The sequence below is a fragment of the Macaca fascicularis genome, chromosome 7 (assembly GCF_037993035.2).
Source record: "Macaca fascicularis isolate 582-1 chromosome 7, T2T-MFA8v1.1".
Lineage (NCBI taxonomy): Eukaryota > Metazoa > Chordata > Mammalia > Primates > Cercopithecidae > Macaca > Macaca fascicularis.
Window position 1 is genome coordinate 62,279,531 of NC_088381.1, and position 72,089 is coordinate 62,351,619.

Below are 72,089 nucleotides of genomic sequence, written 5' to 3' on the forward strand. Positions count from 1 at the left end.
TTTCCAGATTTCATCTGAGGATATTTCCTTTTTCAACATAGCCCTCTATGGGCTTCCAAATATCACTTTGCCAATTCCACAAGAACTGTCTTAGCGAAAGGCTTCTTGAGGGGAAAGCTGTAACTCTGTGACCTGATTTCACAGAAGACAAAGAAGTTTCTCAGAAAGCTTCTTTCTATTTGTTATCGAAGGATATTTCCTTTGGCCCTATAGTCTTCAAAGGGATCCGAAATGTCTGTTCTCAGATTCCTCAGAAATAAGGCTAGCAAAGAGAACCATGAAATACAGATGAAACTCTGTGAGATGAATTAACAGAACACTCAGCAGTTTCTCATAAAGCTTCTTTCTAGATTTCATCTGAGGATATTTCCTTTTTCACCATAGCCCTCTATGGGCTTCCAAATATCACTTTGCCAATTCCACAAGAACTGTCTTAGCGAAAGGCTTCTTGAGGGGAAAGCTGTAACTCTGTGAGATGATTTCACAGAACACAAAGAAGTTTCTCAGAAGGCTTCTTTCTATTTGTTATCGGAGGATATTTCCTTTGGCCCTATATTCTTCAAAGGGATCCGAAATATCTTTTCTCAGATTCCACAGAAATAAGGCTAGCAAAGAGATCCACGAAATACAGATGTAACTCTGTGAGATGAATTAACAGAACACTAAGCAGTTTCTCAGAAAGCTTCTTTCTAGATTTCATCTGAGGATATTTCCTTTTTCACCATAGCCGTCTATGGGCTTCCAAATATCACTTTGCCAATTCCACAAGAACTGTCTTAGCGAAAGGCTTCTTGAGGGGAAAGCTGTAACTCTGTGAGATGATTTCACAGAACACAAAGAAGTTTCTCGGAAAGCTTCTTTCTCTTTGTTATCGGAGGATATTTCCTTATGCACTATAGTCTTCAAAGGGATCCGAAATATCTGTTCTCAGATTCCACAGAAATAAGGCTAGCAAAGAGATCCACGAAATAGAGATGTAACTCTGTGACATGAATTAACAGAACACTCAGCAGTTTCTCAGAAAGCTTCTATCCAGATTTCATCTGAGGATATTTCCTTTTTCAGCATAGCCCTCTATGGGCTTCCAAATATCACTTTGCCAATTCCACAAGAACTGTCTTAGCGAAAGGCTTCTTGAGAGGAAAGCTGCAACTCTGTGAGATGATTTTAAAGAATACAAAGAAGTTTCTCAGAAAACTTCTTTCTCTTTGCTATCGGAGGATATTTCCTTTGGCCCTATAGTCTTCAAAGGGATCCGAAATATCTGTTCTCAGATTCCTCAGAAATAAGGCTAGCAAAGAGATCCACGAAATACAGATGTAACTCTGTGAGATGAATTAACAGAACACTCAGCAGTTTCTCAGAAAGCTTCTTTCTAGATTTCATCTGAGGATATTTCCTTTTTCACCATAGCCCTTTATGGGCTTCCAAATATCACTTTGCCAATTCCACAAGAACTGTCTTAGCGAAAGGCCCCTTGAGGGGAAAGCTCTAACTCTGTGAGATGATTTCACAGAACACAAAGAAGTTTCTCAGAAAGCTTCTTTCTCTTTGTTATCGGAGGATATTTCCTTTGGCCCTATAGTCTTCAAAAGGATCCGAAATATCTGTTCTCAGATTCCACAGAAATAAGGCTAGCAAAGAGATCCACGAAATACAGATGTAACTCTGTGAGATGAATTAACAGAGCACTAAGCAGTTTCTCAGAAAGCTTCTTTCAAGATTTCATCTGAGGATATTTCCTTTTTCACCATAGCCCTCTATGGTTTCAAATATCACTTTGCCAATTCCACAAGAACTGTCTTAGCGAAATGCTTCTTGAGGGGAAAGCTGTAACTCTGTGAGATGATTTTAAAGGATACAAAGAAGTTTCTCAGAAAACTTCTTTCTCTTTGCTCTCAGAGGATATTTCCTTTGGCCCTATAGTCTTCAAAGGGATCCGAAATATCTTTTCTCAGATTCCGCAGAAATAAGGCTAGCAAGGAGATCCACGAAATACAGATGTAACTCTGTGAGATGAATTAACAGGACACTCAGCAGTTTCTCAGAAAGCCTCTTTCTAGATTTCATCTGAGGACATTTCCTTTTTCAACATAGCCCTCTATGGGCTTCCAAATATCACTTTGCCAATTCCACAGGAACTATCTTAGCGAAAGGCTTCTTGAGGGGAAAGCTGTAACTCTGTGAGATGATTTTAAAGAATACAAAGAAGTTTCTCAGAAAACTTCTTTCTCTTTGCTATCGGAGGATATTTCCTTAGGCCCTATAGTCTTCAAAGGGATCCGAAATATCTGTTCTCAGATTCCTCAGAAATAAGGCTAGCAAAGTGATCCACGAAATACAGTTGCAACTCTGTGAGATGAATTAACAGAACACTCAGCAGTTTCTCAAAAAGCTTCTTTCTAGATTTCAACTGAGGATATTTCCTTTTTCACCATAGCCCTCTATGGGCTTCCTAATATCACTTTGACAATTCCACAAGAACTGCCTTAGCGAAAGGCTTCTGGAGGAGAAAGTTGTAACTCTGTGAGATGATTTCACAGAACACAAAAAGTTTCTCAGAAAGCTTCTTTCTCTTTTTTTTCGGAGGATATTTCCTTAGTCACTATAGTCTTCAAAGGGATCCGAACTATCTGTTCTCAGATTCAACAGAAATAAGGCTAGCAAAGAGATCCACGAAATACAGATGTAACTCTGTGAGATGAATTAACAGAACACTCAGCAGTTTCTCTGAAAGCTTCTTTCTAGATTTCATCTGAGGATATTTCCTTTTTCACCAAAGCCCTCTATGGGCTTCCAAATATCACTTTGTCAATTCCACAAGAACTGTCTTAGAGAATGGCTTCTTGAGGGGAAAGCTGTAACTCTGTGAGATGATTTCACAGAACACAAAGAAGTTTCTCAGAAAGCTTCTTTCTCTTTGTTATCGGAGGATATTTTCTTTGGCCCTATAGTCTTCAAAGGGATCTGAAATATCTGTTCTCAGATTCCTCAGAAATAAGGCTAGCAAAGAGATTCACGAAATACAGATGTAACTCTGTGAGATGAATTAACAGAACACTCAGCAGTTTCTCAGAAAGCTTCTTTCCAAATTTCATCTGAGCATATTTCCTTTTTCACCGTAGCCCTCTATGGGCTTCCAAATATCACTTTGCCAATTCCACAAGAACTGTCTTAGCGAAAGGCTTCTTGAGGGGAAAGCTGTAACTCTGTGAGATGATTTTAAAGAAGACAAAGATGTTTCTCAGAAAACTTCTTTCTCTTTGCTATCGGAGGATATTTCCTTTGGCCCTATAGTCTTCAAAGGGATCCGAAATATCTGTTCTCAGATTCCTCAGAAATAAGGCTAGCAAAGAGATCCACGAAATACAGATGTAAGTCTGTGAGATGAATTAACAGAACACTCAACAGTTTCTCAGAAATCTTCTTTCTAGATTTCATCTGAGGATATTTCCTTTTTCACCATAGCCCTCTATGGGCTTCCAAATATCACTTTGCCAATTCCACAAGAACTGTCTTAGCGAAAGGCTTATGGAGTGGAAAGTTGTAACTCTGTGAGATGATTTCACAGAACACAAAGAAGATTTTCAGAAAGCTTCTTTCTCTTTGTTTTCGGAGGATATTTCCTTAGTTACTATAGTCTTCAAAGGGATCCGAACTATCTGTTCTCAGATTCCACAGAAATAAGGCTAGCAAAGAGATCCACGAAATACAGATGTAACTCTGTGAGAAGAATTAACAGAACACTCAGCAGTTTCTCAGAAAGCTTCTTTCTAGATTTCATCTGAGGATATTTCCTTTTTCACCATAGCCCTCTATGGGCTTCCAAATATCACTTTGCCAATTCCACAAGAACTGTGTTAGCGAATGGCTTCCTGTGGGGAAAGCTGTAACTCTGTGAGATGATTTCACAGAACACAAAGAAGTTTCTCAGAAAGCTTCTTTCTCTTTGTTATCGGAGGATATTTCCTTAGGCACTATAGTCTTCAAAGGTATCCGAAATATCTGTTCTCAGATTCCTCAGAAATAAGGCTAGCAAAGAGATCCACGAAATACAGATGTAACTCTGTGAGATGAATTAACGGAACACTAAGCAGTTTCTCAGAAAGCTTCTTTCTAGATTTCATCTGAGGATATTTCCTTTTTCATCATAGCCCTCTATGGGCTTCCAAATATCACTTTGCCAATTCCAAAAGAACTGTCTTAGCGAAAGACTTCTTGAGGGGAAAGCTGTAACTCTGTGAGATGATTTTAAAGAATACAAAGAAGTTTCTCAGAAAACTTCTTTCTCTTTGCTATCGGAGGATATTTCCTTTGGCCCTATAGTCTTCAAAGGGATCTGAAATATCTGTTCTCAGATTCCTCAGAAACTAGGCTAGCAAAGAGATCCACGAAATACAGATGTAACTCTGTGAGATGAATTAACAGAACACTAAGCAGTTTCTCAGAAAGCTTCTTTCCAGATTTCATCTGAGGATATTTCCTTTTTCACCATAGCCCTCTATGGGCTTCCAAATATCACTTTGCCAATTCCACAAGAACTGTCTTAGCGAAAGGCTTCTTGAGGGAAAAGCTGTAACTCTGTGAGATGATGTTAAAGGATAAAAAGAAGTTTCTCAGAAAACTTCTTTCTCTTTGCTCTCAGAGGATATTTCCTTTGGCCCTATAGTCTTCAAATTGATCCGAAATATCTGTTCTCAGATTCCTCAGAAATAAGGCTAGCAAAGAGATCCACGAAATACAGATGTAACTCTGTGAAATGAATTAACAGAACACTCAGCAGTTTCTCAGTAAGCTTCTTTCCAAATTTCATCTGAGCATATTTCCTTTTTCACCGTAGCCCTCTATGGGCTTCCAAATATCACTTTGCCAATTCCACAAGAACTGTCTTAGCGAAAGGCTTCTTGAGGGGAAAGCTGTAACTCTGTGAGATGATTTTAAAGAATTCAAAGATGTTTCTCAGAAAACTTCTTTCTCTTTGCTATCGGAGGATATTTCCTTTGGCCCTATAGTCTTCAAAGGGATCCGAAATATCTGTTCTCAGATTCCTCAGAAATAAGGCTAGCAAAGAGATCCACGAAATACAGATGTAAGTCTGTGAGATGAATTAACAGAACACTCAACAGTTTCTCAGAAATCTTCTTTCTAGATTTCATCTGAGGATATTTCCTTTTTCACCATAGCCCTCTATGGGCTTCCAAATATCACTTTGCCAATTCCACAAGAACTGTCTTAGCGAAAGGCTTATGGAGTGGAAAGTTGTAACTCTGTGAGATGATTTCACAGAACACAAAGAAGATTTTCAGAAAGCTTCTTTCTCTTTGTTTCGGAGGATATTTCCTTAGTTACTATAGTCTTCAAAGGGATCCGAAATATCTGTTCTCAGATTCCACAGAAATAAGGCTAGCAAAGAGATCCACGAAATACAGATGTAACTCTGTGAGAAGAATTAACAGAACACTCAGCAGTTTCTCAGAAAGCTTCTTTCTAGATTTCATCTGAGGATATTTCCTTTTTCATCATAGCCCTCTATGGCCTTCCAAATATCACTTTGCCAATTCCACAAGAACTGTCTTAGCGAAAGGCTTCTTGAGGGGAAAGCTGACACTCTGTGAGATGATTTTACAGAATACAAAGAAGTTTCTCAGAAAACTTCTTTCTCTTTGCTATCAGAGGATATTTCCTTTGGCCCTATAGTCTTCAAAGGGATCCGAAATATCTGTTCTCAGATTCCTCAGAAAAAAGGCTGGCAAAGAGATCCACGAAATACAGATGTAACTCTGTGAGATGATTTAACAGAACACTCAGCAGTTTCTCAGTAAGCTTCTTTCCAGATTTCATCTGAGGATATTTCGTTTTTCACCATAGCCCTTTATGGGCTTCCAAATATCACTTTGCCAATTGCACAAGAACTGTCTTAGCGAAAGGCTTCTTAAGGGGAAAGCTGTAACTCTGTGAGATGATTTCACAGAACACAAAGAAGTTTCTCAGAAACTTCTTTCTCTTTGTTATCGGAGGATATTTCCTTTGGCCCTATAGTCTTCAAAGGGATCCGAATTATCTGTTCTCAGATTCCACAGAAATAAGGCTGGCAAAGAGATCCATGAAATACAGATGTAACTCTGTGAGTGGAAGTCAAACATCACAGAGCAGTTTTTCAGAAAGCTTCTTTCCAGATTTCATCTGAGGATTTTTCCTTTTTCAACATTGCCCTCTATGGCCTTCCAAATATCACTTTGCCAATTCCACAAGAACTGTCTTAGCGAAAGACTTCTTGAGGGGAAAGCTGTAACTCTGTGAGATGATTTCACAGAACACAAAGAATTTTCTAAGAAAGCTTCTTTCTCTTTGTTATCCGAGGATATTTCCTTTGGCCCTATAGTCTTCAAAGGGATCCGAAATATCTGTTCTGAGATTCCTCAGAAATAAGGCTAGCAAAGAGATCCACGAAATACAGATGTAACTCTGTGAGATGAATTAACAGAACACTAAGCAGTTTCTCAGAAAGCTTCTTTCTAGATTTCATCTGAGGATATTTCCTTTTCATCCTATCCCTCTATGGGCTTCCAAATATCACTTTGCCAATTCCACAAGAACTGTCTTAGCGAAAGGCTTCTTGAGGGGAAAGCTGTAACACTGTGAGATGATTTCACAGAACACAAAGAAGTTTCTCAGAAAGCTTCTTTCTCTTTGTTATCGGAGGATAATTCCTTTGGCCCTATAATCTTCAAAGGGATCCGAAATATCTGTTCTCAGATTCCACAGAAATAAGGCTAGCAAAGAGATCCACGAAATACAGATGAAACTCTGTGAGATGAATTGACAGAACACTCTGCAGTTTCTCAGAAAGCTTCTTTCTAGATTTCATCTGAGGATATTTCCTTTTTCACCATAGCCCTCTATGGGCTTCCAAATATCACTTTGCCAATTCCACAAGAACTGTCTTAGCGGAAGGCTTCTTGAGGGGAAATCTGTAACTCTGTGAGATGATTTCACAGAACACAAAGAAGTTTCTCAGAAAGCTTCTTTCTCTTTATTATCGGAGGATATTTCCTTTGGCCCTGTAGTCTTCAAAGGGATCCGAAATATCTGTTCTCAGATTCCTCAGAAATAAGGCTAGCAAAGAGATCCACGAAATACAGATGTAACTCTTTGAGATGAATTAACAGAACACTCAGCAGTTTCTCAGAAAGCTTCCTTCTAGATTTCATCTGAGGATATTTCCTTTTTCACCATAGTCCTCTATGGGCTTCCAAATATCACTTTGCCAATTCCACAAGAACTGTCTTAGCGAAAGGCTTCTTGAGGGGAAAGCTGTAACACTGTGAGATGATTTCACAGAACACAAAGAAGTTTCTCAGAAAGCTTCTTTCTCTTTGTTATCGGAGGGTATTTCCTTTGGCCCTATAGTCTTCAAAGGGATCGGAAATATCTGTTCTCAGATTCCTCAGAAATAAGGCTAGCAAAGAGATCCACGAAATACAGATGTAACTCTGTGAGATGAATTAACAGAACACTCAGCAGTTTCTCAGAAAGATTCTTTCTAGATTTCATCTGAGGTTATTCCCTTTTTCATCTTAGCCCTCTATGGGCTTCCAAATATCACTTTGCCAATTCCACAAGAACTGTCTTAGCGAAAGGCTTCTTGATGGGAAAGCTGTAACACTGTGAGATGATTTCACAGAACACAAAGAAGTTTCTCAGAAAGCTTCTTTCTCTTTGTTATCGGAGGATATTTCCTATGGCCCTATAGTCTTCAAAGGGATCGGAAATATCTGTTCTCAGTTTCCACAGAAATAAGGCTAGCAAAGAGATCCAAGAAATACGGATGTAACTCTGTGAGATGAATTTACAGAACACTCAGCAGTTTCTCAGAAAGCTTCTTTCTAGATTTCATCTGAGGATACTTCCTTTTTCACCGTAGACCTCTATGGGCTTCCAAATATCACTTTGCCAATTCCATAAGAACTGTCTTAGCGAAAGGCTTCTTGAGGGGAAAGCTGTAACTCTGTGAGATGATTTCACAGAACACAAAGAAGTTTCTCAAAAAGCTTCTTTCTCTTTGTTATCGGAGGATATTTCATTTGGCCCTATAGTCTTCAAAGGGATCCGAAATATCTGTTCTCAGATTCCTCAGAAATAAGGCTAGCAAAGAGATCCACGAAATACAGATGTAACTCTGTGAGATGAATTAACAGAACACTCAGCAGTTTCTCAGAACGCTTCTTTCTAGATTTCATCTGAGGATATTTCCTTTTTCACCATAGCCCTCTATGGGCTTCCAAATATCACTTTGCCAATTCCACAAGAACTGTCTTAGCGAAAGGCTTCTTGAGGGGAAAGCTGTAACTCTGTGACATGATTTCACAGAACACAAAGAAGTTTCTCAGAAAGCTTCTTTCTCTTTGTTATCGGAGGATATTTCCTTAGGCACTATAGTCTTCAAAGGTATCCGAAATATCTGTTCTCAGATTCCTCAGAAATAAGGCTAGCAAAGAGATCCACGAAATACAGATGTAACTCTGTGAGATGAATTAACAGAACACTAAGCAGCGTCTCAGAAAGCTTCTTTCCAGATTTCATCTGAGGATGTTTCCTTCTTCACCATAGCCCTCTATGGGCTTCCAAATATCACTTTGCCAATTCCACAAGAACTGTCGTAGCGAAAGGCTTCTTGAGGGGAAAGCTGTAACTCTGTGAGATGATGTCACAGAACACAAAGAAGTTTCTCAGAAAGCTTCTTTCTCTTTGTTATCGGAGGATATTTCTTTTGGGCCTATAGTCTTCAAATGGATCCGAAATATCTCTTCTCAGGTTCCAGAGAAATAAGGCTAGAAAGTGATCCACGAAATACAGATGTAACACTGTGAGTGGAAGTTACACATCACAGAGCAGTTTCTCAGAAAGCTTCTTTCCAGATTTCATCTGAGGATTTTTCCTTTTTCAACGTAGCCCTCTATGACCTTCCAAATATCACTTTCCCAATTCCACAAGAACTGTCTTATGGAAAGGCTTCTTGAGGGGAAAGCTGTAACTCTGTGAGATGATTTTAAAGAATACAAATAAGTTTCTCAGAAAACTTCTTTCTCTTTGTTATCGGAGGATATTTCCTTTCGCCCTATGGTCTTCAAAGGGATCCGACATATCTGTTCTCAGATTCCTCAGAAATAAGGCTAGCAAAGTGATCCACGAAATACAGATGGAACTCTGTGAGATAAATTAACAGAACACTCAGAAGTTTCTCAGAAAGCTTCTTTCTAGATTTCATATGAGGATATTTCCTTTTTCACCATAGCCCTCTATGGGCTTCCAAATATCACTTTGCCAATTCCACAAGAACTGTCTTAGCGAAAGGCTTCTTGAGGGGAAAGCTGTAACACTGTGAGATGATTTCACAGAACACAAAGAAGTTTCTCTGAAAGCTTCTTTCTGTTTGTTAACGGAGGATATTTGCTTTGGCCCTATAGTCTCAAAGGGTTCCGAAATATCTGTTCTCAGATTCCACTTAAATAAGTCTAGCAAAGATATCCACGAAATACAGATGTAACTCTGTGAGATGAATTAACAGAACACTAAGCAGTTTCTCAGAAAGCTTCTTTCTAGATTTCATCTGAGGATATTTCCATTTTCACCATAGCCCTCTATGGGCTTCCAAACATCACTTCGCCAATTCCACAAGAACTGTCTTAGCGAAAGGCTTCTTGAGGGGAAAGCTGTAACTCTGAGAGATGATTTCACAGAACACAAAGAAGTTTCTCGGAAAGCTTCTTTCTCTTTCTTATCGGAGGATATTTCCTTAGGCACTATAGTCTTTAAAGGGATCCGAAATATCTGTTCTCAGATTCCACAGAAATAAGACTAGCAAAGAGATCCACGAAATACAGATGTAACTCTGTGAGATGAATTAACAGAACACTAAGCAGCTTCTCAGAAAGCCTCTTTCCAGATTTCATCTGAGGATATTTCCTTTTTCACCAAAGCCCTCTATGGCCTTCCAAATATCACTTTGCCAATTCCACAAGATCTGTCTTAGCGAAAGGCTTCTTGAGGGGAAAGTTGTAACTCAGTGAGATGATTTCACAGAACACAAAGAAGTTTCTCAGAAAACTTCTTTCTCTTTATTATCGCAGGATATTTCTTTTGGCCCTATAGTCTTCAAAGGGATCCGAAATATCTGTTCTCAGATTCCACAGAAATAAGGCTAGAAAGAGATCCACGAAATACAGATGTAACTCTGTGAGATGAATTAACAGAACACTCAGCAGTTTCTCAGAAAGCTTCTTTCCATATTTCATCTGAGGATGTTTCCTTTTTCACCGTAGCCCTCTATGGGCTTCCAAATATCACTTTGCCAATTCCACAAGAACTGTCTTAGCGAAAGGATTCTTGAGGGGAAAGCTGTAACTCTGTGAGATGATTTTAAAGAATTCAAAGAAGTTTCTAAGAAAACTTCTTTCTCTTTGCTAATGGAGGATATTTCCTTTGCCCCTGTAGTCTTCAAAGGGATCCGAAATATCTGTTCTCAGATTCCTCAGAAATAAGGCTAGCAAAGAGATCCACGAAATACAGATGTAACTCTGTGAGATGAATTAACAGAACACTCAGCAGTTTCTCAGAACGCTTCTTTCTAGATTTCATCTGAGGACATTTCCTTTTTCACCATAGCCCTCTATGGGCTTCCAAATATCACTTTGCCAATTCCACAAGAACTGTCTTAGCGAAAGGCTTCTTGAGGGGAAAGCTGTAACTCTGTGACATGATTTCACAGAACACAAAGAAGTTTCTCAGAAAGCTTCTTTCTCTTTGTTATCGGAGGATATTTCCTTAGGCACTATAGTCTTCAAAGGTATCCGAAATATCTGTTCTCAGATTCCTCTGAAATAAGGCTAGCAAAGAGATCCACGAAATACAGATGTAACTCTGTGAGATGAATTAACAGAACACTCAGCAGTTTCTCAGTAAGCTTCTTTCCAGATTTCATCTGAGGATATTTCGTTTTTCACCATAGCCCTCTATGGGCTTCCAAATATCACTTTGCCAATTCCACAAGAACTGTCTTAGCGAAAGGCTTCTTGAGGGGAAAGCTGTAACTCTGTGAGATGATTTCACAGAACACAAAGAAGTTTCTCAGAAAGCTTCTTTCTCTTTGTTATCGGAGGATATTTCCTTTGGCCCTATAGTCTTCAAAGGGATCCGAATTATCTGTTCTCAGATTCCACAGAAATAAGGCTAGCAAAGAGATCCATGAAATACAGATGTAACTCTGTGAGTGGAAGTCAAACATCACAGAGCAGTTTCTCAGAAAGCTTCTTTCCAGATTTCATCTGAGGATTTTTCCTTTTTCAACATAGCCCTCTATGGCCTTGAAATATCACTTTGCCAATTCCACAAGAACTGTCTTAGCGAAAGGCTTCTTGAGGGGAAAGCTATAACTCTGTGAGATGATTTCACAGAACACAAAGAATTTTCTAAGAAAGCTTCTTTCTCTTTGTTATCCGAGGATATTTCCTTTGGCCCTATAGTCTTCAAAGGGATCCGAAATATCTGTTCTCAGATTCCTCAGAAATAAGGCTAGCAAAGAGATCCACGAAATACAGATGTAACTCTGTGAGATGAATTAACAGAATACTCAGCAGTTTCTCAGAAAGCTTCTTTCTAGATTACATCTGAGGATATTTCCTTTTCATCCTAGCCCTCTATGGGCTTCCAAATATCACTTTGCCAATTCCACAAGAACTGTCTTAGCGAAAGGCTTCTTGAGGGGGGAAAGCTGTAACACTGTGAGATGATTTCACAGAACACAAAGAAGTTTCTCAGAAAGCTTCTTTCTCTTTGTTATCGGAGGATATTTCCTTTGGCCCTATAGTCTTCAAAGGGATCCGAAATATCTGTTCTCAGATTCCACAGAAATAAGGCTAGCAAAGAGATCCACGAAATACAGATGAAACTCTGTGAGATGAATTGACAGAACACTCTGCAGTTTCTCAGAAAGCTTCTTTCTAGATTTCATCTGAGGATATTTCCTTTTTCACCATAGCCCTCTATGGGCTTCCAAATATCACTTTGCCAATTCCACAAGAACTGTCTTAGCGGAAGGCTTCTTGAGGGGAAATCTGTAACTCTGTGAGATGATTTCACAGAACACAAAGAAGTTTCTCAGAAAGCTTCTTTCTCTTTATTATCGGAGGATATTTCCTTTGGCCCTGTAGTCTTCAAAGGGATCCGAAATATCTGTTCTCAGATTCCTCAGAAATAAGGCTAGCAAAGAGATCCACGAAATACAGATGTAACTCTGTGAGATGAATTAACAGAACACTAAGCAGTTTCTCAGAAAGCTTCTTTCTAGATTTCATCTGAGGATATTTCCTTTTTCACCATAGTCCTCTATGGGCTTCCAAATATCACTTTGCCAATTCCACAAGAACTGTCTTAGCGAAAGGCTTCTTGAGGGGAAAGCTGTAACACTGTGAGATGATTTCACAGAACACAAAGAAGTTTCTCAGAAAGCTTCTTTCTCTTTGTTATCGGAGGATATTTCCTTTGGCCCTATAGTCTTCAAAGGGATCCGAAATATCTGTTCTCAGATTCCTCAGAAATAAGGCTAGCAAAGAGATCCACGAAATACAGATGTAACTCTGTGAGATGAATTAACAGAACACTCAGCAGTTTCTCAGAAAGCTTCTTTCTAGATTTCATCTGAGGATATTCCCTTTTTCATCTTAGCCCTCTATGGGCTTCCAAATATCACTTTGCCAATTCCACAAGAACTGTCTTAGCGAAAGGCTTCTTGAGGGGAAAGCTGTAACACTGTGAGATGATTTCACAGAAACAAAGAAGTTTCTCAGAAAGCTTCTTTCTCTTTGTTATCGGAGGATATTTCCTTTGGCCCTATAGTCTTCAAAGGGATCGGAAATATCTGTTCTCAGTTTCCACAGAAATAAGGCTAGCAAAGAGATCCAAGAAATACAGATGTAACTCTGTGAGATGAATTTACAGAACACTCAGCAGTTTCTCAGAAAGCTTCTTTCTAGATTTCATCTGAGGATATTTCCTTTTTCACCGTAGACCTCTATGGGCTTCCAAATATCACTTTGCCAATTCCATAAGAACTGTCTTAGCGAAAGGCTTCTTGAGGGGAAAGCTGTAACTCTGTGAGATGATTTCGCAGAACACAAAGAAGTTTCTCAGAAAGCTTCTTTCTCTTTGTTATCGGAGGATATTTCCTTTGGCCCTATAGTCTTCAAAGGAATCCGAAATATCTGTTCTCAGATTCCTCAGAAATAAGGCTAGCAAAGAGATCCACGAAATACAGATGTAACTCTGTGAGATGAATTAACAGAACACTCAGCAGTTTCTCAGAACGCTTCTTTCTAGATTTCATCTGAGGATATTTCCTTTTTCACCATAGCCCTCTATGGGCTTCCTCATATCACTTTGCCAATTCCACAAGAACTGTCTTAGCGAAAGGCTTCTTGAGGGGAAAGCTGTAACTCTGTGACATGATTTCACAGAACACAAAGAAGTTTCTCAGAAAGCTTCTTTCTCTTTTTTATCGGAGGATATTTCCTTGGCCCTATAGTCTTCAAAGGGATCCGAATTATCTGTTCTCAGATTCCACAGAAATAAGACTAGCAAAGAGATCCACGAAATACAGATGTAACTCTGTGAGATGAATTAACAGAACACTAAGCAGCGTCTCAGAAAGCTTCTTTCCAGATTTCATCTGAGGATGTTTCCTTCTTCACCATAGCCCTCTATGGGCTTCCAAATATCACTTTGCCAATTCCACAAGAACTGTCTTAGCGAAAGGCTTCTTGAGGGGAAAGCTGTAACTCTGTGAGATGATGTCACAGAACACAAAGAAGTTTCTCAGAAAGCTTCTTTCTCTTTGTTATCGGAGGATATTTCTTTTGGCCCTATAGTCTTCAAATGGATCCGAAATATCTCTTCTCAGGTTCCAGAGAAATAAGGCTAGAAAGTGATCCACGAAATACAGATGTAACTCTGTGAGTGGAAGTTACACATCACAGAGCAGTTTCAGAAAGCTTCTTTCCAGATTTCATCTGAGGATTTTTCCTTTTTCAACATAGCCCTCTATGACCTTCCAAATATCACTTTGCCAATTCCACAAGAACTGTCTTAGCGAAAGACTTCTTGAGGGGAAAGCTGTAACTCTGTGAGATGATTTTAAAGAATACAAATAAGTTTCTCAGAAAACTTCTTTCTCTTTGTTATCGGAGGATATTTCCTTTGGCCCTATGGTCTTTAAAGGGATCCGACATATCTGTTCTCAGGTTCCTCAGAAATAAGGCTAGCAAAGAGATCCACGAAATACAGATGTAACTCTGTGAGATAAATTAACAGAACACTCAGAAGTTTCTCAGAAAGCTTCTTTCTAGATTTCATCTGAGGATATTTCCTTTTTCACCATAGCCCTCTATGGGCTTCCAAATATCACTTTGCCAATTCCACAAGAACTGTCTTAGCGAAAGGCTTCTTGAGGGGAAAGCTGTAACTCTGTGAGATGATTTCACAGAACACAAAGAAGTTTCTCTGAAAGCTTCTTTCTGTTTGTTAACGGAGGATATTTGCTTTGGCCCTATAGTCTCAAAGGGTTCCGAAATATCTGTTCTCAGATTCCACAGAAATAAGTCTAGCAAAGATATCCACGAAATACAGATGTAACTCTGTGAGATGAATTAACAGAACACTAAGCAGTTTCTCAGAAAGCTTCTTTCTAGATTTCATCTGAAGATATTTCCATTTTCACCATAGCCCTCTATGGGCTTCCAAATATCACTTCGCCAATTCCACAAGAACTGTCTTAGCGAAAGGCTTCTTGAGGGGAAAGCTGTAACTCTGAGAGATGATTTCACAGAACACAAAGAAGTTTCTCGGAAAGCTTCTTTCTCTTTGTTATCGGAGGATATTTCCTTAGGCACTATAGTCTTTAAAGGGATCCGAAATATCTGTTCTCAGATTCCACAGAAATAAGACTAGCAAGGAGATCCACGAAATACAGATGTAACTCTGTGAGATGAATTAACAGAACACTAAGCAGCTTCTCAGAAAGCCTCTTTCCAGATTTCATCTGAGGATATTTCCTTTTTCACCAAAGCCCTCTATGGCCTTCCAAATATCACTTTGCCAATTCCACAAGAACTGTCTTAGCGAAAGGCTTCTTGATGGGAAAGCTGTAACTCAGTGAGATGATTTCACAGAACACAAAGAAGTTTCTCAGAAAACTTCTTTCTCTTTATTATCGCAGGATATTTCTTTTGGCCCTATAGTCTTCAAAGGGATCCGAAATATCTGTTCTCAGATTCCACAGAAATAAGGCTAGAAAGAGATCCACGAAATACAGATGTAACTCTGTGAGATGAATTAACAGAACACTCAGCAGTTTCTCAGAAAGCTTCTTTCCATATTTCATCTGAGGATATTTCCTTTTTCACCGTAGCCCTCTATGGGCTTCCAAATATCACTTTGCCAATTCCACAAGAACTGTCTTAGCGAAAGGATTCTTGAGGGGAAAGCTGTAACTCTGTGAGATGATTTTAAAGAATACAAAGAAGTTTCTAAGAAAACTTCTTTCTCTTTGCTATCGGAGGATATTTCCTTTGGCCCTATAGTCTTCAAAGGGATCCGAAATATCTGTTCTCAGATTCCTCAGAAAAAAGGCTGGCAAAGAGATCCACGAAATACAGATGTAACTCTGTGAGATGATTTAACAGAACACTCAGCAGTTTCTCAGTAAGCTTCTTTCCAGATTTCATCTGAGGATATTTCGTTTTTCACCATAGCCCTTTAGGGGCTTCCAAATATCACTTTGCCAATTGCACAAGAACTGTCTTAGCGAAAGGCTTCTTGAGGGGAAAGCTGTAACTCTGTGAGATGATTTCACAGAACACAAAGAAGTTTCTCAGAAAGCTTCTTTCTCTTTGTTATCGGAGGACATTTCCTTTGGCCCTATAGTCTTCAAAGGGATCCGAATTATCTGTTCTCATATTCCACAGAAATAAGGCTAGCAAAGAGATCCATGAAATACAGATGTAACTCTGTGAGTGGAAGTCAAACATCACAGAGCAGTTTCTCAGAAAGCTTCTTTCCAGATTTCATCTGAGGATTTTTCCTTTTTCAACATAGCCCTCTATGGCCTTCCAAATATCACTTTGCCAATTCCACAAGAACTGTCTTAGCGAAAGGCTTCTTGAGGGGAAAACTGTAACTCTGTGAGATGATTTCACAGAACACAAAGAATTTTCTAAGAAAGCTTCTTTCTCTTTGTTATCCGAGGATATTTCCTTTGGCCCTATAGTCTTCAAAGGGATCCGAAATATCTGTTCTCAGATTCCTCAGAAATAAGGCTAGCAAAGAGATCCACGAAATACAGATGTAACTCTGTGAGATGAATTAACAGAACACTCAGCAGTTTCTCAGAAAGCTTCTTTCTAGATTTCATCTGAGGATATTTCCTTTTCATCCTAGCCCTCTATGGGCTTCCAAATATCACTTTGCCAATTCCACAAGAACTGTCTTAGCGAAAGGCTTCTTGAGGGGAAAGCTGTAACACTGTGAGATGATTTCACAGAACACAAAGAAGTTTCTCAGAAAGCTTCTTTCTCTTTGTTATCGGAGGATATTTCCTTTGGCCCTATAGTCTTCAAAGGGATCCGAAATATCTGTTCTCAGATTCCACAGAAATAAGGCTAGCAAAGAGATCCACGAAATACAGATGAAACTCTGTGAGATGAATTGAGAGAACACTCTGCAGTTTCTCAGAAAGCTTCTTTCTAGATTTCATCTGAGGATATTTCCTTTTTCACCATAGCCCTCTATGGGCTTCCAAATATCACTTTGCCAATTCCACAAGAACTGTCTTAGCGGAAGGCTTCTTGAGGGGAAATCTGTAACTCTGTGAGATGATTTCACAGAACACAAAGAAGCTTCTCAGAAAGCTTCTTTCTCTTTATTATCGGAGGATATTTCCTTTGGCCCTGTAGTCTTCAAAGGGATCCGAAATATCTGTTCTCAGATTCCTCAGAAATAAGGCTAGCAAAGAGATCCACGAAATACAGATATAACTCTGTGAGATGAATTAACAGAACACTCAGCAGTTTCTCAGAAAGCTTCTTTCTAGATTTCATCTGAGGATATTTCCTTTTTCACCATAGTCCTCTATGGGCTTCCAAATATCACTTTGCCAATTCCACAAGAACTGTCTTAGCGAAAGGCTTCTTGAGGGGAAAGCTGTAACACTGTGAGATGATTTCACAGAACACAAAGAAGTTTCTGAGAAAGCTTCTTTCTCTCTGTTATCGGAGGATATTTCCTTTGGCCCTATAGTCTTCAAAGGGATCCGAAATATCTGTTCTCAGATTCCTCAGAAATAAGGCTAGCAAAGAGATCCACGAAATACAGATGTAACTCTGTGAGATGAATTAACAGAACACTCAGCAGTTTCTCAGAAAGATTCTTTCTAGATTTCATCTGAGGATATTCCCTTTTTCATCTTAGCCCTCTATGGGCTTCCAAATATCACTTTGCCAATTCCACAAAAACTGTCTTAGCGAAAGGCTTCTTGAGGGGAAAGCTGTAACACTGTGAGATGATTTCACAGAACACAAAGACGTTTCTCAGAAAGCTTCTTTCTCTTTGTTATCGGAGGATATTTCCTTTGGCCCTATAGTCTTCAAAGGGATCGGAAATATCTGTTCTCAGTTTCCACAGAAATAAGGCTAGCAAAGAGATCCAAGAAATACAGATGTAACTCTGTGAGATGAATTTATAGAACACTCAGCAGTTTCTCAGAAAGCTTCTTTCTAGATTTCATCTGAGGATATTTCCTTTTTCACCGTAGACCTCTATGGGCTTCCAAATATCACTTTGCCAATTCCATAAGAACTGTCTTAGCGAAAGGCTTCTTGAGGGGAAAGCTGTAACTCTGTGAGATGATTTCACAGAACACAAAGAAGTTTCTCAAAAAGCTTCTTTCTCTTTGTTATCGGAGGATATTTCCTTTGGCCCTATAGTCTTCAACGGGATCCGAAATATCTGTTCTCAGATTCCTCAGAAATAAGGCTAGCAAAGAGATCCACGAAATACAGATGTAACTCTGTGAGATGAATTAACAGAACACTCAGCAGTTTCTCAGAACGCTTCTTTCTAGATTTCATCTGAGGATATTTCCTTTTTCACCATAGCCCTCTATGGGCTTCCAAATATCACTTTGCCAATTCCACAAGAACTGTCTTAGCGAAAGGCTTCTTGAGGGGAAAGCTGTAACTCTGTGAGATGATTTTAAAGAATACAAATAAGTTTCTCAGAAAACTTCTTTCTCTTTGTTATCGGAGGATATTTCCTTTGACCCTATGGTCTTCAAAGGGATCCGACATATCTGTTCTCAGATTACTCAGAAATAAGGCTAGCAAAGAGATCCACGAAATACAGATGTAACTCTGTGAGATAAATTAACAGAACACTCAGAAGTTTCTCAGAAAGCTTCTTTCTAGATTTCATCTGAGGATATTTCCTTTTTCACCATAGCCCTCTATGGGCTTCCAAATATCACTTTGCCAATTCCACAAGAACTGTCTTAGCGAAAGGCTTCTTGAGGGGAAAGCTGTAACTCTGTGAGATGATTTCACAGAACACAAAGAAGTTTCTCTGAAAGCTTCTTTCTGTTTGTTAACGGAGGATATTTCCTTAGGCCCTATAGTCTCAAAGGGTTCCGAAATATCTGTTCTCAGATTCCACAGAAATAAGACTAGCAAAGAGATCCACGAAATACAGATGTAACTCTGTGAGATGAATTAACAGAACACTAAGCAGCTTCTCAGAAAGCCTCTTTCCAGATTTCATCTGAGGATATTTCCTTTTTCACCAAAGCCCTCTATGGCCTTCCAAATATCACTTTGCCAATTCCACAAGAACTGTCTTAGCGAAAGGCTTCTTGAGGGGAAAGGTGTAACTCTGTGAGATGATTTCACAGAACACAAAGAAGTTTCTCAGAAAACTTCTTTCTCTTTATTATCGCAGGATATTTCTTTTGGCCCTATAGTCTTCAAAGGGATCCGAAATATCTGTTCTCAGATTCCATAGAAATAAGGCTAGAAAGAGATCCACGAAATACAGATGTAACTCTGTGAGATGAATTAACAGAACACTCAGCAGTTTCTCAGAAAGCTTCTTTCCAGATTTCATCTGAGGATATTTCCTTTTTCACCGTAGCCCTCTATGGGCTTCCAAATATCACTTTGCCAATTCCACAAGAACTGTCTTAGCGAAAGGATTCTTGAGGGGAAAGCTGTAACTCTGTGAGATGATTTTAAAGAATACAAAGAACTTTCTAAGAAAACTTCTTTCTCTTTGCTATCGGAGGATATTTCCTTTGGCCCTATAGTCTTCAAAGGGATCCGAAATATCTGTTGTCAGATTCCTCAGAAATAAGGCTAGCAAAGAGATCCACGAAATACAGATGTAACCCTGTGAGATGAATTAACAGAACACTAAGCAGTTTCTCAGAAAGCTTCTTTCCAGATTTCATCTGAGGATATTTCCTTTTTCACCAAAGCCCTCTATGGGCTTCCAAATATCACTTTGCCAATTCCACAAGAACTGTCTTAGCGAAAGGCTTCTTGAGGGGAAAGCTGAAACTCTGTGAGATGATTTCACAGAACACAAAGAAGTTTCTCAGAAAGCTTCTTTCTCTTTTTTATCGGAGGATATTTCTTTTGGCCGTATAGTCTTCAAAGCGATCCGAAATATCTGTTCTCAGATTCCGCAGAAATAAGGCTAGAAATCGATCCACGAAATACAGATGTAACTCTGTGAGATGAATTAACAGAACACTCAGCAGTTTCTCAGAAAGCTTCTTTCCAGATTTCATCTGAGGATATTTCCTTTTTCACCATAGCCCTCTACGGGCTTCCAACTATCACTTTGCCAATTCCACAAGAACTGTCTTAGCTAGAGGCTTCTTGAGGGGAACGCTGTAACACTGTGAGACGATTTCACAGAACACAAAAAAGTTTCTCAGTAGGCTTCTTTCTCTTTGTTATCGGAGGATATTTCCTTTGGCCCTATAGTCTTCAAAGGGATCCGAAATATCTGTTCTCAGATTCCACAGAAATAAGGCTAGCAAAGAGATCCACGAAATACAGATGCAACTCTGTGAGATGAATTAACAGAACACTCAGCAGTTTCTCAGAAAGCTTCTATCCAGATTTCATCTGAGGATATTTCCTTTTTCACCATAGCCCTCTAGGGGTTCCAAATATCACTTTGCCAATTCCACAAGAACTGTCTTACCGAAAGGCTTCTGGAGGGGAAAGCTGTAACTCTGTGAGATGATTTCACAGAACACAAAGAAGTTTCTCAGAAAGCTTCTTTCTCTTTGTTATCGGAAGATATTTCCTTTGGCCCTATAGTCTTCAAAGGGATCCGAAATATCAGTTCTCAGATTCCACAGAAATAAGGCTAGCAAATATATCCACGAAATACAGATGTAACTCTGTGAGATGAATTAACAGAACACTCAGCAGTTTCTCAGAAAGCGTCTTTCCAGATTTAATCTGAGAATATTTCCTTTTTCACCATAGCCCTCTAAGGGCTTCCATATATCACCTTGCCAATTCCACAAGAACTGTCTTAGCGAAAGGCTACCTGAAGGGAAAGCTGTAACTGTGTGAGATGATTTCACAGAACACAAAGAAGTTTCTCAGAAAGCTTCTTTCTCTTTGTTATCAGAGGATATTTCCTTTGGCCCTACAGTCTTCAAAGGGATCCGAAATATCTGTTCTGAGAGTCCACAGAAATAAGGCTAGCAAAGAGATCCACGAAATACAGATGTAACTCTGTGAGATGAATTAACAGAACACTCAGCAGTGTCTCAGAAAGCTTCTTTCCAGATTTCATCTGAGGATATTTCCTTTTTCAACAAAGCCCTCTATGGGCTTCCAAATATCACTTTGCCAATTCCACAAGAACTGTCTTAGCGGAAGGCTTCTTGAGGGGAAATCTGTAACTCTGTGAGATGATTTCACAGAACACAAAGAAGTTTCTCAGAAAGCTTCTTTCTCTTTATTATCGGAGGATATTTCTTTTGGCCCTATAGTCTTCAAAGGGATCCGAAATATCTGTTCTCAGATTCCTCAGAAATAAGGCTAGCAAAGAGATCCACGAAATACAGATGTAACTCTGTGAGATGAATTAACAGAACACTAAGCAGTTTCTCAGAAAGCTTCTTTCTAGATTTCATCTGAGGATATTTCCTTTTTCATCATAGCCCTCTATGGGCTTCCAAATATCACTTTGCCAATTCCACAAGAACTGTCTAAGGAAAGGCTTCTTGAGGGGAAAGCAGTAACTCTGTGAGATGATTTTAAAGAATACAAAGAAGTTTCTCAGAAAACTTCTTTCTCTTTGCTATCAGAGGATATTTCCTTTGGCCCTGTAGTCTTCAAAGGGATCCGAAATATCTGTTCTCAGATTCCTCAGAAAAAAGGCTGGCAAAGAGATCCACGAAATACAGATGTAACTCTGTGAGATGATTTAACAGAACACTCAGCAGTTTCTCAGTAAGCTTCTTTCCAGATTTCATCTGAGGATATTTCGTTTTTCACCATAGCCCTTTATGGGCTTCCAAATATCACTTTGCCAATTCCACAAGAACTGTCTTAGCGAAAGGCTTCTTGAGGGGAAAGCTGTAACTCTGTGAGATGATTTCACAGAACACAAAGAAGTTTCTCAGAAAGCTTCTTTCTCTTTGTTATCGGAGGATATTTCCTTTGGCCCTATAGTCTTCAAAGGGATTCGAATTATCTGTTCTCAGATTCCACAGAAATAAGGCTAGCAAAGAGATCCATGAAATACAGATGTAACTCTGTGAGTGGAAGTCAAACATCACAGAGCAGTTTCTCAGAAAGCTTCTTTCCAGATTTCATCTGAGGATTTTTCCTTTTTCAACATAGCCCTCTACGGCCTTCCAAATATCACTTTGCCAATTCCACAAGAACTGTCTTAGCGACAGGCTTCTTGAGGGGAAAGCTGTAACTCTGTGAGATGATTTCACAGAACACAAAGAATTTTCTAAGAAAGCTTCTTTCTCTTTGTTATCCGAGGATATTTCCTTTGGCCCTATAGTCTTCAAAGGGATCCGAAATATCTGTTCTCAGATTCCTCAGAAATAAGGCTAGCAAAGAGATCCACGAAATACAGATGTAACTCTGTGAGATGAATTAACAGAACACTCAGCAGTTTCTCAGAAAGCTTCTTTCTAGATTTCATCTGAGGATATGTCCTTTTCATCCTAGCCCTCTATGGGCTTCCAAATATCACTTGGCGAATTCCACAAGAACTGTCTTAGCGAAAGGCTTCTTAAGGGGAAAGCTGTAACACTGTGAGATGATTTCACAGAACACAAAGAAGTTTCTCAGAAAGCTTCTTTCTCTTTGTTATCGGAGGATATTTCCTTTGGCCCTATAGTCTTCAAAGGGATCCGAAATATCTGTTCTCAGATTCCACAGAAATAAGGCTAGCAAAGAGATCCACGAAATAAAGATGAAACTCTGTGAGATGAATTAACAGAACACTCAGCAGTTTCTCAGAAAGCTTCTTTCTAGATTTCATCTTAGGATATTTCCTTTTTCACCATAGCCCTCTATGGGCTTCCAAATATCACTTTGCCAATTCCACAAGAACTGTCTTAGCGAAAGGCTTCTTGAGGGGAAATCTGTAACTCTGTGAGATGATTTCACAGAACACAAAGAAGTTTCTCAGAAAGCTTCTTTCTCTTTATTATCGGAGGATATTTCCTTTGGCCCTGAAGTCTTCAAAGGGATCCGAAATATCTGTTCTCAGATTCCTCAGAAATAAGGCTAGCAAAGAGATCCACGAAATACAGATGTAACTCTGTGAGATGAATTAACAGAACACTCAGCAGTTTCTCAGAAAGCTTCTTTCTAGATTTCATCTGAGGATATTTCCTTTTTCACCATAGTCCTCTATGGGCTTCCAAATATCACTTTGCCAATTCCACAAGAACTGTCTTAGCGAAAGGCTTCTTGAGGGGAAAGCTGTAACACTGTGAGATGATTTCACAGAACACAAAGAAGTTTCTCAGAAAGCTTCTTTCTCTTTGTTATCGGAGGATATTTCCTTTGGCCCTATAGTCTTCAAAGGGATCCGAAATATCTGTTCTCAGATTCCTCAGAAATTAGGCTAGCAAAGAGATCCACGAAATACAGATGTAACTCTGTGAGATGAATTAACAGAACACTCAGCAGTTTCTCAGAAAGATTCTTTCTGGATTTCATCTGAGGATATTCCCTTTTTCATCATAGCCCTCTATGGGCTTCCAAATATCACTTTGCCAAATCCACAAGAACTGTCTTAGCGAAAGGCTTCTTGAGGGGAAAGCTGCAACACTGTGAGATGATTTCACAGAACACAAAGAAGTTTCTCAGAAAGCTTCTTTCTCTTTGTTATCGGAGGATATTTCCTTTGGCCCTATAGTCTTCAAAGGGATCGGAAATATCTGTTCTCAGTTTCCACAGAAATAAGGCTAGCAAAGAGATCCACGAAATACAGATGTAACTCTGTGAGATGAATTAACAGAACACTCAGCAGTTTCTCAGAAAGCTTCTTTCTAGATTTCATCTGAGGATATTTCCTTTTTCACCGTAGACCTCTATGGGCTTCCAAATATCACTTTGCAAATTCCATAAGAACTGTCTTAGCGAAAGGCTTCTTGAGGGGAAAGCTGTAACTCTGTGAGATGATTTCACAGAACACAAAGAAGTTTCTCAAGAAGCTTCTTTCTCTTTGTTATCGGAGGATATTTCCTTTGGCCCTATAGTCTTCAAAGGGATCCGAAATATCTGTTCTCAGATTCCTCAGAAATAAGGCTAGCAAAGAGATCCACGAAATACAGATGTAACTCTGTGAGATGAATTAACAGAACACTCAGCAGTTTCTCAGAACGCTTCTTTCTAGATTTCATCTGAGGATATTTCCTTTTTCACCATAGCCCTCTATGGGCTTCCAAATATCACTTTGCCAATTCCACAAGAACTGTCTTAGCGAAAGGCTTCTTGAGTGGAAAGCTGTAACTCTGTGACATGATTTCACAGAACACAAAGAAGTTTCTCAGAAAGCTTCTTTCTCTTTGTTATCGGAGGATATTTCCTTTGGCCCTATAGTCTTCAAAGGGATCCGAATTATCTGTTCTCAGATTCCACAGAAATAAGGCTAGCAAAGAGATCCAGGAAATACAGATGTAACTCTGTGAGATGAATTAACAGAACACTAAGCAGCGTCTCAGAAAACTTCTTTCCAGATTTCATCTGAGGATGTTTCCTTCTTCACCATAGCCCTCTATGGGCTTCCAAATATCACTTTGCCAATTCCACAAGAACTGTCTTAGCGAAAGGCTTCTTGAGGGGAAAGCTGTAACTCTGTGAGATGATGTCACAGAACACAAAGAAGTTTCTCAGAAAGCTTCTTTCTCTTTGTTATCGGAGGATATTTCTTTTGGCCCTATAGTCTTCAAATGGATCCGAAATATCTCTTCTCAGATTCCAGAGAAATAAGGCTAGAAAGTGATCCACGAAATACAGATGTAACTCTGTGAGTGGAAGTTACACATCACAGAGCAGTTTCTGAGAAAACTTCTTTCCAGATTTCATCTGACGATTTTTCCTTTTTCAACATAGCCCTCTATGACCTTCCAAATATCACTTTGCCAATTCCACAAGAACTGTCTTAGCGAAAGGCTTCTTGAGGGGAAAGCTGTAACTCTGTGAGATGATTTTAAAGAATACAAATAAGTTTCTCAGAAAACTTCTTTCTCTTTGTTATCGGAGGATATTTCCTTTGACCCTATGGTCTTCAAAGGGATCCGACATATCTGTTCTCAGATTCCTCAGAAATAAGGCTAGCAAAGAGATCCACGAAATACAGATGTAACTCTGTGAGATAAATTAACAGAACACTCAGAAGTTTCTCAGAAAGCTTCTTTCTAGATTTCATCTGAGGATATTTCCTTTTTCACCATAGCCCTCTATGGGCTTCCAAATATCACTTTGCCAATTCCACAAGAACTGTCTTAGCGAAAGGCTTCTTGAGGGGAAAGCTGTAACTCTGTGAGATGATTTCACAGAACACAAAGAAGTTTCTCTGAAAGCTTCTTTCTGTTTGTTAACGGAGGATATTTCCTTAGGCCCTATAGTCTCAAAGGGTTCCGAAATATCTGTTCTCAGATTCCACAGAAATAAGACTAGCAAAGAGATCCACGAAATACAGATGTAACTCTGTGAGATGAATTAACAGAACACTAAGCAGCTTCTCAGAAAGCCTCTTTCCAGATTTCATCTGAGGATATTTCCTTTTTCACCAAAGCCCTCTATGGCCTTCCAAATATCACTTTGCCAATTCCACAAGAACTGTCTTAGCGAAAGGCTTCTTGAGGGGAAAGCTGTAACTCTGTGAGATGATTTCACAGAACACAAAGAAGTTTCTCAGAAAACTTCTTTCTCTTTATTATCGCAGGATATTTCTTTTGGCCCTATAGTCTTCAAAGGGATCCGAAATATCTGTTCTCAGATTCCACAGAAATAAGGCTAGAAAGAGATCCACGAAATACAGATGTAACTCTGTGAGATGAATTAACAGAACACTCAGCAGTTTCTCAGAAAGCTTCTTTCCAGATTTCATCTGAGGATATTTCCTTTTTCACCTTAGCCCTCTATGGGCTTCCAAATATCACTTTGCCAATTCCACAAGAACTGTCTTAGCGAAAGGATTCTTGAGGGGAAAGCTGTAACTCTGTGAGATGATTTTAAAGAATACAAAGAACTTTCTAAGAAAACTTCTTTCTCTTTGCTATCGGAGGATATTTCCTTTGGCCCTATAGTCTTCAAAGGGATCCGAAATATCTGTTGTCAGATTCCTCAGAAATAAGGCTAGCAAAGAGATCCACGAAATACAGATGTAACCCTGTGAGATGAATTAACAGAACACTAAGCAGTTTCTCAGAAAGCTTCTTTCCAGATTTCATCTGAGGATATTTCCTTTTTCACCAAAGCCCTCTATGGGCTTCCAAATATCACTTTGCCAATTACACAAGAACTGTCTTAGCGAAAGGCTTCTTGAGGGGAAAGCTGAAACTCTGTGAGATGATTTCACAGAACACAAAGAAGTTTCTCAGAAAGCTTCTTTCTCTTTGTTATCGGAGGATATTTCTTTTGGCCGTATAGTCTTCAAAGCGATCCGAAATATCTGTTCTCAGATTCCACAGAAATAAGGCTAGAAATCGATCCACGAAATACAGATGTAACTCTGTGAGATGAATTAACAGAACACTCAGCAGTTTCTCAGAAAGCTTCTTTCCAGATTTCATCTGAGGATATTTCCTTTTTCACCATAGCCCTCTACGGGCTTCCAACTATCACTTTGCCAATTCCACAAGAACTGTCTTAGCGAGAGGCTTCTTGAGGGGAACGCTGTAACACTGTGAGACGATTTCACAGAACACAAAAAAGTTTCTCAGTAGGCTTCTTTCTCTTTGTTATCGGAGGATATTTCCTTTGGCCCTATAGTCTTCAAAGGGATCCGAAATATCTGTTCTCAGATTCCACAGAAATAAGGCTAGCAAAGAGATCCACGAAATACAGATGCAACTCTGTGAGATGAATTAACAGAACACTCAGCAGTTTCTCAGAAAGCTTCTATCCAGATTTCATCTGAGGATATTTCCTTTTTCACCATAGCCCTCTAGGGGTTCCAAATATCACTTTGCCAATTCCACAAGAACTGTCTTACCGAAAGGCTTCTTGAGGGGAAAGCTGTAACTCTGTGAGATGATTTCACAGAACACAAAGAAGTTTCTCAGAAAGCTTCTTTCTCTTTGTTATCGGAAGATATTTCCTTTGGCCCTATAGTCTTCAAAGGGATCCGAAATATCTGTTCTCAGATTCCACAGAAATAAGGCTAGCAAATATATCCACGAAATACAGATGTAACTCTGTGAGATGAATTAACAGAACACTCAGCAGTTTCTCAGAAAGCGTCTTTCCAGATTTAATCTGAGAATATTTCCTTTTTCACCATAGCCCTCTAAGGGCTTCCAAATATCACCTTGCCAATTCCACACGAACTGTCTTAGCGAAAGGCTACCTGAGGGGAAAGCTGTAACTCTGTGAGATGATTTCACGGAATACAAAGAAGTTTCTCAGAAAGCTTCTTTCTCTTTGTTATCGGAGGATATTTCATTTGGCCTTAGAGTCTTCAAAGGGATCCGAAATATCTGTTCTCAGATTCCACAGAAATAAGGCTAGCAAAGAGATCCACGAAATACAGATGTAACTCTGTGAGATGAATTAACAGAACACTAAGCAGTTTCTCAGAAAGCTTCTTTCTAGATTTCATCTGAGGATATTTCCTTTTTCACCATAGCCCTCTATGGGCTTCCAAATATCACTTTGCCAATTCCACAAGAACTGTCCTAGCGAGGGGCTTTTTGAGGAGAAAGCTGTAACTCTGTGAGACGATTTCACGGAACACAAAGAAGTTTCTCAGAAAGCTTCTTTCTCTTTGTTATCGGAGGATATTTCCTTAGGAACTATAGTCTTCAAAGGGATCCGAAATATCTGTTCTCAGATTCCACAGAAATAAGGCGAGCAAAGAGATCCACGAAATACAGATGTAACTCTGTGAGATGAATTAACAGAACACTACGCAGTTTCAAAGAAAGCTTCTTTCCAGATTTCATCTGAGGATATTTCCTTTTTCACCATTGCCCTCTAAGGGCTTACAAATAACACCTTGCCAATTCCACAAGAACTGTCTTAGCGAAAGGCTACTTGAGGGGAAAGCTGTAACTCTGTGAGATGAATTAACAGAACACTCAGCAGTTTCTCAGAAAGCGTCTTTCCAGATTTAATCTGAGGATATTTCCTTTTTCACCATTGCCCTCTAAGGGCTTACAAATAACACCTTGCCAATTCCACAAGAACTGTCTTAGCGAAAGGCTACTTGAGGGGAAAGCTGTAACTGTGTGAGATGATTTCACAGAACACAAAGAAGTTTCTCGGAAAGCTTCTTTCTCTTTGTTATTAGAGGATATTTCCTTTGGCCCTACAGTCTTCAAAGGGATCCGAAATATCTGTTCTGAGAGTCCACAGAAATAAGGCTATCAAAGAGATCCACGAAATACTGATGTAACTCTGTGAGATGAATTAACAGAACACTCAGCCGTTTCTCAGAAAGCTTCTTTCCAGATTTCATCTGAGGATATTTCCTTTTTCACCATAGCCCTCTATGGGCTTCCAAATATCACTTTGCCAATTCCACAAGAACTGTCCTAGCGAGAGGATTCTTGAGGGGAAAGCTGTAACTCGGTTAGAAGATTTCACGGAACACAAAGAAGTTTCTCAGAAAGCTTCTTTCTCTTTGTTATCGGAGGATATTTCCTTAGGAACTATAGTCTTCAGAGGGATCTGAAATATCTGTTCTCAGATTCCACAGAAATAAGGCGAGCAAAGATATCCACGAAATACAGATGTAACTCTGTGAGATGAATTAACAGAACACTAAGCAGTTTTAAAGAAAGCTTCTTTCCAGATTTCATCTGAGGATATTTACTTTTTCACCATAGCCCTCTATGGGCTTCCAAATATCTATTTGCCAATTCCACAAGAACTGTCCTAGCGAGAGGCTTCTTGAGGGGAAAGCTGTAACTCGGTGAGACGATTTCACCGAACACAAAGAAGTTTCTCAGAAAGCTTCTTTCTCTTTGTTATCGGAGGATTATTCCTTAGGCACTATAGTCTTCAAAGGGATCCGAAATATCTGTTCTCAGATTCCACAGAAATAAGGCGAGCAAAGAGATCCACGAGATACATATGTAACTCTGTGAGATGAATTAACAGAACACTAAGCAGTTTCTCAGAAAGCTTTTTCCGGGTTTCATCTGATGATATTTCCTTTTTCACCATAGCCCTCTACGGGCTTCCAAGTATCACTTTGCAAATTCCACAAGAACTGTCTTAGCCATAGGCTTCTTGAGGGGAAAGCTGTAACACTGTGAGACGATTTCACAGAACACAAAGAAGTTTCTCAGAAAGCTTCTTTCTCTTTGTTATCGGAGGATATTTCCTTTGGCCCTATAGTCTTCAAAGGGATGCGAAATATCTGTTCTCAGATTCCACAGACATAAGGCTAGCAAAGAGATCCACGAAATACAGTTGCAACCCTGTGAGATGAATTAACAGAACACTCAGCAGTTTCTCAGAAAGCTTCTTTCCAGATTTCATCTGAGGATATTTCCTTTTTCACCATAGCCCTCTAGGGGCTTTTAAATATCACTTTTCCAATTACACAAGAATTGTCTTAACGAAAGTTTTCTTGAGGGGAAAGCTGTAACTCTGTGAGATGATTTCATAGAACACAAAGAAGTTTCTCAGAAAGCTTCTTTCTCTTTGTTATCGGAGGATATTTTCTTAGGCCCTATAGTCTTCAAAGGGATCCGAAATATCTGTTCTCAGATTCCACAGAAATAAGGCTAGCAAATATATCCATGAAATACAGATGTAACTCTGTGAGATGAATTAACAGAACACTCAGCAGTTTCTCAGAAGGCTTCTTTCCAGATTTCATCTGAGGATATTTCCTTTTTCACCATAGCCCTCTATGGGCTTCCAAATATCACTTTGCCAATTCCACAAGAACTGTCCTAGCGAGAGGCTTCTTGAGGGGAAAGCTGTAACTCTGTGGGACGATTTCACAGAACACAAAGAAGTTTCTCAGAAAGCTTCTTTCTCTTTGTTATCGGAGGATATTTCCTTTGGCCATATAGTGATCAAAGGGATCCGAAATATCTTTTCTCAGAGTCCACAGTAATAAGGCTAGCAAAGAGATCCACGAAATACAGATGTAACTCAGTGAGATGAATTAACAGACCCCTCAGCAGTTTCGCATAAAGCTTCTTTCCAGATTTCATCTGAGGATATTTCCTTTTTCACCATAGCCCTCTATGGTCTTCCAAATATCACTTTGCCAATTCCACAAGAACTGTCTTAGCGAAAGGCTTCTTGAGGGGAAAGCTGTAACTCTGTGAGATGATTTCCCAAAACCCAAAGAAGTTTCTCGGAAAGCTTCTTTCTCTTTGTTATCGGAGGATATTTCCTTTGGCCCTATACTCTTCAAAGGGATCCGAAATATCTGTTCTCAGATTCCACAGAAATAAGGCTAGCAAAGAGATCCACGAAATACAGATGTACCAGTGTGAGATGAATTAACAGAACACTAAGAAGTTTCTCAGAAAGCTTCTTTCCAGATTTCATCTGAGGATATTTCCTTTTTCACCATCGCCCTCTATGGGCTTCCAAATATCACTTTGCCAATTCCACAAGAACTGTCTTAGTGAAAGGCTTCTTGAGGGGAAAGCTGAAACTCTGTGAGATGATATCACAGAACACAAAGAAGTTTCTCAGAAAGCTTCTTTCTCTTTGTTATCGGAGGTTATTTCCTTTGGCCCTATAGTCTTCAAAGGGATCCGAATTATCTCTTCTGAGAGTCCACAAAAATAAGGCTAGCAAAGAGATCCAAGAAATACAGATGTATCTCTGTGAGATGAATTAGCAGAACACTAAGCAGTTTCTCAGAAAGCTTCTTTCCAGATTTCATCTGAGGATATTTCCTTTTTCACCATAGCCCTCTATCGGCTTCCAAATATCACTTTACCAATTCCATAGAAACTGTCCTAGCCAGAGGCTTCTCGAGGGGAAAGCTGGAACTCTGTGAGACGATTTCACGGAACACAAAGAAGTTTCTCAGAAAGCTTCTTTCTCTTTGTTATCGGAGGATATTTCCTTAGGCACTATTGTCTTCAAAGGGATCCGAAATATCTGTTCTCAGATTCCATAGAAATAAGGAGAGCAAAGAGATCCACGAAATACAGATGTAACTATGTGAGATGAATTAACAGAACACTCAGCAGTTTCTCAGAAAGCTTCTTTCCAGATTTCATCTGAGGATATTTCCTTTTTCATCATAGCCCTCTCCGGGCTTCCAAATATCATTTTGCCAATTCCACAAGAACTGTCTTAGCGAGAGGCTTCTTGAGGGGAAAGCTGTAACACTCTGAGACGATTTCACAGAACACAAAGAAGTTTCTCAGAAAGCTTCTTTCTCTTTGTTATCGGAGGATATTTCCTTTGGCCCTATAGTCTTCAAAGGGATCCGAAATATCTGTTCTCAGATTCCACAGTAATGAGGCCAGCAAAAAGATCCACGAAATATAGATGTAACTGAGTGAGATGATTTAACAGAACACTCAGCAGTTTCTCAGAAAGCTTCTTTCCAGATTTCATCTGAGGATATTTCCTTTTTCACCATAGCCCTCTATGGGCTTCCAAATATCACTTTGCCAATTCCACAAGAACTGTCTTAACGAAAGACTTCTGGAGGGGAAAGCTGTAACTCTGTGAGATGATTTCACAGAACACAAAGAAGTTTCTCAGAAAGCTTCTTTCTCTTTGTTATCGGAGGATATTTCCTTTGGCCCTATAGTCTTCAAAGGGATCCTAAATATCTGTTCTCAGGGTCCACAGAAATAAGGCTAGTAAAGATATCCACGAAATACAGATGTAACTCTGTGAGATGAATTAACAGAACACTCAGCAGTTTCTCAGAAAGCTTCTTTCCAGATTTCATCTAGGATATTTCCTTTTTCGCCATAGCCCTCTACGGGCTTCCAAATATCACTTTGCCAATTCCACTAGAACTGTCTTAGCGAAAGTCTTCCTGAGGGGAACGCTGTAACTATGTGAGATGATTTCACAGAACACAAAGAAGTTTCTCAAAAAGCTTCTTTCTCTTTGTTATCGGAGGATATTTCTTTTGGCCCTATAGTCTTCAAAGGAATCCGAAATATCTCTTCTCAGTTTCCACAGAAATAAGGCTAGCAAAGAGATCCACGAAATACAGAGGTAACCCTGTGAGATGAATTAACAGAACACTAAGCAGTTTCTCAGAAAGCTTCTTTCCAGATTTCATCTGAGGATATTTCCTTTTTCACCATCGACCTCTATGGGCTTCCATATATCACTTTGCCAATTCCACAAGAACTGTCTTAGCGAAAGTCTTCTGGAGGGGAAAGCTGTAACTCTGTGAGATGATTTCACAGAACACAAGGAAGTTTCTCAGAAAGCTTCTTTCTCTTTTTTATCGGAGGATAATTCCTTAGGCACTATAGTCTTCAAAGGGATCCGAAATATGTGTTCTCAGATTCCACAGAAATAAGGCTAGCAAAGAGATCGACAAAATACAGATGTAACTCTGTGAGATGAATTAGCAGAACACTCAGCAGTTTCTCAGAAAGCTTCTTTCCGGATTTCGTCTGAGGATATTTCCTTTTTCACCATAGTCCTCTATGGGCTGCCAAATATCACTTTGCCAATTCCACAAGCACTGTCTTAGCGAAAGGCTTCCTGAGGGGAAAGCTGAAACTCTGTGAGATGATTTCACAGAACACAAAGAAGTTTCTCAGAAAGCTTCTTTCTCTTTGTTATCGGAGGATATTTCCTTTGGCCCTATAGTCTTCAAAGGGATCCGAAATTTCTGTTCTCAGATTCCACAGAAATAAGGCTAGCAAAGAGATCCACGAAATACAGATGTTACTTTCTGAGATGAATAAACAGAACACTCAACAGTTTCTCAGAAAGCTTCTTTCCAGATTTCATCTGAAGATATTTCCTTTTTCACCATAGCCCTCTATGGGCTTCCAAATGTCACTTTTCCAATTCCACAAGAACTGTCTTAGGGAAAGGCTTCTTGAGGGGAAAGCTGTAACTCTGTGAGATGATTTCACAGAACACAAAGAAGTTTCTCAAAAAGCTTCTTTCTCTTTGTTATCGGAGGATATTTCCTTTGGCACTATAGTCTCAAAGGAATCCAAAATATCTGTTCTCAGATTCCACAGAAATAAGGCTAGCAAAGAGATCCACGATATACAGAGGTAACTCTGTGAGATCAATTAACAGAACACTAAGCAGTTTCTCAGAAAGCTTCTTTCCAGATTTCATCTGAGGATATTTCCTTTTTCACCATAGCCCTCTGTGGGCTTCCAAATATCACTTTGCCAATTCCACAAGAACTGTCTTACGAAAGTCTTCTTTTTTTTTTTTTTTTTTTTTTTTTTGAGACGGAGTCTCACGCTGTTGCCCAGGCTGGAGTGCAGTGGCGCGATCTCGGCTCACTGCAAGCTCCGCCTCCCGGGTTCCCGCCATTCTCCTGCCTCAGCCTCCTGAGTAGCTGGGACTGCAGGCGCCCGCCACCGCGCCCGGCTAATTTTTTGTATTTTTAGTAGAGACGGGGTTTCACTGTGGTCTCGATCTCCTGACCTTGTGATCCGCCCGCCTCGGCCTCCCAAAGTGCTGGGATTACAGGCTTGAGCCACCGCGCCCGGCCAGCGAAAGTCTTCTTGAGGGGAAAGCTGTAACTCTGTGAGATGATTTCCCAGAACACAAAGAAGTTTCTCAGAAAGCTTCTTTCTCTTTGTTATCGGAGGATATTTCCGTAGGCACTATAGTCTTCAAAGGGATCCAAAATATCTGTACTCAGATTCTAAACAAATAACGCTAGCAAAGAGATCCACAAAATACAGATGTAACTCTGTGAGATGAATTAACAGAACACTGACAGTTTCTCAGAAAGGTTCTTTCCAGATTTCATCTGAGGATATTTCCTTTTTCACCATAGCCCTCTAAGGGCTTCCAAATATCACTTTGCCAATTCCACAAGAACTGTCTTAGCGAAAGGGTTCCTGAGGGGAAAGCTGTAACTCTGTGAGATGATTTCACAGAACACAAAGAAGTTTCTCAAAAAGCTTCTTTCTCTTTGGTATCGAAGGATATTTCCTTTGGCCCTATAGTCTCCAAAGGGATCCGAAATATCTGTTCTCAGATTCCACAGAAATAAGGCTAGCAAAGAGATCCACGAAATACAGAGGTAACTCTGTGAGAAGAATTAACAGAACACTAAGCAGTTTCTCAGAAAGCTTCTTTCTAGATTTCATCTGAGGATATTTCCTTTTTCACCATACGCCTCTAGAGGCTTCCAAATATCACTTTGCCAATTCCACAAGAACTGTCTTAGCGAAAGGCTTCTTGAGGGGAAAGCTGTAACTCTGTGAGATGATTTCACAGAACACAAAGAAGTTTTTCAGAAAGCTTCTTTCTCTTTGTTATCGGGGGATATTTCCTTAGGCACTACAGTCTTCAAAGGGATCCGAAATATCTGTTCTCAGATTCCTCAGAAATAAGGCTAGCAAAGAGATCCACAATATACAGATGTAATTCTGTGAGATGAATTAACAGAACACTAAGCAGTTTCTCAGAAAGCTTCTTTCCAGATTTCATCTGAAGATATTTCCTTTTTATCCATAGCACTCTATGGGGTTCCAAATATTACTTTGCAAATTCCACAAGAACTGTCTTAGCGAAAGGCTTCTTGAGGGGAAAGCTGTACCTCTGTGAGATGATTTCACAGAACACAAAGAAGTTTCTCATAAAGCTTCTTTCTCTTTGTTATCGGAGGATATTTCCTTTGGCCCTATAGTCTTCAAAGGGATCCGAAATATCTGTTCTCATATTCCACAGAAATAAGGCTAGCAATGAGATCCACGAAATACAGATGTAACTCTGTGAGATGAATTAACAGAACACTAAGCAGTTACTCAGAAAGTTTCTTTCCACATTTCATCTGAGGATATTTCCTTTTTCACCATAGCCCTCTATGGGCTTCCAAATATCACTTTGCCAATTCCACAAGAACTGTCTTAGCGAAAGGCTTCTTGAGGGGAAAGCTGTAACTCTGTGAGATGATTTCACAGAACACAAAGAAGTTTCTCAGAAAGCTTCTTTCTCTTTGTTATCGGAGGATATTTCCTTAGGCACTACAGTCTTCAAAGGGATCCGAAATATCTGTTCTCAGATTCCACAGAAATAAGGGTAGCAATGAGATCCACAAAATACAGATGTAACTCTGTGAGATGAATTAACAGAAAACTAAGCAGTTTCTCAGAAAGCTTCTTTCCAGATTTCATCTGAGGACATTTCCTTTTTCTCCATATCCCTCCAGGGGGTTCCAAATATCAGTTTGCCAATTCCACAAAAACTATCTTAGCGAAAGGCTTCCTGAGGGGAAAGCTGTACCTCTGTGAGATGATTTCACAGAACACAAAGAAGTTTCTCAAAAAGCTTCTTTCTCTTTGTTATCGGAGGATATTTCCTTTGGCCCTATAGTCTTCAAAGGAATCCAAAATATCTGTTCTCAGATTCCACAGAAATAAGGCTAGCAAAGAGATCCACGACATACAGAGGTAACTCTGTGAGATCAATTAACAGAACACTAAGCAGTTTCTAAGAAAGCTTCTTTCCAGATTTCATCTGAGGATATTTCCTTTTTCACCATAGCCCTCTGTGGGCTTCCAAATATCACTTTGCCAATTCCAGAAGAACTGTCTTAGCGAAAGTCTTCTTGAGGGGAAAGCTGTAACTCTGTGAGATGATTTCCCAGAACACAAAGAAGTTTCTCAGAAAGCTTCTTTCTCTTTGTTATCGGAGGATATTTCCTTAGGCACTATGGTCTTCAAAGGGATCCGAAATATCTGTTCTCAGATCCCAAAGAAATAACGCTAGCAAAGAGATCCACAAAATACAGAAGTAACTCTGTGAGATGAATTAACAGAACACTAAGCAGTTTCTCAGAAAGCTTCTTTCCAGATTTCATCTGAGGAAATTTCCTTTTTCACCATAGCCCTCTATGGGCTTCCAAATATCACTTTGCCAATTCCACAAGAACTGTCTTAGCGAAAGGCTTCCTGAGAGGAAAGCTGTAACTCTGTGAGATGATTTCACAGAACACAAAGAAGTTTCTCAAAAAGCTTCTTTCTCTAGTGTTATCGGAGCATATTTCCTTTGGCCCTATAGTCTCCAAAGGGATCCGAAATATCTGTTCTCAGATTCCACAGAAATAAGGCTAGCAAAGAGATCCACGAAATACAGATGTTATTTGTGAGATGAATAAACAGAACACTCAACAGTTTCTCAGAAAGCTTCTTTCCAGATTTCATCTGAAGATATTTCCTTTTTCACCATAGCCCTCTATGGGCTTCCAAATATCCCTTTTCCAATTCCACAAGAACTGTCTTAGCGAAAGGCTTCTTGAGGGGAAAGCTGTAACTCTGTGAGATGATTTCACAGAACACAGGGAAGTTTCTCAGAAAGCTTCTTTCTCTTTGTTATCGGAGGATATTTCCTTTGGCCCTATAGTCTTCAAAGGAATCCGAAATATCTGTTCTCAGATTCCACAGAAATAAGGCTAGCAAAGAGATCAACGAAATACAGAGGTAACTCTTTGAGAAGAATTAACAGAACACTAAGCAGTTTCTCAGAAAGCTTCTTTCTAGATTTCATCTGAAGATATTTCCTTTTTCACCATACCCCTCTAGGGGCTTCCAAATATCACTTTGCCAATTCCACAAGAACTGTCTTAGCGAAAGGCTTCTTGAGGGGAAAGCTCTAACTCTGTGAGATGATTTCACAGAACACAAAGAAGTTTTTCAGAAAGCTTCTTTCTCTTTGTTATCGGAGGATATTTCCTTAGGCACTACAGTCTTCAAAGGGATCCGAAATATCTGTTCTCAGATTCCACAGAAATAAGGCTAGCAAAGAGATCCACGAAATACAGAGGTAACTCTGTGAGATGAATTAACAGAAAACTAAGCAGATTCTCAGAAAGCTTCTTTCCAGATTTCATCTGAGGATATTTCCTTTTTCACCATAGCCGTCTAGGGGCTTCCAAATATCACTTTGCCAATTCTACAAGAACTGTCTTAGCGAATGGTTTCTTGAGGGGAAAGCTGTACCTCTGTGAGATGATTTCACAGAACACAAAGAAGTCTCTCAGAAAGCTTCTTTCTCTTTGTTATCGGAGGATATTTCCTTAGGCACTATAGTCTTCAAAGGGATCCGAAATATCTGCTCTCAGAGTCCACAGAAATAAGGCTAGCAAAGAGATCCACGAAATACAGAGGTAACTCTGTGAGAAGAATTAACAGAACACTAAGCAGTTTCTCAGAAAGCTTCTTTCTAGATTTCATCTGAGGATACTTCCTTTTTCACCATACCCCTCTAGGGGCTTCCAAATATCACTTTTCCATTTCCACAAGAACTGTCTTAGGGAAAGGCTTCTTGAGGGGAAAGCTGTAACTCTGTGAGATGATTTCACAGAACACAGGGAAGTTTCTCAGAAAGCTTCTTTCTCTTTGTTATCGGAGGATATTTCCTTTGGCCCTATAGTCTTCAAAGGAATCCGAAATATCTGTTCTCAGATTCCACAGAAATAAGGCTAGCAAAGAGATCCACGAAATACAGAGGTAACTCTGTGAGAAGAAATAACAGAACACTAAGCAGTTTCTCAGAAAGCTTCTTTCTAGATTTCATCTGAGGATATTTCCTTTTTCACCATACCCCTCTAGGGGCTTCCAAATATCACTTTTCCAATTCCACAAGAACTGTCTTAGGGAAAGGCTCCTTTGGGGAAAGCTGTTACTCTGTGAGATGATTTCACAGAACACAAAGAAGTTTTTCAGAAAGCTTCTTTCTCTTTGTTATCGGGGGATATTTCCTTAGGCACTACAGTCTTCAAAGGGATCCGAAATATCTGTTCTCAGATTCCACAGAAATAAGGCTAGCAAAGAGATCCACAATATACAGATGTAACTCTGTGAGATGAATTAACAGAACACTAAGCAGTAGTCTCAGAAAGCTTCTTTCCAGATTTCATCTGAAGATATTTCCTTTTTATCCATAGCCCTCTATGGGGTTCCAAATATCACTTTGCCAATTCCACAAGAACTGTCTTTGCGAAAGGCTTCTTGAGGGGAAAGCTGTACCTCTGTGAGATGATTTCACAGAACACAAAGAAGTTTCTCATAAAGCTTCTTTCTCTTTGTTATCGGAGGATATTTCCTTTGGCCCTATAGTCTTCAAAGGGATCCGAAATATCTGTTCTCATATTCCACAGAAATAAGGCTAGCAAAGAGATCCACGAAATACAGATGTAACTCTGTGAGATGAATTAACAGAACACTAAGCAGTTACTCAGAAAGTTTCTTTCCACATTTCATCTGAGGATATTTCCTTTTTCACCATAGCCCTCTATGGGCTTCCAAATATCACTTTGCCAATTCGACAAGAACTGTCTTAGCGAAAGGCTTCTTGAGGGGAAAGCTGTAATTCTGTGAGATGATTTCACAGAACACAAAGAAGTTTCTCAGAAAGCTTCTTTCTCTTTGTTATCGGAGGATATTTCCTTAGGCACTACAGTCTTCAAAGGGATCCGAAATATCACTTCTCAGATTCCACAGAAATAAGGGTAGCAATGAGATCCACAAAATACAGACGTAACTCTGTGAGATGAATTAACAGAACACTAAGCAGTTTCTCAGAAAGCTTCTTTCCAGATTTCATCTGAGGACATTTCCTTTTTCTCCATAGCCCTCTATGGGGTTCCAAATATCAGTTTGCCAATTCCACAAAAACTATCTTAGCGAAAGGCTTCCTGAGGGGAAAGCTGTACCTCTGTGAGATGATTTCACAGAACACAAAGAAGTTTCTCAAAAAGTTTCTTTCTCTTTGTTATCGGAGGATATTTCCTTTGGCCCTATAGTCTTCAAAGGAATCCAAAATATCTGTTCTCAGATTCCACAGAAATAAGGCTAGCAAAGAGATCCACGAAATACAGAGGTAACTCTGTGAGATCAATTAGCAGAACACTAAGCAGTTTCTCAGAAAGCTTCTTTCTAGATTTCATCTGAGGATATTTCCTTTTTCACCATACCCCTCTAGGGGCTTCCAAATATCACTTTGCCAATTCCACAAGAACTGTCTTAGCGAAAGGCTTCTTGAGGGGAAAGCTGTAACTCTGTGAGATGATTTCACAGAACACAAAGAATTTTTTCAGAAAGCTTCTTTCTCTTTGTTATCGGGAGATATTTCCTTAGGCACTACAGTCTTCAAAGGGATCCGAAATATCTGTTCTCAGATTCCACAGAAATAAGGCTAGCAAAGAGATCCACAATATACAGATGTAACTCTGTGAGATGAATTAACAGAACACTAAGTAGTTTCTCAGAAAGCTTCTTTCCAGGTTTCATCTGAAGATATTTCCTTTTTATCCATAGCACTCTATGGGTTTCCAAATATCACTTTGCCAATTCCACAAGAACTGTCTTAGCGAAAGGCTTCTTGAGGGGAAAGCTGTACCTCTGTGAGATGATTTCACAGAACACAAAGAAGTTTCTCATAAAGCTTCTTTCTCTTTGTTATCGGAGGATATTTCCTTTGGCCCTATAGTCTTCAAAGGGATCCGAAATATCTGTTCTCATATTCCACAGAAATAAGGCTAGCAAAGAGATCCACGAAATACAGATGTAACTCTGTGAGATGAATTAACAGAACACTCAGCAGTTACTCAGAAAGTTTCTTTCCACATTTCATCTGAGGATATTTCCTTTTTCACCATAGCCCTCTATGGGCTTCCAAATATCACTTTGCCAATTCCACAAGAACTGTCTTAGCGAAAGGCTTCTTGAGGGGAAAGCTGTAACTCTGTGAGATGATTTCACAGAACACAAAGAAGTTTCTCAGAAAGCTTCTTTCTTTTTGTTATCAGAGGATATTTCCTTTGGCCCTATAGTCGTCAAAGGGATCCGAAATAGCTGTTCTCAGATTCCACAGAAATAAGGCTAGCAAAGAGATCCACGAAATACAGATGTAACTCTGTGAGATGAATTAACAGAACACTAAGCAGTTTCTCAGAAAGCTTCTTTCCAGATTTCATCTGAGGATATTTCCTTTTTCACCATAGCCGTCTATGGGCTTCCAAATATCACTTTGCCAATTCCACAAGAACTGTCTTAGCGAAAGGCTTCTTGAGGGGAAAGCTGTAACTCTGTGAGATGATTTCACAGAACACAGGGAAGTTTCTCAGAAAGCTTCTTTCTCTTTGTTATCGGAGGATATTTCCTTTGGCCCTATAGTCTTCAAAGGAATCCGAAATATCTGTTCTCAGATTCCACAGAAATAAGGCTAGCAAAGAGATCCACGAAATACAGAGGTAACTCTGTGAGAAGAAATAACAGAACACTAAGCAGTTTCTCAGAAAGCTTCTTTCTAGATTTCATCTGAGGATATTTCCTTTTTCACCATACCCCTCTATGGGCTTCCAAATATCACTTTGCCAATTCCACAAGAACTGTCTTAGCGAAAGGCTTCTTGAGGGGAAAGCTGTAATTCTGTGAGATGATTTCACAGAACACAAAGAAGTTTCTCAGAAAGCTTCTTTCTCTTTGTTATCGGAGGATATTTCCTTAGGCACTACAGTCTTCAAAGGGATCCGAAATATCACTTCTCAGATTCCACAGAAATAAGGGTAGCAATGAGATCCACAAAATACAGACGTAACTCTGTGAGATGAATTAACAGAACACTAAGCAGTTTCTCAGAAAGCTTCTTTCCAGATTTCATGTGAGGACATTTCCTTTTTCTCCATAGCCCTCTACGGGGTTCCAAATATCACTTTGCCAATTCCACAAGAACTGTCTTAGCGAAAGGCTTCTTGAGGGGAAAGCTGTACCTCTGTGAGATGATTTCCCCCAACACAAAGAAGTTTCTCAGAAAGCTTCTTTCTCTTTGTTATCGGAGGATATTTCCTTAGGCACTATAGACTTCAAAGGGATCCGAAATATCTGTTCTCAGATTCCAAAGAAATAACGCTAGCAAAGAGATCCACAAAATACAGATGTAACTCTGTGAGATGAATTAACAGAACACTAAGCAGTTTCTCAGAAAGCTTCTTTCCAGATTTCATCTGAGGATATTTCCTTTTTCACCATAGCCCTCTATGGGCTTCCAAATATCACTTTGCCAATTCCACAAGAACTGTCTTAGCGAAAGGCTTCCTGAGAGGAAAGCTGTAACTCTGTGAGATGATTTCACAGAACACAAAGAAGTTTCTCAAAAACTTTCTTTCTCTTTGTTATCGGAGCATATTTCCTTTGGCCCTATAGTCTCCAAAGTGATCCGAAATATCTGTTCTCAGATTCCACAGAAATAAGGCTAGAAAAGAGATCCACGAAATACAGATGGAACTCTGTGAGATGAATTAACAGAACACTAAGCAGTTTCTCAGAAAACTTCTTTCCAGATTTCATCTGAGGATATTTCCTTTTTCACCATAGCCCTCTATGGGCTTCCAAATATCACTTGGCCAATTCCACAAGAACTGTCTTAGCGAAAGGCTTCTTGAGGGGAAAGCTGTAACTCTGTGAGATGATTTCACAGTAGACAAAGAAGTTTCTCAGAAAGCTTCTTTCTTTTTGTTATCGGAGGATATTTCCTTTGGCCCTATAGTCGTCAAAGGGATCCGAAATATCTGTTCTCAGATTCCACAGAAATAAGGCTAGCAAAGAGATCCACGAAATACAGAGGTAACACTGTGAGATGAATTAACAGAACACTAAGCAGTTTCTCAGAAAGCTTCTTTCTAGATTTCATCTTAGGATATTTCCTTTTTCACCATAGCCCTCTAGGGGCTTCCAAATATCACTTTTCCAATTCCACAAGAACTGCCTTAGCGAAAGGTTTCTTGAGGGTAAAGCTGTAACTCTGTGAGATGATTTCACAGAACACAAAGAAGTTTCTCAGAAAGCTTCTTTCTCTTTGTTATCGGAGGATATTTCCGTAGGCACTATAGTCTTCAAAGGGATCCAAAATATCTGTACTCAGATTCCAAACAAATAACGCTAGCAAAGACATCCACAAAATACAGATGTAACTCTGTGATATGAACTAACAGAACACAAAGCAGTTTCTCAGAAAGCTTCTTTCCAGATTTCATCTGAGGATATTTCCTTTTTCACCATAGCCCTCTATGGGTTTCTAAATATCACTTTGCCAATTCCACAAGAACTGTCTTAGCGAAAGTCTTCTTAAGGGGAAAGCTGTAACTCTGTGAGATGATTTCACAGAACACAGGGAAGTTTCTCAGAAAGCTTCTTTCTCTTTGTTATTGGAGGATATTTTCTTTGGCCCTGTAGTCTTCAAAGGGATCCGAAATATCTGTTCTCAGATTCCACAGAAATAAGGCTAGCAAAGAGATCCACGAAATACAGATGTTACTCGGTGAGATGAATTAACAGAACACTCAGCAGTTTCTCAGAAAGCTTCTTTCCAGATTTCATCTGAGGATATTTCCTTTTACAACATAGCCCTCTATGGGCTTCCAAATATCACTTTGCCAATTCCACGAGAACTGTCTTAGAAAAAGTCTTCTTGAGGGGAAAGCTGTAACTCTGTGAGATGATTTCACAGAACACAAAGAAGTTTCTCAAAAAGCTTCTTTCTCTTTGTCATCTGAGGATATTTCCTTTGGCCCTATAGTCTTCAAAGGGATCCGAAATATCTGTTCTCAGATTCCACAGAAATAAGGCTAGCAAAGAGAACCACGAAATACAGAGGTAACACTTTGAGATGAATTAACAGAACACTAAGCAGTTTCTCAGAAAGCTTCTTTCTAGATTTCATCTGAGGATATTTCCTTTTTCACCATAGCCCACTAGGGGCTTCCAAATATCACTTTGCCAATTCCACAAGAACTTTCTTAGCGAAAGGCTTCTTGAGGGGAAAGCTGTAACTCTGTGAGATGATTTCACAGAACACAAAGAAGTTTCTCAGAAAGCTTCTTTCTCTTAGTTATCGGAGGATATTTCCTTAGGCACTACAGTCTTCAAAGCGATCCGAAATATCTGTTCTCAGATTCCACAGAAATAAGGGTAGCAAAGAGATCCACAAAATACAGATGTAACTCTGTGAGATGAATTAATAGATCACTAAGCAGTTTCTCAGAAAGCTTTTTTCCAGATTTCATCTGAGGACATTTCCTTTTTCTCCATAGCCCTCTATGGGGTTCCAAATATCACTTTACCAATTCCACAAAAACTGTCTTAGCGAAAGGCTTCCTGAGGGGAAAGCTGTACCTCTGTGAGATGATTTCACAGAACACAAAGAAGTTTCTCAAAAAGCTTCTTTCTCTTTGTAATCGGAGGATATTTCCTTTGGCCCTGTAGTCTCCAAAGGGATCCGAAATATCTGTTCTCAGATGCCACAGAAATAAGGCTAGCAAAGAGATCCACGAAATACAGATGTAACTCTGTGAGATGAATTAACAGAACACTAAGCAGTTTCTCAGAAAGCTTCTTTCCAGATTTCATCTGAGGATATTTCCTTTTTCACCATAGCCCTCTATGGGCTTCCAAATATCACTTTGCCAATTCCACAAGAACTGTCTTAGCGAAAGGCTTCTTGAGGGGAAAGCTGTAACTCTGTGAGATGATTTCACAGAACACAGGGAAGTTTCTCAGAAAGCTTCTTTCTCTTTGTTATCGGAGGATATTTCCTTTGGCCCTATAGTCTTCAAAGGAATCCGAAATATCTGTTCTCAGATTCCACAGAAATAAGGCTAGCAAAGAGATCCACGAAATACAGAGGTAACTCTGTGAGAAGAAATAACAGAACACTAAGCAGTTTCTCAGAAAGCTTCTTTCTAGATTTCATCTGAGGATATTTCCTTTTTCACCATAGCCCTCTATGGGCTTCCAAATATCACTTTGCCAATTCCACAAGAACTGTCTTAGCGAAAGGCTTCTTGAGGGGAAAGCTGTAATTCTGTGAGATGATTTCACAGAACACAAAGAAGTTTCTCAGAAAGCTTCTTTCTCTTTGTTATCGGAGGATATTTCCTTAGGCACTACAGTCTTCAAAGGGATCCGAAATATCACTTCTCAGATTCCACAGAAATAAGGGTAGCAATGAGATCCACAAAATACAGACGTAACTCTGTGAGATGAATTAACAGAACACTAAGCAGTTTCTCAGAAAGCTTCTTTCCAGATTTCATGTGAGGACATTTCCTTTTTCTCCATAGCCCTCTACGGGGTTCCAAATATCACTTTGCCAATTCCACAAGAACTGTCTTAGCGAAAGGCTTCTTGAGGGGAAAGCTGTACCTCTGTGAGATGATTTCCCCCAACACAAAGAAGTTTCTCAGAAAGCTTCTTTCTCTTTGTTATCGGAGGATATTTCCTTAGGCACTATAGACTTCAAAGGGATCCGAAATATCTGTTCTCAGATTCCAAAGAAATAACGCTAGCAAAGAGATCCACAAAATACAGATGTAACTCTGTGAGATGAATTAACAGAACACTAAGCAGTTTCTCAGAAAGCTTCTTTCCAGATTTCATCTGAGGATATTTCCTTTTTCACCATAGCCCTCTATGGGCTTCCAAATATCACTTTGCCAATTCCACAAGAACTGTCTTAGCGAAAGGCTTCCTGAGAGGAAAGCTGTAACTCTGTGAGATGATTTCACAGAACACAAAGAAGTTTCTCAAAAAGTTTCTTTCTCTTTGTTATCGGAGCATATTTCCTTTGGCCCTATAGTCTCCAAAGTGATCCGAAATATCTGTTCTCAGATTCCACAGAAATAAGGCTAGAAAAGAGATCCACGAAATACAGATGGAACTCTGTGAGATGAATTAACAGAACACTAAGCAGTTTCTCAGAAAACTTCTTTCCAGATTTCATCTGAGGATATTTCCTTTTTCACCATAGCCCTCTATGGGCTTCCAAATATCACTTGGCCAATTCCACAAGAACTGTCTTAGCGAAAGGCTTCTTGAGGGGAAAGCTGTAACTCTGTGAGATGATTTCACAGTAGACAAAGAAGTTTCTCAGAAAGCTTCTTTCTTTTTGTTATCGGAGGATATTTCCTTTGGCCCTATAGTCGTCAAAGGTATCCGAAATATCTGTTCTCAGATTCCACAGAAATAAGGCTAGCAAAGAGATCCACGAAATACAGAGGTAACACTGTGAGATGAATTAACAGAACACTAAGCAGTTTCTCAGAAAGCTTCTTTCTAGATTTCATCTTAGGATATTTCCTTTTTCACCATAGCCCTCTAGGGGCTTCCAAATATCACTTTTCCAATTCCACAAGAACTGCCTTAGCGAAAGGTTTCTTGAGGGTAAAGCTGTAACTCTGTGAGATGATTTCACAGAACACAAAGAAGTTTCTCAGAAAGCTTCTTTCTCTTTGTTATCGGAGGATATTTCCGTAGGCACTATAGTCTTCAAAGGGATCCGAAATATCTGTTCTCAGATTCCACAGAAATAAGGGTAGCAAAGAGATCCACAAAATACAGATGTAACTCTGTGAGATGAATTAATAGATCACTAAGCAGTTTCTCAGAAAGCTTTTTTCCAGATTTCATCTGAGGACATTTCCTTTTTCTCCATAGCCCTCTATGGGGTTCCAAATATCACTTTACCAATTCCACAAAAACTGTCTTAGCGAAAGGCTTCCTGAGGGGAAAGCTGTACCTCTGTGAGATGATTTCACAGAACACAAAGAAGTTTCTCAAAAAGCTTCTTTCTCTTTGTAATCGGAGGATATTTCCTTTGGCCCTGTAGTCTCCAAAGGGATCCGAAATATCTGTTCTCAGATGCCACAGAAATAAGGCTAGCAAAGAGATCCACGAAATACAGATGTAACACTGTGAGATGAATTAACAGAACACACAGCAGGTTCTCAGAAAGCTTCTTTCCAGATTTCATCTGAGGATATTTACTTTTTCACCATAGCCCTCTATGGGCTTCCAAATATCACTTTGCCAATTCCACAAGAACTGTCTTAGCGAAAGGCTTCTTGAGGGGAAAGCTGTTACTCTGTGAGATGACTGCACAGAACACAAAGAAGTTTCTCAGAAAGCTTCTTTCTCTTTGTTATCGGAAGATATTTCCTTTGGCCCTATAGTCTTCAAAGGGATCCGAAATATCTGTTCTCAGATTCCACAGAAATAAGGCAAGCAGAGAGATCCACGAAATACAGATGTAACTCTGTGAGATGAATTAACAGAACACTAAGCAGTTTCTCAGAAAGCTTCTTTCCAGATTTCATCTGAGGATATTTCCTTTTTCACCATAGCCTTCTAGGGGCTTCCAAATATCACTTTGCCAATTCTACAAGAACTGTCTTCGCGAAAGGCTTCTTGAGGGGAAAGCTGTAACTCTGTGAGATGATTTCACAGAACACAGGGAAGTTTTTCAGAAAGCTTCTTTCTCTTTGTTATCAGAGGATATTTCCTTTGGCCCTATAGTCTTCAAAGGGATCCGAAATATCTGTTCTCAGATTCCACAGAAATAAGGCTAGCAAAGAGATTCACGAAATGCAGATGTAACTCTGTGAGGTGAATTAACAGAACACTAAGCAGTTTCTCAGAAAGCTTCTTTCCAGATTTCATCTGAGGATATTTCCTTTTTCACCATAGCCCTCTATGGGCTTCCAAATATCACTTTGCCAATTACACAAGAACTTTCTTAGCGAAAGGCTTCTTGAGGGGAAAGCTAAAACTCTGTGAGATGATTTCACGGAACACAAAGAAGTTTCTCAGAAAGCTTCTTTCTCTTTTTATTGGAGGATATTTCCTTTGGCCCCATAGTCTTCAAAGGGATCCGAAATATCTGTTCTCAGATTCCACAGAAATAAGGCTAGCAAAGAGATCCACGATATGCAGATGTTACTCTGTGAGATGAATTAACAGAACACTCAGCAGTTTCTCAGAAAGCTTCTTTCCAGATTTCATCTCAGGATATTTCCTTTTTCACCATAGCCCTCTATGGGCTTCCAAATATCACTTTGCCAATTCCACAAGAACTGTCTTAGCGAAAGGCTTCTTGAGGGGAAAGCTGTAACTCTGTGAGATGATTTCACAGAACACAAAGAAGTTTCTCAAAAAGCTTCTTTCTCTTTGTTATCGGAGGATATTTCCTTAGGCACTACAGTCTTCAAAGGGATCCGAAATATCTGTTCTCAGATTCCACAGAAATAAGGCTAGCAAAGAGATCCACAATATACAGATGTAACTCTGTGCGATGAATAAACAGAACACTAAGCAGTTTCTCAGAAAGCTTCTTTCCAGATTTCATCTGAGAATACTTCCTTTTTCTCCATAGCCCTCTATGGGGTTCCAAATATCACTTTGCCAATTCCACAAAAACTGTCTTAGCGAAAGGCTTCCTGAGGGGAAAGCTGTACCTCTGTGAGATGATTTCACAGAACACAAAGAAGTTTCTCAAAAAGCTTCTTTCTCTTTGTTATCGGAGGATATTTCCCTTGGCACTGTAGTCTCCAAAGGGATCCGAAATATCTGTTCTCAGATTCCACAGAAATAAGGCTAGCAAAGAGATCCACGCAATACAGATGTAACTCTGTGAGATGAATTAACAGAACACTAAGCAGTATCTCAGAAAGCTTCTTTCCAGATTTCATCTGAGGATATTTCCTTTTTCACCATAGACATCTAGGGGCTTCCAAATATCACTTTGCTAATTAAACAAGAACTGTCTTAGCGAAAGGCTTCCTGAGGGTAAAGCTGTAACTCTGTGAGATGATTTCACAGAACACAAAGAAGTTTCTCAAAAAGCTTCTTTCTCCTTCTTATCAGAGGATATTTCCTTAGGCACTATAGTCTTCAAAGGGATCCGAAATATCTGTTCTCAGAGTCCACAGAAATAAGGCTAGCAAAGAGATCCACAAAATACAGATGTAACTCTGTGAGATGAACTAACAGAACACTAAGCAGTTTCTCAGAAAGCTTCTTTCCAGATTTCATCTGAGGATATTTCCTTTTTCACCATAGCCCTCTATGGGCTTCTAAATATCACTTTGCCAATTCCACAAGAAGTGTCTTAGCGAAAGGCTTCTTGAGGGGAAAGCTGTAATTCCGTGAGATGATTTCACAGAACACAGGGAAGTTTTTCAGAAACGTTCATTCTCTTTGTTATCGGAGGATATTTCCTTTGGCCCTATAGTCTCCAAAGGGATCCGAAATATCTGTTCTCAGATTCCACAGAAATAAGGCTAGCAAAGAGACCCACGAAATACAGATGTAACTCTGTGAGATGAATTAACAGAACACTAAGCAGTTTCTCAGAAAGCTTCTTTCCAGATTTCATGTGAGGATATTTCCTTTTTCACCATAGCCCTCTATGGGTTTCCAAATATCACTTTGCCAATTCCACAAGAACTGTCTTAGGGAAAGGCTTCTTGAGGGGAAAGCTGTAACTCTGTGAGATGATTTCACAGAACACAAAGAAGTTTCTCAGAAAGCTTCTTTCTCTTTGTTATTGGAGGATATTTCCTTTGGCCCTATAGTCTTCAAAGGGATCCGAAATATCTGTTCTCAGATTCCACAGAAATAAGGCTAGCAAAGAGATCCACGAAATACAGATGTTACTCTGTTAGTTGAATTAACAGAACACTAAGCAGTTTCTCAGAAAACTTCTTTCCAGATTACATCTGAGGATATTTCCGTTTTCAACATAGCCCTCTATGGGCTTCCAAATATCACTTTTCCAATTCCACAAGAACTGTCTTAGCGAAAGGCTTCTTGAGGGGAAAGCTGTAACTCTGTGAGATGATTTCACAGAACCAAATATCACTTTGCCAATTCCAAAAGAACTGTCTTAGCGAACGGCTTCTTGAGGGGAAAGCTGTAACTCTGTGAGATGATTTCACAGAACACGAAGAAGTTTCTCAAAAAGATTCTTTCTCTTTGTTATCAGAGGATATTTCGTTTGGCCCTATAGTCTTCAAAGGGATCCGAAATATCTGTTCTCTGAGTCCACAGAAATAAGGCTAGCAAAGAGATCCACGAAATACAGAGGTAACTCTGTGAGATGAGTTAACAGAACACTAAGCAGTTTCTCAGAAAGCTTCTTTCTAGATTTCATCTGAGGATATTTCCTTTTTCACCATAGCCCTCTATGGGCTTCCAAATATCACTTTGCTAATTCCACAAGAACTGTCTTAGCGAAAGGCTTCTTGAGGGGAAAGCTGTAACTCTGTGAGATGATTTCGCAGAACACAAAGAAGTTTCTCAGAAAGCTTCTTTCTCTTTGTTATCGGAGGATATTTCCTTAGGCACTACAGTCTTCAAAGGGATCCGAAATATCTGTTCTCAGATTCCACAGAAATAAGGCTAGCAAAGAGATCCACAAAATACAGATGTAACTCTGTGAGATGAATTAACAGAACACTAAGCAGTTTCTCAGAAAGCTTCTTTCCAGATTTCATCTGAGGATATTTCCTTTTTCACCATACCCTCTATGGCCTTCCAAATATCACTTTGCCAATTCCAGAAGAACTGTCTTAGCGAAAGGCTTCTTGAGGGGAAAGCTGTTACTCTGTGAGATGATTTTAAAGAACACAAAGAAGTTTCTCATAAAGCTTCTTTCTCTTTGTTATCGGAGGATATTTCCTTTGGCCCTATAGTCTTCCAAGGGATCCGAAATATCTCTTCTCAGATTCCACAGAAATAAGGCTAGCAAAGAGATACACGAAATACAGATGTTACTCTGTGAGTTGAATTAACAGAACACTCAGCAGTTTCTCAGAAAGCTTCTTTCCAGATTTCATCTGAGGATATTTCCTTTTTCAACATAGCCCTCTATGGGATTCCAAATATCACTTTTCCAATTCCACAAGAACTGTCTTAGCGAAAGGCTTCTTGAGGGGAAAGCTGTAACTCTGTGAGATGATTTCAGAGAACACACAGAAGTTTCTCAAAAAGATTCTTTCTCTTTGTTATCGGAGGATATTTCCTTTGGCCCTATAGTCTTCAAAGGGATCCGAAATATATGTTCTCAGATTCCACAGAAATAAGGCTAGCAAAGAGATCCACGAAATACAGAGGTAACTCTGTGAGATGAATTAACAGAACACTAAGCAGTTTCTCAGAAAGCTTCTTTCTAGATTTCATCTGAGGATATTTCCTTTTTCACCATAGCCCTCTAGGGGCTTCCAAATATCACTTTGCCAATTCCACAACAATGTCTTAGCGAAAGGCTTCTTGAGGGGAAATCTGTAACTCTGTGAGATGATTTCGCAGAACACAAAGAAGTTTCTCAGAAAGCTTCTTTCTCTTTGTTATCGGAGGATATTTACTTAGGCACTACAGTCTTCAAAGGGATCCGAAATATCTGTTCTCAGATTCCACAGAAATAAGGCTAGCAAAGAGATCCACAAAATACAGATGTAACTCTGTGAAATGAATTAACAGAACACTAAGCAGTTTCTCAGAAAGCTTCTTTCCAGATTTCATCTGAGGATATTTCCTTTTTCTCCATAGCCCTCTAAGGGGTTCCAAATATCACTTTGCCAATTCCACAAAAACAGTCTTAGCAAAAGGCTTCCTGAGGGGAAAGCTGTACCTCTGTGAGATGATTTCACAGAACACAAAGAAGTTTCTCAGAAAGCTTCTTTCCAGATTTCATCTGAGGATATTTCCTTTTTCACCATAGCCCTCTATGGGGTTCCAAATATCACTTTGCAAATTCCACAAGAACTGTCTTAGCGAAAGGCTTCTTGAGGGGAAAGCTGTACCTCTGTGAGATGATTTCACAGAACACAAAGAAGTTTCTCATAAAGTTTCTTTCTCTTTGTTATCGGAGGATATTTCCTTTGGCCCTATAGTCTTCAAAGGGATCCGAAATATCTGTTCTCATATTCCACAGAAATAAGGCTAGCAAAGAGATCCACGAAATACAGATGTAACTCTGTGAGATGAATTAACAGAACACTAAGCAGTTACTCAGAAAGTTTCTTTCCACATTTCATCTGAGGATATTTCCTTTTTCACCATAGCCCTCTATGGGCTTCCAAATATCACTTTGCCAATTCCACAAGAACTGTCTTAGCGAAAGGCTTCTTGAGGGGAAAGCTGTAACTCTGTGAGATGATTTCACAGAACACAAAGAAGTTTCTCAGAAAGCTTCTTTCTCTTTGTTATCGGAGGATATTTCCTTAGGCACTACAGTCTTCAAAGGGATCCGAAATATCTGTTCTCAGATTCCACAGAAATAAGGGTAGCAATGAGATCCACAAAATACAGATGTAACACTGTGAGATGAATTAACAGAAAACTAAGCAGTTTCTCAGAAAGCTTCTTTCCAGATTTCATCTGAGGACATTTCCTTTTTCTCCATAGCCCTCTAAGGGGTTCCAAATATCAGTTTGCCAATTCCACAAAAACTATCTTAGCGAAAGGCTTCCTGAGGGGAAAGCTGTACCTCTGTGAGATGATTTCACAGAACACAAAGAAGTTTCTCAAAAAGCTTCTTTCTCTTTGTTATCGGAGGATATTTCCTTTGGCCCTATAGTCTTCAAAGGAATCCAAAATATCTGTTCTCAGATTCCACAGAAATAAGGCTAGCAAAGAGATCCACGAAATACAGAGGTAACTCTGTGAGATCAATTAACAGAACACTAAGCAGTTTCTCAGAAAGCTTCTTTCCAGATTTCATCTGAGGATATTTCCTTTTTCACCATAGCCCTCTGTGGGCTTCCAAATATCACTTTGCCAATTCCAGAAGAACTGTCTTAGCGAAAGTCTTCTTGAGGGGAAAGCTGTAACTCTGTGAGATGATTACCCAGAACACAAAGAAGTTTCTCAGAAAGCTTCTTTCTCTTTGTTATCGGAGGATATTTCCTTAGGCACTATAGTCTTCAAAGGGATCCGAAATATCTGTTCTCAGATCCCAAAGAAATAACGCTAGCAAAGAGATCCACAAAATACAGAAGTAACTCTGTGAGATGAATTAACAGAACACTAAGCAGTTTCTCAGAAAGCTTCTTTCCAGATTTCATCTGAGGATATTTCCTTTTTCACCATAGCCCTCTATGGGCTTCCAAATATCACTTTGCCAATTCCACAGGAACTGTCTTAGCGAAAGGCTTCCTGAGAGGAAAGCTGTAACTCTGTGAGATGATTTCACAGAACACAAAGAAGTTTCTCAAAAAGCTTCTTTCTCTTTGTTATCGGAGCATATTTCCTTTGGCCCTATAGTCTCCAAAGGGATCCGAAATATCTGTTCTCAGATTCCACAGAAATAAGGCTAGAAAAGAGATCCACGAAATACAGATGTTATTTGTGAGATGAATTAACAGAACACTCAACAGTTTCTCAGAAAGCTTCTTTCCAGATTTCATCTGAAGATATTTCCTTTTTCACCATAGCCCTCTATGGGCTTCCAAATATCCCTTTTCCAATTCCACAAGAACTGTCTTAGGGAAAGGCTTCTTGAGGGGAAAGCTGTAACTCTGTGATATGATTTCACAGAACACAGGGAAGTTTCTCAGAAAGCTTCTTTCTCTTTGTTATCGGAGGATATTTCCTTAGGCACTACAGTCTTAAAAGGGATCCGAAATATCTGTTCTCAGATTATACAGAAATAAGGCTAGCAAAGAGATCCACGAAATACAGAGGTAACTCTGTGAGATGAATTAACAGAACACTAAGCAGTTTCTCAGAAAGCTTCTTTCCAGATTTCATCTGAGGATATTTCCTTTTTCACCATAGCCCTCTGTGGGCTTCCAAATATCAGTTTGCCAATTCCACAAAAACTATCTTAGCGAAAGGCTTCCTGAGGGGAAAGCTGTACCTCTGTGAGATGATTTCACAGAACACAAAGAAGTTTCTCAAAAAGCTTCTTTCTCTTTGTTATCGGAGGATATTTCCTTAGGCACTATAGTCTTCAAAGGGATCCGAAATATCTGTTCTCAGATCCCACAGAAATAAGGCTAGCAAAGAGATCCACAATATACAGATGTAACTCTGTGAGATGAATTAACAGAACACTAAGCAGTTTCCCAGAAAGTTTCTTTCCACATTTCATCTGAGGATATTTCCTTTTTCACCATAGCCCTCTATGGGCTTCCAAATATCACTTTCCCAATTCCACAAGAACTGTCTTAGCGAAAGGCTTCTTGAGGGGAAAGCTGTAACTCTGTGAGATGATTTCACAGTAGACAAAGAAGTTTCCCAGAAAGCTTCTTTCTTTTTGTTATCGGAGGATATTTCCTTTGGCCCTATAGTCGTCAAAGGGATCCGAAATATCTGTTCTCAGATACCACAGAAATAAGGCTAGCAAAGAGATCCACGAAATACAGAGGTAACACTGTGAGATGAATTAACAGAACACTAAGCAGTTTCTCAGAAAGCTTCTTTCTAGATTTCATATGAGGATATTTCCTTTTTCACCATAGCCCTCTAGGGGCTTCCAAATATCACTTTGCCAATTCCACAAGAACTGTCTTAGCGAATGGTTTCTTGAGGGGAAAGCTGTACCTCTGTGAGATGATTTCACAGAACACAAAGAAGTCTCTCAGAAAGCTTCTTTCTCTTTGTTATCGGAGGATATTTCCTTAGGCACTATAGTCTTCAAAGGGATCCGAAATATCTGTTCTCAGAGTCCACAGAAATAAGGCTAGCAAAGAGATCCACGAAATACAGAGGTAACTCTGTGAGAAGAATTAACAGAACACTAAGCAGTTTCTCAGAAAGCTTCTTTCTAGATTTCATCTGAGGATATTTCCTTTTTCACCATACCACTCTACGGGCTTCCAAATATCACTTTTCAAATTCCACAAGAACTGTCTTAGGGAAAGGCTTCTTGAGGGGAAAGCTGTAAATCTGTGAGATGATTTCACAGAACACAGGGAAGTTTCTCAGAAAGATTCTTTGTCTTTGTTATCGGAGGATATTTCCTTTGGCCCTATAGTCTTCAAAGGAATCCGAAATATCTGTTCTCAGATTCCACAGAAATAAGGCTAGCAAAGAGATCCACGAAATACAGAGGTAACTCTGTGAGAAGAAATAACAGAACACTAAGCAGTTTCTCAGAAAGCTTCTTTCTAGATTTCATCTGAGGATATTTCCTTTTTCACCATACCCCTCTAGGGGCTTCCAAATATCACTTTGCCAATTCCAGAAGAACTGTCTTAGCGAAAGTCTTCTTGAGGGGAAAGCTGTTACTCTGTGAGATGATTTCAAAGAACACAAAGAAGTTTTTCAGAAAGCTTCTTTCTCTTTGTTATCGGGGGATATTTCCTTAGGCACTACAGTCTTCAAAGGGATCCGAAATATCTGTTCTCAGATTCCACAGAAATAAGGCTAGCAAAGAGATCCACAATATACAGATGTAACTCTGTGAGATGAATTAACAGAACACTAAGCAGTAGTCTCAGAAAGCTTCTTTCCAGATTTCATCTGAAGATATTTCCTTTTTATCCATAGCCCTCTATGGGGTTCCAAATATCACTTTGCCAATTCCACAAGAACTGTCTTTGCGAAAGGCTTCTTGAGGGGAAAGCTGTACCTCTGTGAGATGATTTCACAGAACACAAAGAAGTTTCTCATAAAGCTTCTTTCTCTTTGTTATCGGAGGATATTTCCTTAGGCCCTATAGTCTTCAAAGGGATCCGAAATATCTGTTCTCATATTCCACAGAAATAAGGCTAGCAAAGAGATCCACGAAATACAGATGTAACTCTGTGAGATGAATAAACAGAACACTAAGCAGTTACTCAGAAAGTTTCTTTCCACATTTCATCTGAGGATATTTCCTTTTTCACCATAGCCCTCTATGGGCTTCCAAATATCCCTTTCCAATTCCACAAGAACTGTCTTAGCGAAAGGCTTCTTGAGGGGAAAGCTGTAACTCTGTGATATGATTTCACAGAACACAAAGAAGTTTCTCAGAAAGCTTCTTTCTCTTTGTTATCGGAGGATATTTCCTTAGGCACTACAGTCTTCAAAGGGATCCGAAATATCTCTTCTCAGATTCCACAGAAATAAGTGTAGCAATGAGATCCACAAAATACAGACGTAACTCTGTGAGATGAATTAACAGAACACTAAGCAGTTTCTCAGAAAGCTTCTTTCCAGATTTCATCTGAGGACATTTCCTTTTTCTCCATAGCCCTCTATGGGGTTCCAAATATCAGTTTGCCAATTCCACAAAAACTATCTTAGCGAAAGGCTTCCTGAGGGGAAAGATGTACCTCTGTGAGATGATTTCACAGAACACAAAGAAGTTTCTCAAAAAGCTTCTTTCTCTTTGTTATCGGAGGATATTTCCTTTGGCCCTATAGTCTTCAAAGGAATCCAAAATATCTGTTCTCAGATTCCACAGAAATAAGGCTAGCAAAGAGATCCACGAAATACAGAGGTAACTCTGTGAGATCAATTAACAGAACACTAAGCAGTTTCTCAGAAAGCTTCTTTCTAGATTTCATCTGAGGATATTTCCTTTTTCACCATACCCCTCTAGGGGCTTCCAAATATCACTTTGCCAATTCCACAAGAACTGTCTTAGCGAAAGGCTTCTTGAGGGGAAAGCTGTACCTCTGTGAGATGATTTCACAGAACACAAAGAATTTTTTCAGAAAGCTTCTTTCTCTTTGTTATCGGGGGATATTTCCTTAGGCACTACAGTCTTCAAAGGGATCCGAAATATCTGTTCTCAGATTCCACAGAAATAAGGCTAGCAAAGAGATCCACAATATACAGATGTAACTCTGTGAGAAGAATTAACAGAACACTAAGCAGTTTCTCAGAAAGCTTCTTTCCAGATTTCATCTGAAGATATTTCCTTTTTATCCATAGCCCTCTATGGGGTTCCAAATATCACTTTTCCAATTCCACAAGAACTGTCTTACCGAAAGGCTTCTTGAGGGGAAAGCTGTAAATCTGTGAGATGATTTCACAGAACACAGGGAAGTTTCTCAGAAAGATTCTTTGTCTTTGTTATCGGAGGATATTTCCTTTGGCCCTATAGTCTTCAAAGGAATCCGAAATATCTGTTCTCAGATTCCACAGAAATAAGGCTAGCAGAGAGATCCACGAAATACAGAGGTAACTCTGTGAGAAGAAATAACAGAACACTAAGCAGTTTCTCAGAAAGCTTCTTTCTAGATTTCATCTGAGGATATTTCCTTTTTCACCATACCCCTCTAGGGGCTTCCAAATATCACTTTGCCAATTCCACAAGAACTGTCTTAGCGAAAGGCTTCTTGAGGGGAAAGCTGTTACTCTGTGAGATGATTTCAAAGAACACAAAGAAGTTTTTCAGAAAGCTTCTTTCTCTTTGTTATCGGGGGATATTTCCTTAGGCACTACAGTCTTCAAAGGGATCCGAAATATCTGTTCTCAGATTCCACAGAAATAAGGCTAGCAAAGAGATCCACAATATACAGATGTAACTCTGTGAGATGAATTAACAGAACACTAAGCAGTAGTCTCAGAAAGCTTCTTTCCAGATTTCATCTGAAGATATTTCCTTTTTATCCATAGCCCTCTATGGGGTTCCAAATATCACTTTGCCAATTCCACAAGAACTGTCTTTGCGAAAGGCTTCTTGAGGGGAAAGCTGTACCTCTGTGAGATGATTTCACAGAACACAAAGAAGTTTCTCATAAAGCTTCTTTCTCTTTGTTATCGGAGGATATTTCCTTAGGCCCTATAGTCTTCAAAGGGATCCGAAATATCTGTTCTCATATTCCACAGAAATAAGGCTAGCAAAGAGATCCACGAAATACAGATGTAACTCTGTGAGATGAATTAACAGAACACTAAGCAGTTACTCAGAAAGTTTCTTTCCACATTTCATCTGAGGATATTTCCTTTTTCACCATAGCCCTCTATGGGCTTCCAAATATCACTTTTCCAATTCCACAAGAACTGTCTTAGCGAAAGGCTTCTTGAGGGGAAAGCTGTAACTCTGTGAGATGATTTCACAGAACACAAAGAAGTTTCTCAGAAAGCTTCTTTCTCTTTGTTATCGGAGGATATTTCCTTAGGCACTACAGTCTTCAAAGGGATCCGAAATATCTCTTCTCAGATTCCACAGAAATAAGTGTAGCAATGAGATCCAGAAAATACAGACGTAACTCTGTGAGATGAATTAACAGAACACTAAGCAGTTTCTCAGAAAGCTTCTTTCCAGATTTCATCTGAGGACATTTCCTTTTTCTCCATAGCCCTCTATGGGGTTCCAAATATCAGTTTGCCAATTCCACAAAAACTATCTTAGCGAAAGGCTTCCTGAGGGGAAAGATGTACCTCTGTGAGATGATTTCACAGAACACAAAGAAGTTTCTCAAAAAGCTTCTTTCTCTTTGTTATCGGAGGATATTTCCTTTGGCCCTATAGTCTTCAAAGGAATCCAAAATATCTGTTCTCAGATTCCACAGAAATAAGGCTAGCAAAGAGATCCACGAAATACAGAGGTAACTCTGTGAGATCAATTAACAGAACACTAAGCAGTTTCTCAGAAAGCTTCTTTCTAGATTTCATCTGAGGATATTTCCTTTTTCACCATACCCCTCTAGGGGCTTCCAAATATCACTTTGCCAATTCCACAAGAACTGTCTTAGCGAAAGGCTTCTTGAGGGGAAAGCTGTAACTCTGTGAGATGATTTCACAGAACACAAAGAATTTTTTCAGAAAGCTTCTTTCTCTTTGTTATCGGGGGATATTTCCTTAAGCACTACAGTCTTCAAAGGGATCCGAAATATCTGTTCTCAGATTCCACAGAAATAAGGCTAGCAAAGAGATCCACAATATACAGATGTAACTCTGTGAGATGAATTAACAGAACACTAAGCAGTTTCTCAGAAAGCTTCTTTCCAGATTTCATCTGAAGATATTTCCTTTTTATCCATAGCCCTCTATGGGGTTCCAAATATCACTTTGCCAATTCCACAAGAACTGTCTTACCGAAAGGCTTCTTGAGGGGAAAGCTGTACCTCTGTGAGATGATTTCACAGAACACAAAGAAGTTTCTCATAAAGCTTCTTTCTCTTTGTTATCGGAGGATATTTCCTTTGGCCCTATAGTCTTCAAAGGGATCCGAAATATCTGTTCTCATATTCCACAGAAATAAGGCTAGCAAAGAGATCCACGAAATACAGATGTAACTCTGTGAGATGAATTAACAGAACACTCAGCAGTTTCTCAGAAAGTTTCTTTCCACATTTCATCTGAGGATATTTCCTTTTTCACCATAGCCCTCTAAGGGCTTCCAAATATCACTTTGCCAATTCCACAAGAACTGTCTTAGCGAAAGGCTTCTTGAGGGGAAAGCTGTAACTCTGTGAGATGATTTCACAAAACACAAAGAAGTTTCTCAGAAAGCTTCTTTCTTTTTGTTATCAGAGGATATTTCCTTTGGCCCTATAGTCGTCAAAGGGATCCGAAATAGCTGTTCTCAGATTCCACAGAAATAAGGCTAGCAAAGAGATCCACGAAATACAGATGTAACTCTGTGAGATGAATTAACAGAACACTAAGCAGTTTCTCAGAAAGCTTCTTTCCAGATTTCATCTGAGGATATTTCCTTTTTCACCATAGCCCTCTATGGGCTTCCAAATATCACTTTGCCAATTCCACAAGAACTGTCTTAGCGAAAGGCTTCTTGAGGGGAAAGCTGTTACTCTGTGAGATGATTTCACAGAACACAAAGAAGTTTCTCAGAAAGCTTCTTTCTCTTTGTTATCGGAGGATATTTCCTTTGGCCCTATAGTCTTCAAAGGGATCCGAAGTATCTGTTCTCAGATTCCACAGAAATAAGTCTAGCAAAGAGATCCATGAAATACAGATGTAACTCTGTGAGATGAATTAACAGAACACTCAGCAGTTTCTCAGAAAGCTTCTTTCCAGATTTCATCTGAGGATATTTCCTTTTTCACCCTAGCCCTCTATGGGCTTCCAAATATCACTTTGCCAATTCCACAAGAACTGTCTTAGCGAAAGGCTTCTTGAGGGGAAAGCTGTACCTCTGTGAGATGATTTCCCCGACACAAAGAAGTTTCTCAGAAAGCTTCTTTCTCTTTGTTATCGGAGGATATTTACTTAGGCACTATAGTCATCAAAGGGATCCGAAATATCTGTTCTCAGATTCCAAAGAAATAACGCTAGCAAAGAGATCCACAAAATACAGATGTAACTCTGTGAGATGAATTAACAGAACACTAAGCAGTTTCTCAGAAAGCTTCTTTCCAGATTTCATCTGAGGATATTTCCTTTTTCACCATAGCCCTCTATGGGCTTCCAAATATCACTTTGCCAATTCCACAAGAACTGTCTTAGCGAAAGGCTTCCTGAGAGGAAAGCTGTAACTCTGTGAGATGATTTCACAGAACACAAAGAAGTTTCTCAAAAAGCTTCTTTCTCTTTGTTATCGGAGCATATTTCCTTTGGCCCTATAGTCTCCAAAGTGATCCGAAATATCTGTTCTCAGATTCCACAGAAATAAGGCTAGAAAAGAGATCCACGAAATACAGAGGTAACACTGTGAGATGAATTAACAGAACACTAAGCAGTTTCTCAGAAAGCTTCTTTCTAGATTTCATCTGAGGATATTTCCTTTTTCACCATAGCCCTCTAGGGGCTTCCAAATATCACTTTTCCAATTCCACAAGAACTGCCTTAGCGAAAGGTTTCTTGAGGGTAAAGCTGTAACTCTGTGAGATGATTTCACAGAACACAAAGAAGTTTCTCAGAAAGCTTCTTTCTCTTTGTTATCGGAGGATATTTCCGTAGGCACTATAGTCTTCAAAGGGATCCAAAATATCTGTACTCAGATTCCAAACAAATAACGCTAGCAAAGACATCCACAAAATACAGATGTAACTCTGTGATATGAACTAACAGAACACTAAGCAGTTTCTCAGAAGGCTTCTTTCCAGATTTCATCTGAGGATATTTCCTTTTCCACCATAGCCCTCTATGGATTTCTAAATATCACTTTGCCAATTCCACAAGAACTGTCTTAGCGAAAGTCTCCTTAAGGGGAAAGCTGTAACTCTGTGAGATGATTTCACAGAACACAGGGAAGTTTCACAGAAAGCTTCTTTCTCTTTGTTATTGGAGGATATTTTCTTTGGCCCTGTAGTCTTCAAAGGGATCCGAAATATCTGTTCTCAGATTCCACAGAAATAAGGCTAGCAAAGAGATCCACGAAATACAGATGTTACTCGGTGAGATGAATTAACAGAACACTCAGCAGTTTCTCAGAAAGCTTCTTTCCAGATTTCATCTGAGGATATTTCCTTTTTCACCATAGCCCTCTAGGGGCTTCCAAATATCACTTTTCCAATTCCACAAGAACTGCCTTAGCGAAAGGTTTCTTGAGGGTAAAGCTGTAACTCTGTGAGATGATTTCACAGAACACAAAGAAGTTTCTCAGAAAGCTTCTTTCTCTTTGTTATCGGAGGATATTTCCGTAGGCACTATAGTCTTCAAAGGGATCCAAAATATCTGTACGCAGATTCCAAACAAATAACGCTAGCAAAGACATCCATAAAATACAGATGTAACTCTGTGATATGAACTAACAGAACACAAAGCAGTTTCTCAGAAAGCTTCTTTCCAGATTTCATCTGAGGATATTTCCTTTTTCACCATAGCCCTCTATGGGTTTCTAAATATCACTTTGCCAATTCCACAATAACTGTCTTAGCGAAAGTCTTCTTAAGGGGAAAGCTGTAACTCTGTGAGATGATTTCACAGAACACAGGGAAGTTTCTCAGAAAGCTTCTTTCTCTTTGTTATTGGAGGATATTTTCTTTGGCCCTGTAGTCTTCAAAGGGATCCGAAATATCTGTTCTCAGATTCCACAGAAATAAGGCTAGCAAAGAGATCCACGAAATACAGATGTTACTCTGTTAGTTGAATTAACAGAACACTACGCAGTTTCTCAGAAAGCTTCTTTCCAGATTACATCTGAGGATATTTCCGTTTTCAACATAGCCCTCTATGGGCTTCCAAATATCACTTTTCCAATTCCACAAGAACTGTCTTAGCGAAAGGCTTCTTGAGGGGAAAGCTGTAACTCTGTGAGATGATTTCACAGAACCAAATATCACTTTGCCAATTCCAAAAGAACTGTCTTAGCGAACGGCTTCTTGAGGGGAAAGCTGTACTCTGTGAGATGATTTCACAGAACACGAAGAAGTTTCTCAAAAAGATTCTTTCTCTTTGTTATCAGAGGATATTTCGTTTGGCCCTATAGTCTTCAAAGGGATCCGAAATATCTGTTCTCTGAGTCCACAGAAATAAGGCTAGCAAAGAGATCCACGAAATACAGAGGTAACTCTGTGAGATGAGTTAACAGAACACTAAGCAGTTTCTCAGAAAGCTTCTTTCTAGATTTCATCTGAGGATATTTCCTTTTTCACCATAGCCCTCTATGGGCTTCCAAATATCACTTTGCTAATTCCACAAGAACTGTCTTAGCGAAAGGCTTCTTGAGGGGAAAGCTGTAACTCTGTGAGATGATTTCGCAGAACACAAAGAAGTTTCTCAGAAAGCTTCTTTCTCTTTGTTATCGGAGGATATTTCCTTAGGCACTACAGTCTTCAAAGGGATCCGAAATATCTGTTCTCAGATTCCACAGAAATAAGGCTAGCAAAGAGATCCACAAAATACAGATGTAACTCTGTGAGATGAATTAACAGAACACTAAGCAGTTTCTCAGAAAGCTTCTTTCCAGATTTCATCTGAGGATATTTCCTTTTTCACCATACCCTCTATGGCCTTCCAAATATCACTTTGCCAATTCCAGAAGAACTGTCTTAGCGAAAGGCTTCTTGAGGGGAAAGCTGTTACTCTGTGAGATGATTTTAAAGAACACAAAGAAGTTTCTCATAAAGCTTCTTTCTCTTTGTTATCGGAGGATATTTCCTTTGGCCCTATAGTCTTCCAAGGGATCCGAAATATCTCTTCTCAGATTCCACAGAAATAAGGCTAGCAAAGAGATACACGAAATACAGATGTTACTCTGTGAGTTGAATTAACAGAACACTCAGCAGTTTCTCAGAAAGCTTCTTTCCAGATTTCATCTGAGGATATTTCCTTTTTCAACATAGCCCTCTATGGGATTCCAAATATCACTTTTCCAATTCCACAAGAACTGTCTTAGCGAAAGGCTTCTTGAGGGGAAAGCTGTAACTCTGTGAGATGATTTCACAGAACACACAGAAGTTTCTCAAAAAGATTCTTTCTCTTTGTTATCGGAGGATATTTCCTTTGGCCCTATAGTCTTCAAAGGGATCCGAAATATATGTTCTCAGATTCCACAGAAATAAGGCTAGCAAAGAGATCCACGAAATACAGAGGTAACTCTGTGAGATGAATTAACAGAACACTAAGCAGTTTCTCAGAAAGCTTCTTTCTAGATTTCATCTGAGGATATTTCCTTTTTCACCATAGCCCTCTAGGGGCTTCCAAATATCACTTTGCCAATTCCACAACAATGTCTTAGCGAAAGGCTTCTTGAGGGGAAATCTGTAACTCTGTGAGATGATTTCGCAGAACACAAAGAAGTTTCTCAGAAAGCTTCTTTCTCTTTGTTATCGGAGGATATTTACTTAGGCACTACAGTCTTCAAAGGGATCCGAAATATCTGTTCTCAGATTCCACAGAAATAAGGCTAGCAAAGAGATCCACAAAATACAGATGTAACTCTGTGAGATGAATTAACAGAACACTAAGCAGTTTCTCAGAAAGCTTCTTTCCAGATTTCATCTGAGGATATTTCCTTTTTCTCCATAGCCCTCTAAGGGGTTCCAAATATCACTTTGCCAATTCCACAAAAACAGTCTTAGCAAAAGGCTTCCTGAGGGGAAAGCTGTACCTCTGTGAGATGATTTCACAGAACACAAAGAAGTTTCTCAGAAAGCTTCTTTCCAGATTTCATCTGAAGATATTTCCTTTTTATCCATAGCCCTCTATTGGGTTCCAAATATCACTTTGCAAATTCCACAAGAACTGTCTTAGCGAAAGGCTTCTTGAGGGGAAAGCTGTACCTCTGTGAGATGATTTCACAGAACACAAAGAAGTTTCTCATAAAGTTTCTTTCTCTTTGTTATCGGAGGATATTTCCTTTGGCCCTATAGTCTTCAAAGGGATCCGAAATATCTGTTCTCATATTCCACAGAAATAAGGCTAGCAAAGAGATCCACGAAATACAGATGTAACTCTGTGAGATGAATTAACAGAACACTAAGCAGTTACTCAGAAAGTTTCTTTCCACATTTCATCTGAGGATATTTCCTTTTTCACCATAGCCCTCTATGGGCTTCCAAATATCACTTTGCCAATTCCACAAGAACTGTCTTAGCGAAAGGCTTCTTGAGGGGAAAGCTGTAACTCTGTGAGATGATTTCACAGAACACAAAGAAGTTTCTCAGAAAGCTTCTTTCTCTTTGTTATCGGAGGATATTTCCTTAGGCACTACAGTCTTCAAAGGGATCCGAAATATCTGTTCTCAGATTCCACAGAAATAAGGGTAGCAATGAGATCCACAAAATACAGATGTAACACTGTGAGATGAATTAACAGAAAACTAAGCAGTTTCTCAGAAAGCTTCTTTCCAGATTTCATCTGAGGACATTTCGTTTTTCTCCATAGCCCTCTAAGGGGTTCCAAATATCAGTTTGCCAATTCCACAAAAACTATCTTAGCGAAAGGCTTCCTGAGGGGAAAGCTGTACCTCTGTGAGATGATTTCACAGAACACAAAGAAGTTTCTCAAAAAGCTTCTTTCTCTTTGTTATCGGAGGATATTTCCTTTGGCCCTATAGTCTTCAAAGGAATCCAAAATATCTGTTCTCAGATTCCACAGAAATAAGGCTAGCAAAGAGATCCACGAAATACAGAGGTAACTCTGTGAGATCAATTAACAGAACACTAAGCAGTTTCTCAGAAAGCTTCTTTCCAGATTTCATCTGAGGATATTTCCTTTTTCACCATAGCCCTCTGTGGGCTTCCAAATATCACTTTGCCAATTCCAGAAGAACTGTCTTAGCGAAAGTCTTCTTGAGGGTAAAGCTGTAACTCTGTGAGATGATTTCCCAGAACACAAAGAAGTTTCTCAGAAAGCTTCTTTCTCTTTGTTATCGGAGGATATTTCCTTAGGCACTATAGTCTTCAAAGGGATCCGAAATATCTGTTCTCAGATCCCAAAGAAATAACGCTAGCAAAGAGATCCACAAAATACAGAAGTAACTCTGTGAGATGAATTAACAGAACACTAAGAAGTTTCTCAGAAAGCTTCTTTCCAGATTTCATCTGAGGATATTTCCTTTTTCACCATAGCCCTCTATGGGCTTCCAAATATCACTTTGCCAATTCCACAGGAACTGTCTTAGCGAAAGGCTTCCTGAGAGGAAAGCTGTAACTCTGTGAGATGATTTCACATAACACAAAGAAGTTTCTCAAAAAGCTTCTTTCTCTTTGTTATCGGAGCATATTTCCTTTGGCCCTATAGTCTCCAAAGGGATCCGAAATATCTGTTCTCAGATTCCACAGAAATAAGGCTAGAAAAGAGATCCACGAAATACAGATGTTATTTGTGAGATGAATAAACAGAACATTCAACAGTTTCTCAGAAAGCTTCTTTCCAGATTTCATCTGAAGATATTTCCTTTTTCACCATAGCCCTCTATGGGCTTCCAAATATCCCTTTTCCAATTCCACAAGAACTGTCTTAGGGAAAGGTTTCTTGAGGGGAAAGCTGTAACTCTGTGATATGATTTCACAGAACACAGGGAAGTTTCTCAGAAAGCTTCTTTCTCTTTGTTATCGGAGGATATTTCCTTAGGCACTACAGTCTTCAAAGGGATCCGAAATATCTGTTCTCAGATTATACAGAAATAAGGCTAGCAAAGAGATCCACGAAATACAGAGGTAACTCTGTGAGATGAATTAACAGAACACTAAGCAGTTTCTCAGAAAGCTTCTTTCCAGATTTCATCTGAGGATATTTCCTTTTTCACCATAGCCTCTGTGGGCTTCCAAATATCAGTTTGCCAATTCCACAAAAACTATCTTAGCGAAAGGCTTCCTGAGGGGAAAGCTGTACCTCTGTGAGATGATTTCACAGAACACAAAGATGTTTCTCAAAAAGCTTCTTTCTCTTTGTTATCGGAGAATATTTCCTTAGGCACTATAGTCTTCAAAGGGATCCGAAATATCTGTTCTCAGATCCCACAGAAATAAGGCTAGCAAAGAGATCCACAATATACAGATGTAACTCTGTGAGATGAATTAACAGAACACTAAGCAGTTTCTCAGAAAGCTTCTTTCCAGATTTCATCTGAAGATATTTCCTTTTTATCCATAGCCCTCTATGGGGTTCCAAATATCACTTTGCCAATTCCACAAGAACTGTCTTAGCGAAAGGCTTCCTGAGGGGAAAGCTGTACCTCTGTGAGATGATTTCACAGAACACAGGGAAGTTTCTCAGAAAGCTTCTTTCTCTTTGTTAACGGAGAATATTTCCTTTGGCCCTATACTCTTCAAAGGGATCCGAAATATCTGTTCTCATATTCCACAGAAATAAGGCTAGCAAAGAGATCCACGAAATACAGATGTAACTCTGTGAGATGAATTAACAGAACACTAAGCAGTTTCTCAGAAAGTTTCTTTCCACATTTCATCTGAGGATATTTCCTTTTTCACCATAGCCCTCTATGGGCTTCCAAATATCACTTTGCCAATTCCACAAGAACTGTCTTAGCGAAAGGCTTCTTGAGGGGAAAGCTGTAACTCTGTGAGATGATTTCACAGTAGACAAAGAAGTTTCCCAGAAAGCTTCTTTCTTTTTGTTATCGGAGGATATTTCCTTTGGCCCTATAGTCGTCAAAGGGATCCGAAATATCTGTTCTCAGATACCACAGAAATAAGGCTAGCAAAGAGATCCACGAAATACAGAGGTAACACTGTGAGATGAATTAACAGAACACTAAGAAGTTTCTCAGAAAGCTTCTTTCTAGATTTCATCTGAGGATATTTCCTTTTTCACCATAGCCCTCTAGGGGCTTCCAAATATCACTTTGCCAATTCCACAAGAACTGTCTTAGCGAATGGTTTCTTGAGGGGAAAGCTGTACCTCTGTGAGATGATTTCACAGAACACAAAGAAGTCTCTCAGAAAGCTTCTTTCTCTTTGTTATCGGAGGATATTTCCTTAGGCACTATAGTCTTCAAAGGGATCCGAAATATCTGTTCTCAGAGTCCACAGAAATAAGGCTAGCAAAGAGATCCACGAAATACAGAGGTAACTCTGTGAGAAGAATTAACAGAACACTAAGCAGTTTCTCAGAAAGCTTCTTTCTAGATTTCATCTGAGGATATTTCCTTTTTCACCATACCCCTCTAGGGGCTTCCAAATATCACTTTTCCAATTCCACAAGAACTGTCTTAGGGAAAGGCTTCTTGAGGGGAAAGCTGTAAATCTGTGAGATGATTTCACAGAACACAGGAAAGTTCTCAGAAAGATTCTTTGTCTTTGTTATCGGAGGATATTTCCTTTGGCCCTATAGTCTTCAAAGGAATCCGAAATATCTGTTCTCAGATTCCACAGAAATAAGGCTAGCAAAGAGATCCACGAAATACAGAGGTAACTCTGTGAGAAGAAATAACAGAACACTAAGCAGTTTCTCAGAAAGCTTCTTTCTAGATTTCATCTGAGGATATTTCCTTTTTCACCATACCCCTCTAGGGGCTTCCAAATATCACTTTGCCAATTCCAGAAGAACTGTCTTAGCGAAAGTCTTCTTGAGGGGAAAGCTGTTACTCTGTGAGATGATTTCAAAGAACACAAAGAAGTTTTTCAGAAAGCTTCTTTCTCTTTGTTATCGGGGGATATTTCCTTAGGCACTACAGTCTTCAAAGGGATCCGAAATATCTGTTCTCAGATTCCACAGAAATAAGGCTAGCAAAGAGATCCACAATATACAGATGTAACTCTGTGAGATGAATTAACAGAACACTAAGCAGTAGTCTCAGAAAGCTTCTTTCCAGATTTCATCTGAAGATATTTCCTTTTTATCCATAGCCCTCTATGGGGTTCCAAATATCACTTTGCCAATTCCACAAGAACTGTCTTTGCGAAAGGCTTCTTGAGGGGAAAGCTGTACCTCTGTGAGATGATTTCACAGAACACAAAGAAGTTTCTCATAAAGCTTCTTTCTCTTTGTTATCGGAGGATATTTCCTTAGGCCCTATAGTCTTCAAAGGGATCCGAAATATCTGTTCTCATATTCCACAGAAATAAGGCTAGCAAAGAGATCCACGAAATACAGATGTAACTCTGTGAGATGAATTAACAGAACACTAAGCAGTTACTCAGAAAGTTTCTTTCCACATTTCATCTGAGGATATTTCCTTTTTCACCATAGCCCTCTATGGGCTTCCAAATATCACTTTTCCAATTCCACAAGAACTGTCTTAGCGAAAGGCTTCTTGAGGGGAAAGCTGTAACTCTGTGAGATGATTTCACAGAACACAAAGAAGTTTCTCAGAAAGCTTCTTTCTCTTTGTTATCGGAGGATATTTCCTTAGGCACTACAGTCTTCAAAGGGATCCGAAATATCTCTTCTCAGATTCCACAGAAATAAGTGTAGCAATGAGATCCAGAAAATACAGACGTAACTCTGTGAGATGAATTAACAGAACACTAAGCAGTTTCTCAGAAAGCTTCTTTCCAGATTTCATCTGAGGACATTTCCTTTTTCTCCATAGCCCTCTATGGGGTTCCAAATATCAGTTTGCCAATTCCACAAAAACTATCTTAGCGAAAGGCTTCCTGAGGGGAAAGATGTACCTCTGTGAGATGATTTCACAGAACACAAAGAAGTTTCTCAAAAAGCTTCTTTCTCTTTGTTATCGGAGGATATTTCCTTTGGCCCTATAGTCTTCAAAGGAATCCAAAATATCTGTTCTCAGATTCCACAGAAATAAGGCTAGCAAAGAGATCCACGAAATACAGAGGTAACTCTGTGAGATCAATTAACAGAACACTAAGCAGTTTCTCAGAAAGCTTCTTTCTAGATTTCATCTGAGGATATTTCCTTTTTCACCATACCCCTCTAGGGGCTTCCAAATATCACTTTGCCAATTCCACAAGAACTGTCTTAGCGAAAGGCTTCTTGAGGGGAAAGCTGTACCTCTGTGAGATGATTTCACAGAACACAAAGAATTTTTTCAGAAAGCTTCTTTCTCTTTGTTATCGGGGGATATTTCCTTAGGCACTACAGTCTTCAAAGGGATCCGAAATATCTGTTCTCAGATTCCACAGAAATAAGGCTAGCAAAGAGATCCACAATATACAGATGTAACTCTGTGAGAAGAATTAACAGAACACTAAGCAGTTTCTCAGAAAGCTTCTTTCCAGATTTCATCTGAAGATATTTCCTTTTTATCCATAGCCCTCTATGGGGTTCCAAATATCACTTTGCCAATTCCACAAGAACTGTCTTACCGAAAGGCTTCTTGAGGGGAAAGCTGTACCTCTGTGAGATGATTTCACAGAACACAAAGAAGTTTCTCATAAAGCTTCTTTCTCTTTGTTATCGGAGGATATTTCCTTTGGCCCTATAGTCTTCAAAGGGATCCGAAATATCTGTTCTCATATTCCACAGAAATAAGGCTAGCAAAGAGATCCACGAAATACAGATGTAACTCTGTGAGATGAATTAACAGAACACTCAGCAGTTTCTCAGAAAGTTTCTTTCCACATTTCATCTAAGGATATTTCCTTTTTCACCATAGCCCTCTATGGGCTTCCAAATATCACTTTGCCAATTCCACAAGAACTGTCTTAGCGAAAGGCTTCTTGAGGGGAAAGCTGTAACTCTGTGAGATGATTTCACAGAACACAAAGAAGTTTCTCAGAAAGCTTCTTTCTTTTTGTTATCAGAGGATATTTCCTTTGGCCCTATAGTCGTCAAAGGGATCCGAAATAGCTGTTCTCAGATTCCACAGAAATAAGGCTAGCAAAGAGATCCACGAAATACAGATGTAACTCTGTGAGATGAATTAACAGAACACTAAGCAGTTTCTCAGAAAGCTTCTTTCCAGATTTCATCTGAGGATATTTCCTTTTTCACCATAGCCCTCTATGGGCTTCCAAATATCACTTTGCCAATTCCACAAGAACTGTCTTAGCGAAAGGCTTCTTGAGGGGAAAGCTGTTACTCTGTGAGATGATTTCACAGAACACAAAGAAGTTTCTCAGAAAGCTTCTTTCTCTTTGTTATCGGAGGATATTTCCTTTGGCCCTATAGTCTTCAAAGGGATCCGAAGTATCTGTTCTCAGATTCCACAGAAATAAGTCTAGCAAAGAGATCCATGAAATACAGATGTAACTCTGTGAGATGAATTAACAGAACACTCAGCAGTTTCTCAGAAAGCTTCTTTCCAGATTTCATCTGAGGATATTTCCTTTTTCACCCTAGCCCTCTATGGGCTTCCAAATATCACTTTGCCAATTCCACAAGAACTGTCTTAGCGAAAGGCTTCTTGAGGGGAAAGCTGTACCTCTGTGAGATGATTTCCCCCGACACAAAGAAGTTTCTCAGAAACCTTCTTTCTCTTTGTTATCGGAGGATATTTACTTAGGCACTATAGTCATCAAAGGGATCCGAAATATCTGTTCTCAGATTCCAAAGAAATAACGCTAGCAAAGAGATCCACAAAATACAGATGTAACTCTGTGAGATGAATTAACAGAACACTAAGCAGTTTCTCAGAAAGCTTCTTTCCAGATTTCATCTGAGGATATTTCCTTTTTCACCATAGCCCTCTATGGGCTTCCAAATATCACTTTGCCAATTCCACAAGAACTGTCTTAGCGAAAGGCTTCCTGAGAGGAAAGCTGTAACTCTGTGAGATGATTTCACAGAACACAAAGAAGTTTCTCAAAAAGCTTCTTTCTCTTTGTTATCGGAGCATATTTCCTTTGGCCCTATAGTCTCCAAAGTGATCCGAAATATCTGTTCTCAGATTCCACAGAAATAAGGCTAGAAAAGAGATCCACGAAATACAGAGGTAACACTGTGAGATGAATTAACAGAACACTAAGCAGTTTCTCAGAAAGCTTCTTTCTAGATTTCATCTGAGGATATTTCCTTTTTCACCATAGCCCTCTAGGGGCTTCCAAATATCACTTTTCCAATTCCACGAGAACTGCCTTAGCGAAAGGTTTCTTGAGGGTAAAGCTGTAACTCTGTGAGATGATTTCACAGAACACAAAGAAGTTTCTCAGAAAGCTTCTTTCTCTTTGTTATCGGAGGATATTTCCGTAGGCACTATAGTCTTCAAAGGGATCCAAAATATCTGTACTCAGATTCCAAACAAATAACGCTAGCAAAGACATCCACAAAATACAGATGTAACTCTGTGATATGAACTAACAGAACACTAAGCAGTTTCTCAGAAAGCTTCTTTCCAGATTTTATCTGAGGATATTTCCTTTTCCACCATAGCCCTCTATGGGTTTCTAAATATCACTTTGCCAATTCCACAAGAACTGTCTTAGCGAAAGTCTCCTTAAGGGGAAAGCTGTAACTCTGTGAGATGATTTCACAGAACACAGGGAAGTTTCTCAGAAAGCTTCTTTCTCTTTGTTATTGGAGGATATTTTCTTTGGCCCTGTAGTCTTCAAAGGGATCCGAAATATCTGTTCTCAGATCCCACAGAAATAAGGCTAGCAAAGAGATCCACAATATACAGATGTAACTCTGTGAGATGAATTAACAGAACACTAAGCAGTTTCTCAGAAAGCTTCTTTCCAGATTTCATCTGAAGATATTTCCTTTTTATCCATAGCCCTCTATGGGGTTCCAAATATCACTTTGCCAATTCCACAAGAACTGTCTTAGCGAAAGGCTTCCTGAGGGGAAAGCTGTACCTCTGTGAGATGATTTCACAGAACACAGGGAAGTTTCTCAGAAAGCTTCTTTCTCTTTGTTAACGGAGAATATTTCCTTTGGCCCTATAGTCTTCAAAATGATCCGAAATATCTGTTCTCATATTCCACAGAAATAAGGCTAGCAAAGAGATCCACGAAATACAGATGTAACTCTGTGAGATGAATTAACAGAACACTAAGCAGTTTCTCAGAAAGTTTCTTTCCACATTTCATCTGAGGATATTTCCTTTTTCACCATAGCCCTCTATGGGCTTCCAAATATCACTTTGCCAATTCCACAAGAACTGTCTTAGCGAAAGGCTTCTTGAGGGGAAAGCTGTAACTCTGTGAGATGATTTCACAGTAGACAAAGAAGTTTCCCAGAAAGCTTCTTTCTTTTTGTTATCGGAGGATATTTCCTTTGGCCCTATAGTCGTCAAAGGGATCCGAAATATCTGTTCTCAGATACCACAGAAATAAGGCTAGCAAAGAGATCCACGAAATACAGAGGTAACACAGTGAGATGAATTAACAGAACACTAAGAAGTTTCTCAGAAAGCTTCTTTCTAGATTTCATCTGAGGATATTTCCTTTTTCACCATAGCCCTGTAGGGGCTTCCAAATATCACTTTGCCAATTCCACAAGAACTGTCTTAGCGAATGGTTTCTTGAGGGGAAAGCTGTACCTCTGTGAGATGATTTCACAGAACACAAAGAAGTCTCTCAGAAAGCTTCTTTCTCTTTGTTATCGGAGGATATTTCCTTAGGCACTATAGTCTTCAAAGGGATCCGAAATATCTGTTCTCAGAGTCCACAGAAATAAGGCTAGCAAAGAGATCCACGAAATACAGAGGTAACTCTGTGAGAAGAATTAACAGAACACTAAGCAGTTTCTCAGAAAGCTTCTTTCTAGATTTCATCTGAGGATATTTCCTTTTTCACCATACCCCTCTAGGGGCTTCCAAATATCACTTTTCCAATTCCACAAGAACTGTCTTAGGGAAAGGCTTCTTGAGGGGAAAGCTGTAAATCTGTGAGATGATTTCACAGAACACAGGGAAGTTTCTCAGAAAGATTCTTTGTCTTTGTTATCGGAGGATATTTCCTTTGGCCCTATAGTCTTCAAAGGAATCCGAAATATCTGTTCTCAGATTCCACAGAAATAAGGCTAGCAAAGAGATCCACGAAATACAGAGGTAACTCTGTGAGAAGAAATAACAGAACACTAAGCAGTTTCTCAGAAAGCTTCTTTCTAGATTTCATCTGAGGATATTTCCTTTTTCACCATACCCCTCTAGGGGCTTCCAAATATCACTTTGCCAATTCCAGAAGAACTGTCTTAGCGAAAGTCTTCTTGAGGGGAAAGCTGTTAC